This window comes from Strix aluco, chromosome 3, assembly GCF_031877795.1.
Source record: "Strix aluco isolate bStrAlu1 chromosome 3, bStrAlu1.hap1, whole genome shotgun sequence".
NCBI classification, from domain to species: domain Eukaryota; kingdom Metazoa; phylum Chordata; class Aves; order Strigiformes; family Strigidae; genus Strix; species Strix aluco.
In genome coordinates, this window is record NC_133933.1 from 92,033,990 (window position 1) to 92,106,078 (window position 72,089).

Consider the following 72,089-nt stretch of genomic DNA (forward strand, 5'->3'; position numbering starts at 1 on the left):
TTTCTTCCAGGCTGCTCCTTTTCTCTCCTCGCTTGGCACCATCTCCCACACAATCGTTTTCCTCAGCCATTTACAGGAAGAACAGTCTGCCTGGACTTGTAGCCAGTATCACTCCCCTCCCCAGGGTTAGGAGCGGTGGGCAGAGTCACAGTACTCCTTAAAATTACCCATATGTGAAGCTGGGGATGAGGGAGCAGCAGACAGAGCTTCAGTGTTACAAACACCTGGAATATGATTAGCTCTTGATTCTGCCTTCGGGCTGTACGGGATGTGGACTTTCAATTTAGCCATATAGTGCAAAATGGTTTCTCACTGACTTTATTAGTCAGGTTGCTAATTAATAGACCAAATAACACCATTAACACAATGCCAACAGATTTATACTTCAGCCTGAACTCGTTCTCAGTAAGAACATGGCCAGATTAGATGCTCAGTAGTTTTCTGAGTTAATAACTGTACTTGCAAAAGGTTCAAGTGGCACGCAGCCAAATGACATAGACAACATTTAGAGAGAGCCAGAGCAGCCTTGTCTCTTTTATTCAAACTGATAACCCAGGTTGTCAACAAGGTAAGGAAGATGTTTGATACTCTTAGAAAACACTAGTTCCATGCAGTGCTGTTTTCTGCGACAGGACTCTGTTGGTCAATAGAGTTTCTTTATTCTCTGTGCATGGACCAATAAATAATTCTGTTAAGTTATATTTCATTGAAAGCTCCTGCAGCAGGAGCTCATGCCAGAAGGTCAGCGCATCTGTAGTGGTCAAGGGGAGGTGGGCAACAGTTCTGAAAAACGCCTCCTCTTGTTTTGTTCCTATGCACAGATAATGGCATGCTTCTTCCACTGGGTAAGAATTGTTGCCATAGTAATGTTTCCAGCACTCCTTTGGATCAATAGCAGAACAGAGGGTTTTTCAGGTATTTCTGTTGTTTGCAAGCCTGCAGTCACACCCTATATATATTTCTATTCCGCTCTATAAAATAAGGTTGTTCAAAGATCTTTCAGCGCTGTACAATTATGCAAAGAAAGCAACAAAACATGCTGTACAAAGATCTTGGGTCAGAATTAGACCTCTGATGGGCAAGTGCAGTTCTGTTAAGAGAGCAGAGTTGCATTTGACTAATCAAAGCCCTGAACTTGGCCCTTGTAGCCCTATCAAGACCTCACCAAATGTAGGAACAAACTGAAGCTGCAGAACTGGTTGCATTTTTTGATGAGGGTCCAGATGTAGTTCCATTCACAGGTCAGTGGGATTTTTCAGTTGATTTAAAGTTCATTCGCTGGTTCATGTACACTCTGTAGGTACCTGACATATCGCCACAGTATAGGTTCAAGCTGATTAGATGCTACTAATTCTAGGATGGGAGTGAAATGGGAGCTTTCCATAAATTGAGGGCTGAATCTACAAAAGTGTGGATTTAGTCACTGCAACACCACTTTCAGCAATGACTTTCAACATGTAGATCACCAGAATCTGCCCATCTGCTCTACACATGTCAAAAGACTGTGTATGTGTTGAATAGAGGTCCCTATATTTCCACTACATAACCTAGCAATTAGGGCACATTGCATTTGCAGTGAGTTAATGTACTGGGAACAGTCCCATTCCCAGTAAAAATTTTGCAACAGTCATGCTGTGTAAGAGTTTTAAGAGTCAATACAAGCCATTCATGCTACTTGATTTCAGTGTTGGAGAATGGCTACAAGCACAATTAATGAATGAAGACAGGGTTTGGTTGAAGATGAAGCATTGCCATGTCTAAATGTTTTTTGTGAATTTAACATTAAGAGCTGAGGACAAACTTTTCTGAGGTAGAAAATGTTCTGCTTGCCATATTGATATAAAAGCAATAAAGGAGAGCACAACTTGCTAGCAATGTATTTTGCATCTTTTTAGGAAAAACATATCAAACTCTACTTAGATTTCTCCATGGCATAGTGATTCTTTTACTTCAGTAGTTTACATCTAAACCTTACCATTCACAAGCTTATTATGCATTTCTCTATGCATAGATTCTTTTACAAAGAGTGGTATTTACCTACAGATGCTGCAGAAGGCTCCTTCAGGTATTACAGTTATTCACTTCTAATTGGAACGGGAACATGCTATCTTCTGCAATTATGTGGTACGTTTTTTAAATAGTGACTAATATTTCATTGCCTGCTGAAAACATCTCCAAATCACAAATACAAGTGGGTTCTGTGGGAACAGTGGTAATCAGCACCATAGACACAACTCTGAGAGATTCATTAGAGTTCCCCCACAATTCTTAGGCTGGTGTCTGCATGCATATATCACCACTGAGCCGAAAAAATTAGGCACTACTTCTTTTCCTCTTATCTGACATTTCTCAGGAGATCTGGTATTTCATATCTACTTATTCTTCCCCTTCCTTGCTTCCACCAAAACTGGAGGAGCTTTCCTTTATCTTCTATAACTCCTTCTTCCTTGCTGGCAGCGAGGCCCTCTTGCCTACATCTACACATCTGGCCTTCCAGAAAGGAAGACAAGAGGAGAAAAGAGTAGGGGAGGAGAAGATACATGCCTGGGTGTTGTTATGAGATAGAATCAGGATGCATCTATACTGCTGACACTGGAAAACACGCTTGAGTCCTGTGGCTTGTATGTAATTCTTTGTCTTTTGTGGCCTTGTGAAGAGAAAAATGGGGAAATTCAACTGAGATTTCTGTCCATGGACAACAGCATGCTGTGATGATATGATTTTGCCCATGTTATTTAGGAGGTGTACATGCCTTCCTGACACCCAGCGTTTTCAACGATACTTATTAAATATTTTATGGCAGAAATATCAGAGAATTCAGATTGGACTTTCTGATATAGTCCCATCCATTTTCTTGTTACCCTGAAAAGACTTTAGTGAGAAAGATTGGAGGTATTGTGTGAGGAGAGAGAGATTGAGAACTGGGAGAATCACTGCTGAAACAGTAGAAACCAAAGGTCACATTTTGCTCCCACTGTTACAGCCCTCTTTGGTCAGAGTGGTTGTTCAGATGTAAATAGGGACTGAATACAAGTCAAATTAGTTAAAAGCCTGTTTTCTTAATAACATCACAGGGATGAAGAACTGAGCACTGAACATCAACAGTGCTGACAAGGTACAGTTTTATCTGTTTCTGGCTTGCACTCAGCACCAGCGAAAATAAAGTCTGCACCATAAAAGAAATTCCAGGCTTTACAAGTAAATGGGTAAATTCATGGGCTGGCATTTCAGGACCAAAATTGTAGCCTTAAAATACAGCAACTGCAGGTGTGCACATCACCTGGTCATCCAGGTCTTTCTGTTAGAAGTCTGACTGATACCTTAGATCAACTCTAGAAGCTCACTGCTGTAGTGAGGCCTTACTGTGTAGCTCAGCTGCTGTTTGTTCCCTAAGGGAATGCCCCTGAGGCTACCCCTGGCACTTCAGCCTTTCTGTTTATCCACTCTCTCATCCAGAATTCACCCGCCTCCACATGGTGTTCCTTGGCATCCTTGCTAGCACAGAGCTTGCAGTAACTCTAGCTTTGCTCGGCTCTGCACACAAGCGAGAAAAACGCCTGCATATAAGCCAACACACGAATGCCCTGCCACCTGGCCAGAGGCAGACTGCAAGGCATTGCTAAATAGATGCCAGAGCTTCCACACTGTCCTACTAGCTTTCCCCATCAGGCAGCTCATCGCATTCAGGAATCACGCTGTTTTCGTCTGCTGTCCCCTGCAGTTTGGCAGAAGCATCCTCTGAAGAGACCCAGCAAGAGCTAATGCTTATTAACTCCTCCTCAGATATCCATGGGTCTGGATGCACTGAGATACCATGGTAATGAGAGCAGTAAGAGTGTCTAGACAGACAGACAGACAGTAGTCCCACAGCTAGGGGAGAAATTTTGCCAGCAGATATTTCATCAAATTAACTGTTATGTATTCTGAACAGAGGAACATGTGAATATGCAACCCATGTGTGTGGTGAACGTAGTGATTGCCTGCTATGACAGTTTTTATAGGATATCACAGAGCCTCTGGCAAATATGCAATTAACAACATACTTAAAAAATTAAAATGACATCTCACATTTGACAAGCTGTGTTATTAAAAGGGCTTCTTCAATAGTATAGGGTTTTTCCTGGTAGTGATGGGGAGCCAAACCAATCTTCCAGATTACATTTCTTAAAAGGAGGGAATTAAATCACTTTTAAAGACTGTCTCCTACATAGCCTACACTTAAAAGTCACTGCAACCATTTCTGATAAGGATTTCAAAGTGCAAGATCCATTTCTGCCTAAGATGTTGATCAGCTGTGCACCATTCCCTTATGTGCATTTGCCTTGATAAAAATAAATCTTGATTGACTCAGGTGCAGATATTAGGAGTTGCCTTGAATATGTTTGTTTGTTTGTTCTTGAGCATAAATTATGTTTGAACAATAAGGGCATGGCTCTCCGAAGGGCTGAGCACCTGCAGCTCACATTCCACTCAGCTGGAGCTATAAATGCCAAGCCACTCTGAAAAGACAGGGTTGTAACTGTCCTGTTGGATGGGATTTATCCAAAGAGTATTGATCAATAACTAAATCTCAGTATATGGCTGCCTTTCCCTTTCCAACTTATCATGTTTACTTGGAGGCCTAGATTCTGTGTAAAACATTCAGAATAATTTTGTTTAATTAAAAGACTGCAGTGAAAGGAAAGAAAGGCAAAGATGTGCCTTGTTCTGCAGCACAATAAAAAGTAAGTAAATACAATTCCAGTTAATTATCCATCACTCAATACAGAGACTTCTACTTAATCTAATCACTGGTTAATTAGATTGTATGTTTTATTTGATCAAATCTACTGTAACCAAATCATCTGCATTTGCATTGTGCTTTGTTTATTTTGATGATTTTCTATTATTAAAAAGGTCACTGTAAGGTCAGTTTAGGCCTGTATTTGTTGTTAAATACAACAGGATTTCACATTACTTAAATATTTTTTGCAGAACCCAATTTGAGGCTCATTTTTAGAGCTTTGCAAGTATTGAAGGATCAAAAATGTAAGATTTTCAAAGGAATTAGATGCCCCACACTGATTAAAAAGCAGTATCTTTGACAATCTGGGCTACACTCAGTGAGGTATTTCCCAGAATCAACAAGGTATTTCAATAAGGAGTGAGGAACCTAAATGAAAAATATGTGCAAGAAAGGGTTTAGGCTCACTCTTTCTAATGTAGAGTCCACTCCATTTCCCCGTGGTGATCCCCGGCCAAGCCAGGGTAGCGCAATGCAGCTGTGCCTGCAGTTGAGCTGCTCAGCTGATGGATGGGAATGTGTTAAGTGGCCCTGATTTGGTTGTGTATCTGAGTCTCTAGAGAGTAAGTCCTATTTTGGCTTTCGGTGAGATTTAGAGCATTTTTAGAGATGTTTTACCTTCCTGTATCTAACAGGTATGCTTACTTGATGTAGCTGTCTATCCCAGCTGCCAAAAGTAAAGTGGTGCACAGGCTAAAGCTGGCCTAAGGAACAGGCTATTTCTGGGTGTTTTAGAAGAATCAGGAGGAAGATACTTTTAATAAATGGGAAAGATTATGGGCTACAGTTGAGGGGATTATGATGCCTTGGTCCCATATTGACATTAGCCTAGTGCAGAGAGGGGTGTCCTCAAGCTACTCAAGCTGGGATAACTGATAAGCAACCAGACCAGAACTGGGACATTGAAGGGTTCAGAGGACCTGAAAACAAGAATAGCAACGACTCCCTAAATTTTCCCATGTAAATGTGAATACAGTGGCCGTTCACTGCTTCTCTCTAAAGTGCTGTTCAAGACCATGGTAAGTACATGAGGGAAATTTCCTTATCTTGAATTTGTGAGAGCTGGGGTTGGTGATAAGAGCAGGGATAGTATAATAAGGGGTGCTAATCTCATCATAGCAATCCTGCTGTGTATATTGCTCAGGGCCAGCTCTAGGTATAGGCAAAATAGGCAGTTGCCTATGGCAACAGACTGCTGGTGAAACCAGAGTGAGTTCAGGCTCCTGCAGCCGCCTTTGTCAGTGTGAATGCCCTGGAGAGCCAGCCTGGTGGCTGTTGCTGGAGCAATCAGGACATGTGGGGCCATGGCTTTTGATGGCAGTAGTGGAGACCTAAGGGCTTCCCTGAAACAGTTGTCATCCACCCTTTGCCCCCCTGACACCTCTGCCATAGCAGAGGTGGAAAGCGTCACTCTCCAGGACCCTCCCCTGGCTCTGCTGCTGCTCTTTTGCAGCAAAATTCAATCTTGCCAGCAGTTCTGAGATGTCTGGAGGTGACTTGCATCATGAGAGTCTTGCGGGCTTACGGTTGCTCAGGGCAGCTTGAGCTTACCCAGACATATCTTTAGCGGCTTCTCAGAGCAATGGCAACACCAGCACTGACGGAAAGAAGTCAGGAAGGTGTTGTGCTGTGGCAGGAGAAACAAGCCAGGCCTTGCAGAAATGTGCAGGCAAAGATCAAACAATTTTTCATGAAATCATACCAGAGAAGTAGGGATGTTTCTGTGCCAAAATAGCGCAGACATGGTAAATGAAGAAGAATTGTTGCTGGGTCATTCTGGGAGCTGAGTCAAAGCCAAGACCTACCAGCTAGCAGCCTTGCATTTCTAGCCTTCCCTGTTGCATCTTTGACCATGCAGAGCCTGAACATAATTTGTGTTGCAAAGTCATAACTATGATTTCCCGTGCTTTTGCATTATAAAGCAATTTCTAAAAAGTCATGATTTCTCATTGGCAGGTACTCCATAGCTGGGAACTGTCTGAAGAAGTGCTTTTTCAGAGAATTTTATTCCAAGGCTCATGTATTGGTCTGTGTGCATTCGTGTTTACAGAGCACTGAACTGTATTTGCTTTCTTGCTTCATTACTAGAAATATTATCTGCTTGCAAAACAATACATGTTTGGGAAGGGATTTGGTGGGAGGGTGAGGTTGCTCAAAGTTTATTTTTTGCTCTCGTTGCCAATTACTGCTGATGCCTGCTGCTTAAGTAAGTAGACTGGATCAAAAAGGCAGCTCCTTTTTTCCATGTCCATAAATGATCCACTGTCTTTCAGCAGTGGTCTGCAAAGGTATAGCAAGGGCATGAAGTTAACAGCTGTGCACGTACTGACTCCTACCTCTTCTCTACAGGAAATCTCCTTCTGAGCTCGAACAAGGTGAGGTTCAGCTCTGCCTCAAAGACCTGCTGCTGGATGTCTGGGGATATTGCGTATTCTCTGCCTTTCTTAGCAAGCTTTCCTTAGCTGTGCAGTCTGGGATTCCTAGTCCTTGTCTTGCCTGGACCACACCTGCAAATGATGTCCTGATATTTTTTTTTTTCTTTTATCTGCAGCTTATTTTGAGTTACAGTGTGAACCTAGAGCCAGCAGAAATGAACAACTCCAAAACTGGTGGGAATTTAAAGGAAGGTCAACAGCCAGTCAGTGAACAATTCAAAAGTTGTCCATGCTGCTCACTGTTCCTGGTTGCTCACTCCTAAAAATTACACACGGAGAATTTGATTCATTTATTTGTGGCATCACTTGGGAATCAGCAATAGAGTCATCATACCTCCAGCTTAGTTAAGATGACATTATTCTAGAGATTTCTTTTTCTGCCACTGCAGGCAGATGTTTTCTCCCGCTGAGGTGATGCCTGTTCATTGAAAGTGAAGTTGTTCCATGGCCTCACTCCTGAAGAAGTCTTCCAGCAAAACTCTCACAGTGTCCCTGCAGCAGTGGCTGTGGAGACCTTTTCACAGAGCTGCTTTTTAATTGCTGTTATCTGTATTCATAGATTCATGGATCGAAGGCTGGGAGGGACCATTGGATCATCTCTTTTGACCTCCACAAGCCTTTAAATGTCCTCACTTACCCCTGCATTGAACTCATGTTTAGTTGTAGTGGGGACGCAAAGTTACCAAGGGACAGAGAATTCGGCCCTTCTTCTGGTGGTTGATCTCCTCTGCTGTTAGAAATATACGCTGCATTGTGGCAGTGCCTGAGGGAGCCATCTCAAGGCCTGAGGCCCCATTATGCTGGCCCCACTATACATAATTTAAAAAGACAGCTATTGCCCCAGAGAACTTGGAGACTGTAAAGTATATGTGAGGCTTAATGTCAAATAGGCTATTATGCAGTTGGTTTCAGGCTGCTTGGCCAAGTGAGGAAAAAATTAAAACAATACTGTGGCCTAAAGTAGTTTGGGACCAAGGTCTGAAATGTGTAAGGCAGACGTGAGGTTTGCACAAATGTCACAGGCACAAGAGGAATGATTCAGAGAGGACAGTTGCCCTTAGCATGGTGGTATAATTTATAAATCAAAATAAATAAATAGAACGTGGAGAAGAAATATAAAATAATAATAATCAGAGAAAAATTCAATCAGGTCCCTGAGGATTAAAGAGAAAAAATAGCCTTGAGGAGAGATGACTCTGTGATCTTTTTCTGAGCTCTGGGTGCCTGTGTTCGCTTTGCAAAATGATAAATAATCGAAATAAACGGCAGGCTTAAGGATTTTCAAAATGCTGAATGAAATCAGCTCCCACATATACAAAATATTAATGTTTCCTGGTGTATATATTTATAAATCTGATTAGAAAGAAAGAATGGACTGAGAAAAATAACATAATTATGTCCCTGAATGCATGGCTGAAGGTAATTTAGGGGTTTATTTCATTCTTTTGTCCTCTGGAATGTCATCTCAGTTTTCTGAGCAATACTTTTCCTTCTGGAGGGCTTTTAGTACTGATTGGAATTTTTCTCTTATCTCCTCTGAATTATCTATTGGTACTTTCAAGGGGATCTTTTTCCTTCAAATTAAGAGAAGAGTTAAAACCTTAATATTGTATGAGCCTCATTCTTCATTTGCATTACATTTGTACCTCTAAGGTGAACTGAGTTCGGTGGACTATATCTCCGGCATGATTCCAGTCTGAGAGGAGAATGAGGCCTGTTATTTCCCTGACTAGCTCACCAGCACAAACTGATAATCGCTGCCTCTTGGGAAGAGTCAAACAGTACTGCTTAGGGTGAGAAGCATTCAGCCTCCTGGGTTTTCCCTGTGAAGTAGCATGTGTTTCGCTGAATTTTAAGTTGACATTGGCTTAGCTAATCAGGGTCCTAGAGCTATTGCAGTAAGGCTTGAGCCATTTGTAATGCACTCAGATCTTCCCAGGGGCTGAGTTAAGATAAAGTGCTGGTAAGGACAGCAGCTATCTACCCTCACCCACTTGCACCCTTTATCAATACAAGTCATAACACAGAGATCCAAACTGAGGAAATGTGGGATTAGCTCCTGGAAAACTAAATTTGGTGAAACTATCTGCAAATTACTTCACATGGTAGTAATGTGGGCATATACAAAGGATCAGCTTCTTGGGCTGTTTCTGCTTGGATTCAGCCTTCCAGATGGAGATGTGCATTGCTTGATGCAGCTCCACTTGCTGAGATTGCCTCCTCTAAATTTCCAATAGCTTGGCAAAGGGTCTGTGTGGTCCTGTAGCAACCCTACTCAGGCTGACACATACCCTTACTGCCTTTGGGACAGGCAACAGCAGTACTCTTGAAGACGGATCGTGCCATGAAAGCAGGCAGATGCAGGGAAATGGGGAGCATCAATGCTAAAGGTAGTGTAGGCTGAGGCACAAGCTTCAGTAGAAAACCTCTGGCCAACTTCTATGCAGGGGGAGAAGCTGTTCTGTAATATTTCTTGCTCAGATGTGATGGATGTTCAAATGCTTTTAAGTACATCCACTTATCTTTGAAGTCAGAAACAATATTTAAGATAATCTATAAACTGACAGACTCAAAAGGCTCTGGGAGCAACTGAAGGAAGCAACTGATAGACCTGCATTATCCAACACAACACAGTTCAGGAGACTCCTCAGTGTGGAGGGAATACATGAATGGTGCCTCTGATTAAATGCCACCAGCTGTCTGTTAAGATAAAATCAAGATTAGCAGGCTGGCAGAGACATCCCAGCTAGGTCTGGAAGGAGCCCATCTGGGCCTGTCAGTCCAGGCTCAGCTCTGCCCAGCCCTATGCACCCTCCCGAACCATATCCACCCTACTCAGCCCTATGCGCACTACCCAACCCTATGCATCCTTTCCAAGGCTGTGAATGTGGGAGAGCACGATACAAGAGTATCTTCATTTCTTCATGCTTTTTCTCAGCATGTCTCAGACTCATTGCCCTGTGCAGTGGATGGGGGAGGGTCTATCCTGAGGCATGTCTTTCTGTACATGGGATGGAGGAGCTGGATCAAGGAGCTGAGGGACAGGAATGTGGTCTTGGCAGGGATGTCCTGCCAGACTGCCCGTGAGTGCCAAGGAGCTCCAAGGAAAATTCAGCTGATGGGAAACCAATTTCCTCCCTAAGTTTACCACTGTGTGAGAAGACAAGAGGGTGCTTAGGAAGCAATGCCAAGATCATTCTGGTTGCTTTACCTGACATACAAGTGACCTGAACAAGACACTCAGAGCACCCCTCCTCCTTCCAGATGCCTTTACTCTAGTGTAACTCTAAAGAACTTGGTGGAGCTACAGCATTATCAACAAGAAGAGGCAATCTGGTTCCCTTGAGGAACATAATGTGGGAGCATTACAGAGGCAGAATTATTGCTGCCAAAGAGGAAGATAGGTCAGCAGTGGCCTCTGACAGTAATGAGAGTGTAAGAGGCTCTGATGGGAGTTCCTCTCAGCATTTCCTCATGAGAAGGGCAGGAGCTGTATTGTGGAGCCTTTGAATACACAGAGGAATTAGAGTGAAATTGCAGGCTCTCAGCGACCTGCCACATTTTAAGAGGAATTCTTGGGCAAAAAAGTAGGAAAAAACCTCTTTTTTTTTCCTATAAAATTGAAATAAAGCAAGTAATGGTATGTGTCAGTCCCTCCAGAAGTCTTCACATTTCCCTTCACTCTCAGAATTCAACTTAATAGGCTCCAAACATAGACTGCTTTAACAGCCAGTATTCTGACATCTCTTGGTGTTATCTAGAAAATGTCAGCAGCTCAAATGCAGAATAGAAATGTGGCTTCAGTTTTCTTTCAAGCAATTTATTTTTTTTTTGTCCTTTGACTTCCAGTAGCTGCAGGGGTGATGCCTCAATTCAAGAAGTATCTGCATTAAATGAAATGTGATAAAAAGAGACATCCAAATTCCAAACAGGTTTCAGATTAAGTTTTTGAATATGTAAATTTAGAAACATAAATTTAAACTACAAGGAAAAAAATGAAGAGCATTTTGGCTGCTTAGAAAATTTAATACAAGATGTTTTCTTCTTTTTAAGGGCTCGCAAGTCTAAAGTTCCAGGCAGATGGAAACATTATGAATCTTATATAGGCACATCTTGGTCAATTTAATTTAAAATAAAGTAAAAATTATTGAGGTCCAGAGTTTCTATACATATGATACCAGAACAAGCTTTGTGACTAGCTAGATGGACACCAATACAATGCCTCAGCATGTTACCACATCTTCTGCCCCCTTGCTTTTCAAACTTTGCTGCCATTTTGCTTTTGAAACCCTGTTCACTTTGAAGGTTTTGTGACATAGTTCTTTACTGATTCTCAGCTTTCCTTCACTTTGTCTTGGTCCCCTTGTGCTTCTGGTGGTTTACAAGAGTCCAACAAGGACTTGACTTTCTGGCCCATCTCCTACAGTCTCAAGACTTTCACCCTTTCAGATACTTTGGGCTGAGAAATTTCAGGTGTGCTTTGCAAATCCAGACCTCTGATGAAAACCACACCTTTAATGTTCTTTCTGACCTTATTTATCGCATAGCGGTAATGTTAAACTCAGGATGGCTAAAGTGATGCTTGTTCTTCCTCTGCGTGAAACTCTGCCTTCTTCCTATCTTTCTCTGGTATCACAGATGTGTTACCTTTGACGTAGTCCTCCCACATCACTTCTAGATTTTGGCCTTTTCATCCTTATAATACTTGTCCAGAAGCTCAATTTCTTTTGCCATCAACACTTCCTTTCTCGTTGCCTTTCATCTCAGCAGTTTTAGCTCCCTGAAGTTAATTTAAAATATTAACTGTTCAGATCATCTTTCAGACTTACCTCTGGCCGCAACCCACTGCTCTTCAAGTGCATTCCATGGTTTAGTCAAAATTTCTCACCTCTGCATTTAGGGCCTTTAATTTCTTATCTTCACCATTTCTATTTAGATGAATAAATTATGACACTGACCATGCCATTTCTTGCAGAATGGTTCCAGCCTATTCTGCCCATCAGTCTACTCTGCTATCTAAAAGATGCATCTTCTTCCCATGAGGCATTATAGATTTGGGGAAAATCCCCATGTTCGCAGAGGTACTAATATTCACCTCTGCATAATATCTTAAAAAAAACGAAGCACTGCTGTTCCTAGTTGGGTCAGTGATGATTTTTCTTTCCTATGCTTTCCATTCCAGCTTACTTTTACATTCATGTAATTTCTCTTCATTACCTCTTTGCCACAAGTCAATAACAGTAATGTCAGCAACAAAACCTGCCACCAAAGAAACCTCCAAATCCTGCACCAGCTACAGCGTCATCAAACAGCAGGTTATCCTCTAAATCATATCACAGATGCCTCTGCATCTGTGTTTCTACCATACAGCCCCAAATCATATGACTGCCTCTGCATCTGTGTTTCTACCATACAGCCCCAAATCTGAAAGAAACTGCCATCACAGAGGGGTATCACCGGCTGCTACCATAATAGAGATTCATTAGTGTCAAATATCAGTATTCTGCTTAAATCTGAATTTAAAGAAAGAGAGAACGTGTTTGAATTTTAATTTCATTTAGACCCATTAGGGAAAAAGAAACCTGAAAATCCAAAAAATTTAGTTCCAGTTTTGTACATCCACAAAATCTGAGTGTTAGGCGTAATGTTAAAAAGCTTCACTAGCAAGAAGTATGCAAGACTTCCCTAAAAAGCCTTCCAGTGAATGCTTAAGTCTGGGTTTTTTTCTTATCCTAACAAGGTTTAAGGTCATTCGGTCTTCCTCTCCCTGTTAAAATATTGTGTGGATTACCAAAATGTAATTGGTGCTTAAATGCCATGCTGCTATTGCCTTGAGTCACACAGATATGCAAAAGGGGCAGCAGGAATGTGTGATAAAGCACATTTTGGAATGGAAACTAATGCTTTCTTTAGCACTAGTCTAACTCAGAGGGCATCTTGGATTCAAATTAATGGACTGTTGGCAGCTGCTTATAAAATTAGGTTCCAAAAGGATAGTGCAAATCTGAAACTTTAATTCCTTACAAGCAGCTGTGAGGAATCTCTTTCAACTCCAGTGCTGCATAGAAGTGGAAGAAGGTCTGATTTTTGCTCCATAAATGTTTACTTGTTCTACCAGTTTTGTCAGTATATTGTATTTTGGATTAAAAGGCTTTGATAGTGGAAACTAATTGCCAAAGAATAATAACCTGGCATTCTTATATATCCATCAGAGACGTGGATTGGCTCAGCAATACAGAAAATTGGCCAGAGGACAGAGACTTAGCTACTAGCATCCTAATTGGAGAGATCCAGAATAGGTTTTATTATTTGTCTTCCTTTTCAGAATGATTGTCTTTGTGCATATGTGTGTGTGCATAGAAGGTTTGGCAATGATATAATCTTGGAAGGCTTTTAATCAGCTCAAGGAGCTTAACTTAATACAAGAAAATGTATCAAAGCAAATGTTAAAGAAGTTGGCCTGTCAGTCAGCAAGCAGCTGAAGAGCTGAAGGACAGCATGCAACACCCATTAGGTAGCGGGTGCCAGGACTAACAAATGCCAAGGTAGGGGCTGCAAAAAGCCCATGGGCTAATAACTCGCAAAAGGTGACGAACAGCTGCGGATCTCTTTACGTTATGCGTCCTGCCCACTATGTTTATGCGCTCAGGGAGCGACTAAGTTAGCTCGCGAGCCAGGATCCAACAACTAAACTGCATTCACACATGACTAAAGGGAACCTTAGCAGTAAGGATGTGACATGTGTAGCTTAAATTTATGACGGTTCATCTGCTATGTGAGTGGTATCTTGAATGGAGTCCAACAGCTCTTCCGTCAGCTGCATCCATATGCTATGCATGTGTTCCCTGCTAAGCACATCTTTTAAATTTAGTCTTTGTGGGTGCATGTTCTACACTTTCTCCATGTTTGTGGCTCTTTCGTGTGCATTCTTTAGAAAAATACTCCTGTTCATTTCAAAGGCTGTCACAAGCTCTTCAAATGCTCTCCAGCCATTCAGCCATGACCTCGGAAAGACGCCCCAGCGCCCTCCCTCCCCATTTCGCCCCAGCTGTACAGCAGCCACCGCCGGTCTCTGGGCTGCACTGCGAGTCGTGAGCTCCTTGGGGAACCGTTAGTGCTTCCTCGCTCCTTTGTTCGGAGGTGGTGTACATCCTGCTGGTGCTTGCAATGATGTTTGCCCCCGTTTAAAATTTATAGACTCTTAGGCAGAATGATCTGAATATGGTGACAAGCCTCCCCACACAGCATGTTTTCTGGTGGATTTTAAGCCTCATCCATCGATTTTTTTTAATCAGTGTTTACCACTAACAAGAAATGCCTTGTCACGTTTTTGCCATATGGGGTAAGGGGTGAATGTTTGTATCTTTGAAAGCAATAGCTGCCCTCCATGGTTCTCTCCCACTTCTCCAAAGTAAAAGAACCTTTCCTAGAAGAAACTGTGAGCCAAGCAGAAATAGGTGTCAAACTACCCAGTAGCACAATGGCATACACACAATAGATTATAAAAGCCTTTTCTCTGGCAGGCATTTGTTCCCAAGTTGTCTTCTGGAACAGAACATACTGCCCTACACATCAGCAAAGAACTGAAGACTCAAGGAAAATAAGAAAATTAGAAGGGAGAGAAAATATGAAATGCTCTTCTCACAACTAGCAAATGTGGAGGAGTGCTGCTCTGATATTAAAGACTAGTGCTGTTCTTCAGGCTTGAGAGTTCAGATTTATGAAAGAAATGCATAGCAGTTCCCAGAGGAGAGGAGGAAAGCCAAAACACTCAAAACATAATGAATATGGACACAAAATTATATGTTCACATAAAAACGTTATGAGGAAAAAACAGAACAGTGAAGTGCTAAAAAGTATTGTCTGCACATTCAGGAATTAAATTGTAAGCTAACATTTCAAAATCGAATAGTGGTAAAGCTTAAAAAGCAGAGGGATTAAGGAATCTGCTGTAGCTCATATGGTAATCTGTGCCAGAAAAAAGTACAGAATTTGGATGTCTTCTGGTTTTAATGACACACACTGTTTCCTCTTCCCACAGATAACCCTACTGATGTGGTCGTCTTGCAAGGAGAGGGTGAATTAAAAAATAGCATCTATTCAAATATTTAGCACATGCCCACAGTAGAATTCATGTTACCTAACTTCAGCAGTCTGAAAGTTGGAAATGGGATTCATCTACCCAAATTTAGATTCCTACAATGCACACGTCAACAGCTGAGCTAGTCATACTGACTCCTTTATAGGCAATGAAGAGAAACAGGCACTTCTGATGCGTAAGCACATCTCATCCTAAAAAATATGTCTAAAAGAGATCCAGTGAATCACATGTAGAAGTGGCTTTTTCTCCATCAACTATAGAGTCCAGACTCTTACTCTTATGATACAGGCTTTTAAAGATCGTCGAGATTAATTTGTCTCTGGGTGTCTAATCTAAACTGGTTGTTCTGGTTCCTTCATTGTGTTGACAGAGAGGAACAGCCACTTCTAGAGATCTTGGTCAGCTTCTCCAGCTGCAAACGACTATGTTAGCTGGTATGAGCTGCCCTCCAGAGGTATTTGCTGATGGGGGTTGGAAGCCTCCGGGGTTGCTGAGGAGTGTGAGCTGAGAGGAATTGAAATTATTTGAGCCATTCCTCATTCCCACATGTCTATTTCTGTGGTTTTAAAATGTTGCCTCCAGAGATATGGAAGGCTCAGGACAGTGCCGGGAGAGGAGGGGGGGCCTCCAAGCATGGTTGAAATCTGAATGTGTCATTTTTATTTACATATTGTTTAAGCCACTGACTTCCCTGAAGTTTTTCCCTTCCTCTGTCAGTAATACCACTGTTGGTGTCGGCAAGGAAGGGCATTTTTTCTTCAGAGATGCCATGCTGTGCACACAAGGCTTGGAGGCCTGTCCCAAAGCCAGCTTGCCTCCCTCCCCCAAAGTCAGAGTATTGCTTGCTCACTAGCACACCCTATGCTGGGGAAAAAATGCAAAAAAAAAAAGGCAGGGAGGCATAGGAAGGCACAACGGTGAATGGGATATTTAATGATAATTAAACTGGAAACGGCTTCTCTTTTTTCCTCCATTTGTCCTGTATAGTGAGATAATCCCTCAATTCACAGTTATTTCATTCGTCTCTGATCTACCCAGCGATCCCTGGAGTATGCAAATGGTGGGCTGCAGGTTTTTCTGGTCACTGCGCTGCCTTTGGCCGCTCTATGCCCAGTGAAGCGTGAGGTCTCCTGCAGAGCTCGGGTGTAGCTCTCTGATGCAGCTGCACACATGTACACACACACACACACACAGATGACCGTCTCAAGGAAGGTGCAGTGGTGTGGGTTGTGGAGGGACTCATTTTTCATCCTTCCAGGTACTGACAGAAACACTCAGAAAAACATATGCCTTTGTCTTTGTTTTCCACTGTCCCTCCAGAAAGCCATGTTCAGAGTCTCACACCTCTTTTTCCTGTTTAAGCGTCCTTTAATTACCTGCTACATGCAAAATGGATCCTCATTAAATAGAATTTATCCTAAAACAGTCCTGATTAAGCAGTAGTAATTATTGCTCTCTGCCATTAGGCTGTCAGTCCCCAGGGAAGCTTCCTGAGAGCAGGAAGAAGATGGGGATCTCTGCTCTCCAGCGCAGGGACTCTGGTTTGTCTCTGTGTGTGTACAGCCCAAGCCTGGGGACCAGGGAGCATTGCACTTTAGGGTTAGAGATGGGCAGGGGTTTTTTTCTGCCTTGTTCTGTGCTCCTACAGGAGCTCTTTGAGGTACCTCCCTGACCCCAGCTTGAGGAGGTGGCGAGGCCAGGCTCCCTTTGCCATCAACACCGGCCAGGCAGCCAGCAGTGCTTTTGGGCTGGCAGACAAGCTCATAAACTGTGGGGGACCGTCACACCTCTGTCTCCCTGTTCTGTTTTCACATGCAAACTGTGGCAGCGCTGCACACCGGACTCTGTGCTCCTGGGTCATGCTAGCCATCCTTGGAGCTAGGGGCAGGGTGAGCTTCCCCTCCCTCTCCCCAGCTCCTGCAGGCATTGCTGCCTGCTGTCTGGGCAGCAGCTGAGCAGGCAGCAGCAGCTGTAAGGCTCGACGGGGGGAGGGGATCGTTTCTTTAATTTCTCCAGGTCCTTTTGGGCTATCCCCATTGGCAGCACACCCAGCAGGCTGTGCTCCTCTAGGGCCATATTGTACTTCTGGAGTAACTGGTGGCTTATGTTCTCAGCCAGTCAGCTCAGGAGACAAGGGTGAGGGTCTAGAGGATATCTAGGGGCCACTCAGGACCAAACTTAAGTCCAAAGTCAGGACCAAACTTAGAATTGAGCTTGCTACTGCAGGGGAGGGCAAACATTAGGCAGACAATGTCTGGAACCTTCACTTGATCTTACTTTTCCCAAGCTGTTACAGGCAGGGAAGTAACTTTGCTCAGTCTCACCCCAAATCGTCCTGCTGGAGGCCAGTTTCTCAGCAGTGGCACATGCAGAATGAGGACGGATGGGCATCTGGGGAGAAGCTGGCCCTGGGTTAGGTCCAGCTCTGCCAACCTCTCTGATATGAGCATAGAGCATCAGAGGAGCCACTTCAAAACACATGGGAGCTGCAGTCCCCAAAGGCCCAGCAGAATCACTTGCTCCGCCTCACCATCCTCACCCATTCTCGCTCTGATGCACTCTGGGGGTGAACACCAGGGCTCATCCTGCACAAGGTCTGTTACATATACAAAACAGGGCACACACAGAGGGTTCCCTCCATGGACAAAAGTTTCCAGGCTTCAGGGAGCTGTGCTTCATCTGATTCCACAGCAGATCATACCTGGATCATCACATATTAAATGTGATAGCTATTAAAGACTATTCAGTGAGTTAGAGATGCTCTGGGTGAAAAAACACACACACACAGTGAGTGTTAGATCCACTGCCTGCTTGTTTCAGGGGAAATGCCAGCCTGTGTTATGAGAAACAGTGAGTAGATACTCCCTGTTCGCTGTTGCCCGTGCACCTTTTCTGATTTCCTAGGTGTGACTCTTTCCCCAGGTGGAAAAGATCCAGTTCTATGGCATCCCAAGGCAATTCTCTTTCTGCAGGGCTGCTCTCTGCAGATCCAAAATCAGACCACTTAAACTGAAGCTCAGACCTTGCTGTTACCCTGTGTCTCTACCCACTCTATATGAACATCTTTGTCAGGGCAGCTTCTTTGTCTGCAGAAAGAGCATCTCCTTTTCCCAGTCCCTCTCATTTCTGTTCTTCCTGACTTTTCAAATTCAGTATCCGTAGGTTACAAAGCTGGCTTCTTGCTTGTTCTGCTCCTCTGCTTGCTGGACACCTAATAATAGCACTTACCTGGAACATTTAGTTCTCCAGGAACTGCACAAACCCTGATCACCACACTGGGCTTGTGAAGGAGTTGAATATTCTGGGAAGGCTGACAGCTCCCCCTTCTGCTCTGCCTCCTAGCCCCTGCCTTACATTCCCACATGGGGAGTCGCACTTGTCCCCCATTCCTTCACCCCATGGTCTTGGGACTGTATGTGTTACCCAGGAGCAGGGAATTTTCTGGCTTAAAGTCTGATGCTGTGGTCATGTGTCCAACCCTAACCGTGGTACACAGACCCATGGCACACCCAGGAGTTGTTTTTGTCATATGGTCACAGCATATATTCCCAATATCATCAAGCTTAGCCCCACAGCACAGCTGTGATGCTCAAAATGTTATTAAGAGTAATTTTATGGAAAAGTAAAAGGAAAGCTAGGTACTGGCCATGCAGGATCAGAGGCAGGGGTAAAGCTGTCCTCAGGACTTCCAGGGGATTTCCAAAAGATGCATATCCTTCTGAGACAGGATGCAGACATATCAAACGAAGCAGCAGATGCTAGTCCCACCTGGGATGAGGACTCAAACAGGACATCACAGTGAGGCACATCTTACACAGAATATCTGAACACAGGCAGATTCCTCCCCCTTCACTCCCTAGATCATCCTGCTTCACATCTCAGCTTTAGCAAGTGGAATTCATGCAATTTGGAAACAGATTGAGTAGTGAAAAATAAATAAAACTGTACTGCGTGTCAGCAATGTTTCCTATTATTCCCGGAAGGTAAGTACGAAGCACTACATAATACTGCTGGTATTAATAATTCTCGCATTCTCCTCTATTCCGTCAGTGCCATGAGTCTTGCTAAGTCTCACATGAAAAGATCTGAATGTGATGGACTGTGCTGAGTTTGCCCAGAATTCTCAATATTCAGCTGAAAATAAACTAGAGCCCTGATGCCAAATCTTCAGTGCTGATGACTTTGCTTCCATCTCAAGCAGAAAAAAAGACAGATTTCTCTTTTTCTGCTGGAAGTTAGTCATATAATCCTGTAATCAGTAGAGTGCTGGCCTATCATTTGCAAATCAGAATAGATGTCAGGAGAGAAAATATAAAAACTGAACATTCATTGCTCATCCACCGTAATCACCATAAATATATCCTTGCATCTGAGAGCAGAAGTGCCAGGTTAGTTTTATTTGCAGAAGTCTCTTCACATTATTTCTTTTAAACCTGGTTAATGACTCCCAGCCATTTCATCTGCTACCAGACTATTAGCCTGTGGGTAGAACTGAATCTTCCCTCCCCCATCACATGTCCAACATATTTATTTTTCTGCAATTGGTCAGATTTTGAGTCCCTCTGCCCAAAGTCAGCTGAGAGACATCTCCAGTCACCTCTGGCTCCATAGCATCTCAGACTAGCCATCCCAGGCTCCACACCATCTCCTACATTCTCCAGCCTCTCTGCCATATAACCTGACATCCAAAATCCTTCTGACAAAATGCATTTCCTAGACCTTCACCCTGATCAGCACCCTTCTCTTATCCTCTTTCTGCTGTTTTCTCTCACTCTGTTTAAAAGTCTTCCTGACATTGTCCAAGCACAAAATCTTTCCAAACACAGCAGTAATCATATCCCTTTTTCCAACTTTCCTCCAACTCCTACAGTCCTCAAAGTGCCTCTTGACCCTTTCATTTCCTTTCCTTGTACATCTTTTGGGGCTGTGTGTGGTACAGGGAAGGACTTGTCCCCCGCCACTTCATCCGTCACCAGTGAGATCTCCCCCAGATTTCATCCTCTTTCTTGCTACCTGCCACAGGTGAAAGATGAATAAATGAAAGAAATGGCAATGTAGAAACCTTCTCTGGGCTTCCCTGTCTGCTCTGTCTTTATTTTTTCTATCTCTTAGAATACCTAAAAAGGACCATGACTGTCTCCAGATCTTAGTCTGCACCCAGCATATTGGTCCTGGGTAACGAAGAATGGGGAAGACCCTGAGTCTGAGCCACCCACATGCACTTTCAGAAGGTGTTTGGGTCCCTGCCTGCGGGGTATTCCATAAATATTAATCTTTATCCTAACCTTGGAGGTGCAACCATGCCCTGCTGGTGTCAGAGGAATGGGGGAGCAGGGACAGGCAGAGTAACAGGGCAACCACATAATAACTGATCGTTAGCCTTAAGTGCCCTCCAGTGTAACCAGACAGGAGAGCCCCTCCAGACAGACAGCCCCCAAGGGAGCCGGGCAAGAGAAGAGGTGGCAGTGGCAATACCTCAGACACCTACCCCTGCTCTCTTTCTTCCCTTTGCCTTCCCTTCCCTATGAGGACTCCCTATCCACCATAGGCCTCCAGCTCCTCTTTGACTCATACCCCTCCCGATAATGTGAAATTATAATGCTGGCAGGCTTGGGGTTATGGCTGAGTATTCGCACTGCTGGTGCATTAACAAGGGCAGCAGATTTCGCACATCTCCAAGCCATTGTTTCAGGCTGCCAGGAGCGGCAGGAAGCCTTCACAGCATCAGTTACACTCTGCTCACATTTGGGGGTTAATTTGTAATCAAAAAGGCTGGAGACTCTTTTTTCCTTTTTTCTTTTTTTTTTAATGACAGTTCAGATGGTGCAGAAGCAAAGGATTTGCAAGGGAGAGAAAGATATGCTGTTTGCTTACATCAGCCACTGTGTCTAGTACTGCTGAGGTAAAACCCTAGTGAAGGCAAGACAATCTGTAGCTTTCATGCCTGTTTATGTGTCAAAATTAACAGAGTGGGGAAGGAGAAAATTACATCTTGCCCTAGTGGCTTGTTTTAATTCTACAAACTGTCTTGATAGCCTCAGCCACAGCTGATACATGGCAGGATTACAGTCTGAGTGCCTATCTTGATGAAGATAAGGCCAATTTATAAAGGCACATAAACCGTCCTGACACAATGAGCCAACAGGGCAGGTGTTTGGCACCTCTGTCCTGGAGAGATGGAGACTGTATGGAACAAACCTCTTGGCTTCATTTATTCAGGGGCCCTTTGGCTGTCCCAGCTCCTGGCCCATTGGACCAAGTTTCTCAGAATACCTACCCGGAGGCCTCCAGCTGAAATGGCTGCTGGAGTTCCCCTGTTCCCACAGCCAAGTCAGGAGTGGGAGCGGGAAAAAATGAGATACAGCTGTCCCATGCAGGAAAAACACCTGCAGAGATAGAGCTGCATGAGCCTTAGGAAGCCTGTGGGAATAGGATGTGGATGAAGAGAGGTTTGGGTTTAAGACTCTAGGAGCAAAAGACAATGCCAGTTGGAGAGGCCCTGCTGTATTCCCACCACTGTGAGGTGGCCATGACTCCTTCCAGGATGGCTGCAGGCTCCTGCACATCCAGCATTACAGTCACTGACATTAGACAGACAAAACTGAGACCAACCAATGAGATCCAACTCCAGATGAGAGACCTCAAATGGATTTTAAAATAGGCTTTGCCTAAGGTTGAAGAAAGAAGCAAGGTGACATTTTTAATTTGATCATCGGCCCATCCTCGCAAGACTATATCTCAGACAAGCAGCCTCTGGAAGGATCTAGACAGCGATTGGGATGTCTGGAGAAATGGCATAGTTTGATTTCTGTCAAACCTGACTTAACAATGATTGTAACCACCTAGTGCTGTTGCAAAAAAAAGCATTTCAGAGGCCAGGTATTTCACACAAGAGAAAGGGAAGGATCCATGCTGGTGTAGAAAGTACCAGTAAGACCTCTAGTCCATCCATACCAACTGGGTATCCCATATCCACAAAAGACGAAATCAACTGGAACAGAGCCAGGAACGTGTTACAAGGAACGGGCAGGCTCACTTAGAAGAAGGAGGAGGAGCTCGCCTTGTTAAAGCTGGCAAAACAAAGGATCTGATTGCTGCCTATAAACGTATTGGGGGTAGACACCAGGGAAGGAAAACAGCTGTTATGCTGAAGGACAGCACTTGCACAAGAACAAAAGGGTATGAACAGTCCATGAATACATTTGTGAATATGATTACGGGACATGGTGCCTACAATAGCAAAGCCTTGCCTCGGTGACCAGGACACCCCATTGGTTTTAAGTTGCGCAGCAAATCCCATGGCTGTTGTTCCTGATTAATTTTTCTGCTATTAGCTTTATGCTCCTTGCCAACTAGTCATTTTTAATTCCTCAGGGTGTAACATCCCGGTGTATTTGTCATAGGAAAGACATATTTAGAGCAAGAGCACCTAACCCACCCCCCGCCCACATCCCAAGTCATGCAGGAGATAGGAAAAGCTGTTCCCGATGTTAGTGAGAGAAAGCCAGGGAGAAAAAGGAGAAGGGACTGCCTAAATCATACCTCACGGTAAAGGCTACATAAACATTAAAAACTGGGGCAGTTGTTGAAACTTGCTTACCAGCAGGGGCAGATGTACAGATGAATGAGATCCCTAAAGATGGAAACCAGAAACTCTCAGGTGATGACACATGTGGAAAGTTTTTGCACTTAGGATAGCTGTGACCGAGGTTTCTGGTTTTTAATATTTCACTAGGCAGGTTGGGGACTGTTTCTGGCCCCACTGGGTTAGGAGATACCTTCCTGGAATGCTGCATCGTGGAGGCCAGGGCAGTGGAAGTAGGGGGAGTCTGTCAGCCACTTCACTGGAGATGATTCTGTGATTCCCTCCACCACCACGTGTATGAGGGAGGGTTGATTTTTATGCTCAGGGCTCTGGGGAGGCAATGTGCTACTTACTGTGGTTCTGGACACATTTTCTGGGCAGAGAATCCTCCATCAGTGACAGATCATTTTTAGTTATTTTGAGAAGAAAAGAATGTGCTTTTTTATGTGGGTTTCTTTGGGCTCCAGAAACTATAAACGTCTTCATTTTTAAGTGTCAGCCTTGACACACACAGCTGATTTAGACCTCAGTGATAAATATATCTGCTCTGCTATGTATCATTTTTTGGGAGTTATAATTGAATTAAAATTGTGTACTATGTGGGCAGGCTGTGATAGGTAATTAAGTTTATTGATTATGCCACAGCTCAGTTTGTCAGATGTACAGCGCACCCTGCACTATAATTGCTATTATATATACTGGACAGAGCTCGTCTCAGATGGTACAAACTGGCATAAGGCCATTCCTTCAGCAACAGCTTTCACCAGTTCGGGACTTTGTGTTACTGCTGAAGATGTGTAAGAGGTTCATAGGCAAAACAGACGAACCTCGTCTTGCTTGGAAATGTTGTAAAATTATATATTTATCTGTCTCAGCAGCCAGGTGGATTGAACGGTCCATAAAGCACCTCTCTAAGCCTGTGGTAGTTTATAGGTTCACATGGAGTCTATACTGAATTTTCACTTTCCAGTCTGGAGCAGAAATTGCCTTTGACTGAGGACCACATTGAGCTCTGACAGATTTTTATTCCAAGCCCTAAACTCAACGCAGAATTGGTTGGATTGCGGATCAGGAAAACCAAAATATTTGCAGACCATTTCTTCTCAGGCAGCACAAATAACGGATTTTACCCAAACCAGCTGCATCTCTTTACAGAGTAAGAAAAATGTGGTTTGATGCCAGTGCTATAATGAAACAGGGAAGACTGGGAATAGTGGGAAGGGGAGTGGAAGACCTGGGGGAGAGTCAGTGGGCTCTGGGTGGTGATGCCAGGGGCAAAGAGGGGTCAGAGAGTTTGTAGGAAAGGTGCCTGTTTGCAAGGCCTTGCAGAGTGTTTCAGGAATTTGAGTTGCTCAGGAGCTGGGAATGGAGAAAGGCACTGCTTTTCCCATCTCCCACTGCCTTTGGTGGTATTAATGCCATCTCCTCCTAGGGACTAGGAGGCCAGGCCTCTTGGCAGAGGAAGGAGGAAGGGTCAGGGTGGGACAGGGGCTGGAGGCAGAACCCATATAGCAGGGCTCCTTGCTCCTGCTGCAAGCAATGTGGGCTGGCAGTGGGTATTGTTGCACAGGCTGATGCCTCCTCTACTTGGCCCGTCCAGTCAGCTCTGCCCATAACAGCAGGAGAAGCCTGTGGGGCAGGCAGCAAGTCAGGTGTCCAGCCCAGGGCAGTCCCTTCCCATATTTCCAAGCAGAGACAGATTAGGTTGCCATACTCTCCATGCCGCACTCTCCCTCTGGCATCAAGCCAGCTCTGGTCACACCACCCAGGGAACATGCAGCAGAGCCACAGGTTGTGCCCACCATGGTCTTGTACCTCACCAGCCCTCCAGTCTTAGACAAACTCCCTGAAACCCTAGATCTCTTTTTTTTTGTAAGAACACTGTATTTTTGGAGCTAAAAGTTAATTCATTGTTGTACATGTGCAGAACAACCCCCAGTCGGAAAAGTCTGATGAGTATGTGTAACACCATTGACTTTGAGAACATTGTGTTCCTCTGTAACAGGTCTGACCTGATACTGATTCCCCATGTCTCCACTTGAAAAGAGAGCAATTCCTAATTTTCAGGATCATGTACTGGCATCGAAGTCTGTAGTGCAGTAAGCACAGGAACTTAATCCAACAAGTCACAGAAGTCACTGATGAAGCCTGTGGGAGTTCTGCTGAAGTCAATGGGACCGCTCATGTTTTTTAAAGCCAGGCTTTGCTGGATGAAGTATTTTGAGCTGAGCCTTTGAAGGACTAAGAAGCTCTTGAAAATCAGATACTGGGCATCCAGTTTTGGTTGGGAATACTGCATTCTCTCCCATTTAACACACCTGAGTTTCAGGAACCAGAGTACAAGACAAATTAACTTGTATCTCCTGTAGCATGAGATATATGCTGCCTTTACCTTGAAGTTGAGGCATATTTCCTAGCCAGAAGACTGAAAATACTGTGAGAAATGGGTCTGAAAATGTTATTTCTGAAATGTGGTAATCCAGTTTCAAGGAGGAGAAAGCAGTAAACCTATTTGCAATTATGCGAAAAGATTTTTTTTTCCGTTTTGGTCTCTTTCTCTCTATCCAAATCCTTGAGCCTGTTTATTGCTTTCTCCTTATGAATGAAATACTCCATTGTTGAATGGCTCTTTCTGCTGGTCTCTGACTGCAGCTAGGTACTTCAGTTTTAAAATGCGAACAAAGAGAATGTGCCATTAGGGAGGGAGGTGCTGCTGGAAGGAAAGTCAAGGTTGAGGCTATCTCCTCTGAATATGAGACAAGATGCTAAAGATGTGTCTTTATTTTCACTTATAATAAAATGCTTTTAAACCTCTGCTTAACTCCAAAGCTGTTTTCATGGACTATGTTCAAAACACATTGGGAAAATAAATGACAATTCACAATTTCATGCTACCCCACATATTTCTGGACAGTCATTGAAGTATATCACTTTTTAAAAACAGAAATTTCTTCCCTAACCTCTTTCCCCTTGTATGCAACTGCTGCTACTCTGCAACAACCTGAGCCAGCCAGTGCTTTACATTCTCTGAAGACATGAAGTGTCCTGAGATGATCCACTGCACTTTCAGACTATTAGAGTTGACAAGATATTCCCTGCCAACCATGCTCTTAATGGGACCTAAATGATGCTCCTTGTCGTCCTCTATTCCTCAGCAGCTGAGACAAGAGTGGGAGTTGCATTTATGGATGTTTGATTGGCAGGTTTTTGGCTGCTCTGCCCCCATAGTGAGCTCTTGATGATTTTACAAATCTCAGAGGTAGGAATGGGAAATCCCTCCCCATTCCCTATAGGAAAGTCCATTGATGGTGACTGTGGAGGCAGAGCTTTCCTGTGATGGTCCCATTAGGTTGTTTCTCCCATGCTCTTTCCTCCAGAGGTGGAACTTGCTCCTCACCTCCCATGGAGAGCAGAGGTGAACAGCCATCTTGGCCCTGGGAGCAATTTTCCTCATCCTATCCAAGAGTCATAACCAGAAAGCTAAGGAGGGGCAGGTCTTCAGGGAATAACACTGCCAAGGGACAAAAATGGAATCCCTGGTGTCTTGCTTATCCCCAGGGCATTGGAGGTGCCAGGCAGCCCTTTCCACAGCTGGTGGAGATGGAGAACCCCTTCACTTCAGCTCCAGCTCCAGGACCTCCTCAGCCATTGTGCCTCACTCCCCACCAGCTCTGCTAAAACCATGCTACTGAGGTTTTGGCTGCCCTCCACATCCCCTCGACAGCATCTGAAGATATCTCAGGCTGCAGCAAAGGGCACAGCCTCAGGCAACCATCCCTTGCCCCATGCATCTCCCTCCCCATCAGATTTATTGGAGGACTTGGCCGATAAGTCTCAGTGGTAGGAAGCAGGGTGAACTGGAGATACCCACATGTGTGCAGAGACGGGTCTCGGAGTGTGAAAGGACCACTGATGCTTTCTGGTCTCTTGACAGGGGCCGATAGGAGATGCCCAGGGAGCACTGTCAGGATGGGACTCCCTTTTTTTGTATTCAATAGTCCTCAGTAGATGTTCTTCTTCTGTGAAATTTTTCCAGTCATGTTTTAACTGAGTCGCTAAGCTGGGGGAATGTGCACTAACTCTGCAGCAGTGGCTGATGCAGCTGCTGCAAAATTAGCATTTTCTTCCTTGGGTAAGCCTTCAAAGTTCCTCTGCCACTTGTAGGTAAAACATGGGGTCTCAGGAGGGTGGCAGGTAGGTCCTGGTGGGGCTGAATTTGGCCAGAGCAGCATGGGCAGTCACAAGGAATGGAAACGGGCATGCTTAGCTCTGCACCAAGCTGCACAGACATGATCCCTCCTCCCCTGCAGGTCATATGTGCATTTTGATAGCCTCCAAATTGGGAATCATCTCAGTCCTGTCAAACACATGTACTTACAGCTGGGCAAATCCACAGAACAACTCTTGGCCTGATCTACTGAAAAAAATGTGATTCTTCTAATAGGCTTTTATGGAGTGATTTATAGTGCTAAAGTAAGTCTACCTCTGTAGGTAGTAAGAATCGTACATTAAAAAAAATTTGAAGGGACAGATCTGAGAATCTTCATAGAACCACAGAATTGTTTAGGTTGGAAATGACCTTTAAGATCGTCAAGTCCAACCATTAACCTAACACTGCCAAGTCCACCACTAAACCATGTCCCTAAGCACCACACCTACATGTCTTTTAAATACCTCCAGGCATGGTGACTCAACCACTTCCTTGGGCAGCCTCTTCCAATGCTTGACAACCCTTTCAGTGAAGAAATTTTTCCTAATATCCAGTCTAAACCTCTCCTCGCACAACTTGAGACCATTTCCTGTTCTCCTATTGCTTGTTACTTTGGAGAAGAGACCAAAACCCACCTCTCTACAACCTCCTTTCACGTAGTTGTAGAGGGTGATAAGGTCTCCCCTGAGCCTCCTTTTCTCCAGACTAAACAACTCCAGTTCCCTCAGCTGCTCCTCATAAGGCTTGTGCTCTAGACCCTCACCAGCTTCATTGCTCTTCTTTGGACACCTTAATGTCTTTCTTGTAATGAGGGGCCCAAAACTGAACAGAGTATTCGAGGTGCGGCTTCACCAGTGCTAAGTAGAGGGGGACAATCCCTTCCCTAGTCCTGCTGACCACACTATTTCTGATACAAGCCAGGATGCTATTGGCCTCTTGGCCACCTGGGCACACTGCTGGCTCATATTCAGGTGGCTGTCAACCAACGTCCCCAGGTCCTTTTCCGCCAGGCAGCTTTCCAGCCACTCTTCCCCAAGCCTGTAGCATTGCATGGGGTTGTTGTGACCCAAGTGCAGTACCTGGCACTGAGCCTTGTTGAACCTCATACAATTGGCCTGAAGTCATCGATCCAGCCTGTCCAGATCTCTCTGTAGAGCCTTTCTATTCTCAAGCAGATCAACACTCCCACCCAACTTGGTGTTGTCTGCAAACTTACTGAGGGTGCACTCAATCCCCTCATCTAGATCACTGATAAAGATATTAAAGAGAACTGGCCCCAATACTGAGCCCTGGGGAACACCACTTGTGACTGGCCAACTGGATTTAACTCCATTCACCACCACTCTGTGGCCTGGTCATCCAGCCAGTTTTTTACCCAGTGAAGAGTACACCCGTCCAAGCCATGAGCAGCCAGTTTCTCCAGAAGAATGTTGTGGGGAATGGTGTCAAAGGCTTTACTAAAGTCTAGGTAGACAACATCCACAGCCTTCCCCTTATCCACTAAGCAGGCGACCTTGTCATAGAAGGAGAACAGGTTAGACAAGCAGGACCTGCCTTTCATAAACCCATGCTGTCTGAGCTTGATCACCTGGTTGTCCTGTATGTGCCATGTGATGGCACTCAAGATGATCTGCTCCATAACCTTCCCAGCACTGAGGTCAAACTGACAGTTCCCAGGATCCTCCTTCTGGCCTTTCTTGTAGGTGGGCATCACATTTGCTAACCTCCAGCCAACTGGAACCTCCCCAGTTAGCCAGGGCTGCTGATAAATGATGGGAAGTGGCTTGGTGAGCACTTCCACCAGCTTCCTCCGTACCCTGGGGTGGATCCTATCCGGCTCCATAGACTTGTGTGTGTCTAAGTGGTGTAGCAGGTTGCCAACCATTTCCCCTTGGATTATGGAGGCTTCATTCTGCTCCCCGTCCCTGTCTTCCAGCTCAGGGGGCTGGGTACCCTGAAAACAACTGGTCTTACTATTAAGGACTGAGGCAAAGAAGACATTGAGTACCTCAGCCTTTTCCTCATTCTTTGTCACTATGTTTCCCCCCACATCCAATAAAGGATGGAGATTCCCCTTAGCCCTCCTTTTGTTGATAATGTATTTATAGAAACATTTTTTATTGTCTTTTATGGCAGTAGCCAGATTAAGTTTTAGTTGTGCTTTGGCCCTTCTGATTTTCTCCCTGCATAACCTCACAACTTCCTTGTAGTCCTTGTGAGTTGCCTGGCCTTTCTTCCAAAGGTCATAAACTCCTTTTTTTTTCTGAGTTCCAGCCAAAGCTCTCTGTTCAGCCAGGCCAGTCTTCTTCACCACTGGCTCATCTTTCAGCACATGGGGACGGCCGGCTCCTGTGCCTTTAAGAATTCCTTCTTGAAGAATGTCCATCCTTCCTGGACTCCTCTGTCCTTCAAGGACTGCCTCCCAAAGGACTCTGTCAACCAGGCCTTCACTGAGGTCAGCAGAGCTCTGTTGAATTGCCATTGAGGATCTGTCCCACTGCATATGATTTTCATTGCAGGGAATAGGTTATTTATGTCTGCTTTGTTGTCTTTTGGAAATGCTGGGTTTTGGGGGGCTTTGGTACATCCTACCCCTGTGGGACTGAGTTCTTTGCCATCGTTTCCTGCCCATAGGGAGGGCAATTGTTGTGGACTAACTCCTACTTACCATGGTGAGACTCCTCTGAGGAACCTCACCGGGTTGCTGGAAGAGTGTCTCCTGTGGTAAGCACCAGGACATCTACAGTTTCGATTTTCCTGACAAGTGCCGATGTTAAGAAGAAACGGCTAAGCTGACACAGCTGAGCTTACAAACTGGATCTGCCTGTAATGATAAGAGGATGAGAAAGTGATCTTAGGCAAGAAGGGGTGAATTTCTCATCAGTCTGTTTTAGCAGTCATAGAGAGGATACTCCTGGAGTATACTCTGGTTCTGCTTAGGGTGGTGAGATTTTTAAAGTGAATAAACGGAGACATGCCAGGCAGCAAGGGCTGGGGCACAGACTGGAAGCAGTCCACTAGAAGGGAGCAGGATGATGGGATCTCTTCTCTGGTGCTGTATAGATGGCTTGTCAGGTGTCTTGGGAACAGAGAGAACTGCTCTTCCATCTTCTTTTCCTCAACCACACAACCGTCCTGCCTTTTTCCTCCCTGTCAGGTTGAACGTCAGGTTGAATTATAGGAGCAAGAGTGGGAAGGAAAAAAATCAACCTATATATGCACTGCTTTGACTTGTTGCTCTTTCCCCCCTCTTTTTTAACTTGCAGACCATATCTTTCTTTCTTTTCTTTATTCCCTGTTGCACTAATTGGTCTTGGAGGTGCAGTCATATTTGAAATGTTTAGCAGCCATGGGATGGGAGAGGAAAGAGCTGACTGTACAAAAAGCAGCCACTCTTCCAGGTTGCATGCAGCATGGTGAAAACCCATTTCAGGCATAAAGAGCAATCGTTGCTGTTTGAGACTGAACAGGCATAGAAAAATTGGAGCCTGATGAATATTCACCTGAGCAGAGGTGACATCTCGGCAAAGCCACCGCAGGATGTATCTGTGCGGATGGCATCAAAAGATATATTAGTTGTTCAGGGAGAAAGAAATTCTGGTATGGAAATGCAGTCTTCAACCTGCTGATAAAGCTATGGCTGAGTGCTTGGGGCAGTCATATTTTTCTCTTGCAATGTCAAGGATAGATTTAAAAATTCTTGGAAGTCATCTGACAGCAAATGGCCTCTGAGATTGGGGCAGGACTCTGCAGGTTGGGAAAACGACTTTGCTTTCAACTGTTCTTCAGTCTGTTGGATACATCACCAGCAAATCAATTGTATTTAAAAATGGACCCCTTACTACAGTAACTGGAGTTTTCAATTATTTTGTAATAGACCGTGTTTCCTGAACACAGCTGCCACAAACTGATTCTTCTAGAAGAAGCATAGGCTCAGTTCCCCAATTCTTTCTGCAGGTTTTTATGCAATTGATTTAAATGAATTTCTTGGAGAAAAATAACATCTGCTACCATTTCATGCAATTTGATCTATTTCTCTCTCTTAAAGGGAGACTTCATGCCCTTTGTATTTACAGATAATAGTGTTAATATGGAAATTAAATTAAGCTTGCATATAAAGCATACATCAATTTCAGGAAGGTAAACGGGTCAGTAAATGTATTTTAAAGGTTCATTGAGTTGGTAATCCCATTCAGCACACTTACAATGAAGAGATACAGGTTCTTTTATGTAACTTCCTATTTTTTAATAGCACTTTAATAAAGGATTGAAAGATAAATACATAAACAGAGCACTGAGAGCTGACTGCTTTTTTAAAATTTTTCATAAAATACAGTGAGCTTCATGTTGAACTATAGAAAACGTAAGCCTTAAACTAAAACAAACACCACAGCTTGTTAACATAACAAACATAACAGCTTTAATATCTTGTTATTGGAAAACCAAAGCAAGTTGGAGTCAAACCTCCAGGTATACCAGCTTCTGCAAATAAAAATAAATATTGTTCCCACACATTGGTTAGCTGGCTGCACAGAAAGCACAAATAAAAACACCCATCAGAGGGAAATAACAACTCCCGGGGCAAGATGTTTCACAGCAGGCTGGAAACAGACAGCATCCATGCAGCCTTGCTCCTGGCAAGGAGCAGAGAGGCTCCTCTCCTCAGACCTGCTGCCTGAAAGCAGGGTAAGCCCCTGGTGCCATGCCCTTGTGAGTCAGCAAGCATGACATGGGGCCCCCATGCAGTCCTCAGGATCTGGCCATTACCACCTGTTAACACTTACCCTATGCCTTCTCAGTGTGCCGACTGACCAGCCTTTTGACACCAAGGCCATGGGCTACCCTGCTAACCGCTAGCTCAGCTCAGGGGCCTGCAGGCTTTTTTCTTGCCAAATTAAGAAATTCTTCCTGGCATGGGTGATTTTATACCCCTCTTCAGCCACTGCTGTGTCACCCCATCTCTCCACAGACTTCCTCAGACAGGATCTGGGTGTTTTACTCAGGTATTAACTGGAGAGAAATCTATTTGTATCTTCCAGCCCTTCAGAGCATCCTGATCACCTGTTAATCCTACATCCCACTCTTCTAGTAAGCTGTGGGTTGGTCTCCCTCAACATACCACCAGGGACATCCTTCAGGTTGGATGGTCTTCTCCCAAGACCTGATGAATCCCTGACTGCTGCTAAAACCCCTCGCATCAGCCTGTGCACATCTCACTCCTAATCTCTGCAGGCAAGCCTGTACTAGGTTGTTTTTTAAAGTCTTTTCTACCTAGAGTCTCCTGAAGGATAAAACCAAAAAAAGAATAATTTGCATTTGCAAGCTACCATTTCCAGAAGTGGAAAGGCATCCTTGGGGCACCTTCCTCCTTTCCCTCCTCCAGGTGGGAAGGAGGAAACAAGTAATTGCCTATTCATGAGCCAGTATTGGTTTTCCAGGGAATGCAATGCTCTGAAGGAGGGTACACAGAGAATTGTGGTGATTAGGGAAATACAGGCTCTTGGAATTAACACAGACATAAAAAGTTAAATCTCCGTTTTTACAATCTACTGGTGAAATGTAGCTCATTTTCTCTCTCGAATTCTTCCTCATCATGCTCATAGCTGGCTTACAGATAAAACCAAACAGATGAAATATAGTTAGAAAGTAAAACCCTCCTAGCCTTCATCTACTGAGGAATGCATGTTTTTGTGATGTGCAGTAGTAACTCCTGAGACCCTACAACAGAGCAGAAGTAAAAGTGCTCCCTGCAGTTTGGCTGTTAAAGAGTCCCATGACCAAATCTAACCGTGGTGTTTCATTAAAATTAATACAGTTTTCCCTGAGTACTCCAGGATGGCGTTTGGCCCTCTGTTTTCAGGCCAGGCACAGCTCTGCATGTTAAACGCTACAGCCGTGCTGCCAGCCCTCATGGGACAGAGGAGACTGAAAGTAATTACACTTTGCAGAAAAGGCTGCTGAGCATCAGGGCTACTTCGAGCCACTATGAAGCAACATACCACGCACAGCACCTGAGGATGCGGCGCTGCCAGGCTTTGGGAGATGCGGGATTTTGGTTCCACTTGAGCATCTGGGTTGCAAGGACAGAGCCCACTTGCCGCTGTTGCGTTTGAGTATCATGGCATGCTTTGTGCAGACCTTGCATGCAGTGTTGCTGTTGTTGCTGCTGCTGTTGCTGGCCAGAGGAAGATGGAGCTGGCCCCACACCCAGCCAGGCTCTCTGCCCCACAGAAACCCCCCTGTGCAGCCTGGAGCCACAAGCCTGGCCATGCTTGGAGGCTTTTGCTGTTCTTCATGTCTCCTATGTGGTATCTTTGGAGCACAAAATGTCAGAGCACCCCTTTCTCTGCTCATGGAGATTTCCTGTCCCCGTTGCCACCCTGGAGGATGGAAGACAGGTCTTCCAAGCCTGGATATAATTTTCAGTCATTACTTTGGTAATCTTTGCCCAGAATACATTTGTCTTGGGGCAGAAACATGTGAGATGTTCTAGGCTCCCTTCCCAGTTATACTTTCTCCAGCAATATGCATAGATTTGAATGCATTCCTGCCAGCTTACAGTGTCTGAAAATGAACTGTTTGTGGATGGTCTTAAATCCTGCCTGTACATTGCTGTTTATGTTTGCTTATCCATTAAGAGCCTAAACTACTTTTATGGCATATATTAGACCACAGGGATATTTTAAGAACCAGACAATAAAGGCTATTGCACAGGTAGCAAAGTGGTTTATTTCTTTCTCATTCCTTCCCCAGTCAGTGTCTGCCCTGGTGTGTCCACCAAATGGAAGGGGAGGGCACTTGGAGACTAGGTCTGCCCATGGCACTGCTAGCAGCTGGCTTTTAAAGGTAACTGGAAGGGGCTGCGAAAGGCAGGAATTGTGCCTTCTGGCACTTCCTTTTATGTATCCTGAGAACCTAAAATCTTTATTTTGTTTTATTAGTTACTATTTATTTTTAATGTAGAAATATCAGGAATTCTGAGCTTCAACTTCTCTGTTGTTCTGGAGGCTTTTCTTCCATGGGGTAAGAGCCATACCAGAGGCAAGAGACCTTTTAAAGCAGAGGCTGCCTAGCAGCTTCATCTTCAGGCCTTAACAAAACCACAAAGTACTCTTACACACACACACACACGCCTCAAACCCAAAGAATTTGGTCAATTGGTTACTGTATTTAATGCCTCATGTTTTGGTGTGTGTAATACCATGAGCCTTGCAGGTTTCCACATGACTGGGAGGCAGGGGGCTGGAGGTAGTACCCTCAGGTATAGGAATGTTGCACAGGTTTTTTTTATGGAGCAATGTTTCATGTGTGTGGTCTGTACCTAGCCTGAAGGAAGTCCCAGCATGAGAAACCTGGTGCCCACCAAGACCAGTATCATGCAGCACAGGGTGCAGCTGGGCAGCAGCCCTCTTGGTGGTTCACGTCAACACAAATGGTCCTTACACCTGCGGGGAAGACCAGCCCTGCTGGGTTTGGACTCAGTCCCCCAGCTAGCACTACGGAGAAATAAAGCATTTGAGGGGCTTGCCAAATTTCATGTTCCCGAGAAGCAGCATGTTGGCCCGATGGTATTCTGACCATGCACTGCATCAGTCGGGGGGGGTCATGTGGTGAAATGAGGGTGTTGAGAAGTAGCAAGGGACAAAACAAATCTTTTCCTCTGCTAGCAACTGTAACATGAAACCAGGAAGAAATATTACTAAAATATAGCAATGTGTCCTTATGTCCCAGGCAATCTCTGATGGAAAACTTAAACTAGAAATTAGGTCATAAAATAAGTTCCACGGCACTGTTACGCCTCCAGTTTGGCAGAGGACATTGGTGCTAATAATCTGCTATGTTGTTTCCACCCATTTAGTTTTATGGGTCTCTCAAAAACACAGTTTCAGATCAGATCTACTATTATGCTCAGACACCAAAACAAACCCTTTCTTACCTCCTCGTTTTAAATCCCACGGCAAGGATAACCCGCTCGGCAGCCTCTGACATGAGGAAGTCAACACTTGCAAATGTAGCAGAACAGCTCCTCCAGAATAATGATGTTGTTATCAAATGCTGTGTGGGCATTTTAATTCCAGAAGAAGAGCCGCTACCCCAAGACATCTTCTAGAATAACTATTTTGGTAAATTTCCAACTGTAGGCAAGCCCTAAGCTTTTCAGTCACGACTGGAATGAATCATTCATTGCTTTAGGAGAATGCAACAATCCTGCATATAGAGTGTCTAAATCTTTTTGGCTCAAAAAACTACACAGTCCAGAGTTGAAATGTGAGCAATTGCTGCAAATTATAGGTAAACTCTTCTTCACTTGAGTGGTTCTCACTTTTGCAAATGGTTTCACTGAAGTTAAGGCAACTGCTCAAAGGCTTAAGTGCGTCTGAAGCCTGTGAAATGGAAACCAGCAGATTAATTGCATCAGGAAGTGGAATATCTTTGATGGAGGAGGCAGGCAGGGAGGTGAGTTATCTTCTCCTTAAGAGAGAGACAGATAGCAAAACTGCAGTTAGAAAACTGCACAGTGGCAGATCTTCTAAGAAGCAGGCGGCAGAGATTTTGTCCTCCACATTCTTCCCACATCATCATCTTGACCCAGTATGGTGCATGCTTTGGGACATGTGTTGGGGGTGACACCTGACCTCTGCACGCTGCCCATGGTCACTACTTTGTCTGCTCCAGTGCAAAGATGCTGTGCAAACTGACGATGTGGTGACTGGGAGACCAGGGGTCCGGTACAAAATAGAAGACCCAACTTGGTGGCATGGGCATACCCAAAGAGACTCAGGATCACACCTTAAAATGCAATTTGTGGTCTACAGGCACATCCCAGTAAGAACTGGCATGTGTCTTAGAGATTGCTGGAAGTTTATAGCAGAGCAGAGAACATGACCTCATTCTCCTAAGCCCTGTGCTGCTGACTTGCACATTGAAGCATGTCTTCACTGCATACTTTTTTTATACGCTTGGGTCCAGGACATAGAGGTTTTTTTTTTTTTTTTTTACTTTTTAAGAAGTAAAAATCCTTTTGCTAATGTGGGTGCACAGCTCGAAATTTAGGCTGAGGAAAAGAGGCACCAAACTCATTTGGGTTCCTGGAAGAAATACCCAGTGCTGGTGCTTCATCAAACATCAGACAATCAGGCGTCTCCACCTTATTGCACTCCTGCAACCACTCTGATCTCAGGAGGTCACAGCCTGGCTTGTCCCTGCTGGCAGATTTTGCCCTGGGCTTATGTAGCTCATCAAAAAATGAGCTACAAAATTTACTACCCCTGTGATAATGCTGGCAGTTGCTGGAGAGGTAATCAGCTTGCAGCATTCATTCAGTGAGACTTGCTGGATGCCACGCAATGCGACATCAGAGGTGTCACCTGCACCTCAGAGGCTTTGGGGGAGCCAGGGCCCAGACTGGGGGCTGTGTCTTAAAACACCCCCATTGAAAGAGACCCCATAGCGCTCATAGCCTGACTTTCCTTCCAGCTCTAAAAGCTTTGCAATGCCTCACCTGAAGGGTTTGTACCACGGTGTGCTTGCCCATCCAGGTTCAAGCCTGCAGTGGGGCTGAGCTCTTGCAGGCAAAGGCTGCCTCGGGTACAGCCCCTCCAGGAGAGGTTCAGCACTGCGCCCCAGGCTGCAATGGGACAAATGCTGCGCCATGGGCTATAGTGATGCAGGACTAGGATGGATGTCATCGCATAGGTGAGGTGGCAACTGAAAACCCCTGCACAAGTGGCTTCCTCACTGAGCTTAGCACATGGACCACATGTCCCCCCAGCAAGAAAAGTCTGGGATACGCACAAGACAAATGAATTCCCAAGGTGAGCTGTGTGATGGGTTAGGGATGTTTTTCAGCTTGGTTTTAACTTCTTCGAGTGCTCCCTCTTCCTGTATTTAGGCTTGAGAACAGCTAAGTAAGAGCTCTCTTTTGTCTCTTCTCTCTTTTTTTTTTCTTTTATTATCTCCTCTCTGTGCCAGATGGTTTTGATGTTTTCAGTCTGTGTGGAAATCTGTCCAGGTCCCTTCCTTTCCACCAGCCTTCTTGAACTCTCTTCTGTTTGCTGCCACATCATTTCCAAAGTATGATGACCACATATATATGCATCATCTAAAAGCTGATCGCACTATTTATTTATATCATTGTAACAGCATTACCCAATAACACTTTCCATCTACAGTTTAGCATCTCACCAACTACTTTTTGGACCACCACTGACCAGCCACTTTCATTTCGCTTCATATCGCTATGATACCGATATATTCTTTCCTCAGAGTGACTACAGTCAATTATTTCTTCTATTCTGCATTGCCTCCTAGAGTTTTTACACTCCATTTCATTTGTCATAATGTTGCCTGCTTATCTTGCTGTGTCAAGACCCTTCTGATGTTCCTTGAAATTCTCTCTAGTTTTGACATGCTGCTGTAATTGTATTTTAATATATATGGCATTTTCCACTATTCTTTTACACTTCATCTACACTATATCAGAACATGTTCAGGCCTGGAAGGAAAGAGGACCTGAACAGGAGAAGAAACACCTGCTGTACAAAGCCACAAGCCCCTTTGATACAAGCTCCCGGGCTTTTTATTTTTGAAAGAAACTAGGAAATTGTATTCCAAGGTCCATGCCGTAGTGCCTCACGTTATCAGTGTCAAGTTCCTTCCTCCTCAGTGGGTGTCCTTTCACATCACTTCTGATCTAATCGTCAGAGGTTTTGTCTGAGAGCCATTTCTGCTTTTATCTCATTGCTAAAATTAAATTGCTTATCTTCTACAGGGGCTGCTGGTTTAGAGCATCCTGTTTTAGGAAAAAAACATATACCGCACTAAAGGATCCTAAACAGAAGCTTACTCAGAGTAGCTTGTGGGCATCTTTTCATCTGTACAGCTTTGGTCTGTCCCAGTCAGTAATGCAGGGCAAACACAGAGGAAACCATGAGTAAGACTTGTGCGACTCATTTTCACACTCCTCTCAGTCATCCTCTAGAAAGAAGCAGCCTGGTCTTAGAGGATTACAAAAAATGGGAGAGGGATGGAAGAAATTTGGAGGAGACATTGGGTAAAGGAAAAAGCAAAATTACAAGCAAAACGGCAGAGAGGATGGGAAAATGATGTCTTCTGTTCTAAAAAATTACAATCCCAACTTAATGTTATTGGGATGTGGAGTATCTTTTGATGCACTTTTCACTGAAAACAGCCAAAACATGTTTAGATGGATACTCAAATAAATAAAATCTTCCCATTCTTCCTTAATCTCAGATTGTCTTATTAAGAGCTCAGATTCACAAAGAAGAAAATCCTATTAAGCTGCATGTACACCCTAGCAGTAATGTTTGCTTTTAAAGATATCTCTCTCTCCTACACACTCCCAAATCACTTAAGAGGCTTTTATTAAATTTCAGAGTTAGATAGCTTTCCTTTGCAGACAACCCAGGAGTAGGAAATGCTGGCTAGTTAAGAGCAAGGGAAGGCAGGCAGTATTGAATCAGGAAATAAAACAAAAGAAAAAAGAAAACATAAGAAAAACATGGTAGAGTTCTCCCTCCTGAAGCAGTTGACAATGTATTTCAAAATGATACAAGGTCTCTGTTTCATACGACCCTGTTACAAGACAGCAGCGCGTGAAAGAACAGATGACAACACCACAAAACCAAACAGCACTGTAGGAAATTAGCTGGCTTTAATCGCCCAGTGATTTACGGTGACACAGCCAAGAGGACCGAGCTGTGAGAACAGTCATGCCGCTCCAATGTATTTACCGAGCCGAGATGGGCAGGTTTTGCTGCTTTTATACTGAGGCTATAAAGACTACTACCTGATCATTGGATTTTATTTTTTTTTCTGGGGGACAAATAGATAATCTGCTTTGTTACATTGGGGTAAATCCCCAGTAACTGTCGACATTTTTAATTCACGGGTGGGCTCAATTAATTTGTTACATTATTTTCCTCATTAACAGATTATTAAGGCAGGCTACAAGAGCAAATGGCAGCATATGGATTTCTTGCTGGCAGGCATCACCTCCCAGACAGCAAAGTTGAAGCAGTGGCCGCCGTGCTGCCCAGGCTGTGCTCCAGCCGCACCTCAGGGCTTTGCATAGCATCCTCTTTTCCTTACTGATTTGGACGGAGCAGGGCTGGAAAAACAAGTCCCAGAGGAACCCACTCCAACGTATCTTGTGGCGTATGAGGCATTGCGGCGAGGCAGATGATGTAATATCGATTGTCTCTTAGTGAGAGAGGAGGGGAATGTCAGCCAAAGAAATTACGCCTGTGAATAGCAGATGAGGAGGAAATAATGAGAGAATTGGTGGAGTAAATGAAGATATAAAAGCATGTAATACAAAGGAAGAAGCATTTGCTCTGACCCCCGTGACCTGCTGTGGTATAGTGTACAGTTTTAGTAGTATAATGATCATTAAGGCTCTGATCTCCATTACTAGGAGCATGGAGATTTCTCTCCCTTGTACAAGACTGTGAGTTTCAGTCTGGTATTAATAAAAATTGGTTTCACATATCATTACACTTCCCGTGCTTAATCATCTTTGAGTGTATTTTGTGTTCAAATGCTGCCATTTCGGGCAGAGCAGTGAGCCAGTCATCTTAACAGGTTGTTTTTTCCAGCATCTTAGTACAATCCCTTTCAGCATACGTGAGTGCCATCACCATGGTCCACTTCAGCAGCTGAGGAATGAGACTCAGGGCTATGACACAACCGTGTGTCAGTTTGCGTTGATGGGGCTTTTTTCCTCCCTTCAGATAAATAATACTATTTTTTTAAAGTAGCAACCCTGGGAGTGACTGTGTAACATGCAAATGTATCAAGAAAGGCTAGTGAGGAATTTTCCAGCAAAACAAACTTTTGCCCTAAAACCAAGAGGGAGATAAAACCAACATTGGGCTGCAGAAGCAGGTTGATTGCGGCAGGGTTGATTCCCCCCCCCATCGACTGGAGGTAATGCTGCCGTGAGGACATCCTCTCCTGGACCCAGCTGGGATCAGCTCTGCCGCAGGAAGCCCAAAGCCATGAGGGCTCCGGCACAGGCAGAGGCTTGCTGGGATTTAAGGCTGCTCAGCTCGTGTCTGGGGGGATCCTCAGGAGATGAAGGCAGCTGTTCCTCTGTTCCACATTAGGTGGAAAAACAAAAAAAAAAAAGAAAAAAAAAAAAAAAAAAAGAATAGGAATGGTTTGATCTTTCCAAGCAATTCTTTTCCCCTTTTCTTCCCTCCCCACAGATTTTCATTTTCGGTGGGGAAATGACTCATTTTTCTGCTGAACCAAACTTTTACAAATGTCAGGATTTCTTGCAGAATAGAAGTCCTGCATTTAAACCAGCTCTCAGCAGAGACATTTCAAACCAAAGCATCTGCAGTGTGTTTAGTTTCCTTAGTTACGTGCCATATGCATCCAGGTAGAAAGGGCAAGGGTCTGACATAGCTAATACAGCTTTTTTGGTATCTGAGTCCTTCCTTGGGTTTTAGAGAAGCAAGGAGTGTATGTCTACAGCCAGGAAGAGTATGTCTGACCTTGCCTCACCTCCACCCCCCTTATCATAGCAGCGTGTTTCCAGTTTCTGCTTTCCATTGTTTGGAGAAAAACAGTGCTGCAAGGAAGGGGATGATTTACAGGGTACTTACTTCACTAATTCAGGCTGTACACACAACGCTAAGAGCATATATCCTTTTTCCCAGACATGAATAGGGGCTGCCTAACTTTGATTTCCTCCCTCTGAACAGTCAGTCTGACCTTCAGCTTCAGCCAGAAAGTCCCCCTCCACTTCCAGGTCAGCAAAGCCCCAGACAATAGTCCAAATCCAATGAGAAGTCTCCTTCCTGGGATATGGCCTTTTCTTGAGATGGTTCTTCTCTGCCTTATGATCTTCAGGACTAGGTCACTGAAGACTGAGTTGCCTTCTCTGGAGAGTGGCTGCACATTCCCCTCAAAACTAGTGGTAGCTGTAATTTACAAATCCATGGGACAGAACATCAGTTCTAGTTGGGCTTGGAGCAAGCCAGTGATCCTGAACATCTTCTCTGAAGATGCTACCTTGCTCTTAGAGGCTAATTTTTCTAGATGCCTCCCATCTATATGAGAGCAGGTAAACCTGTGAAGTGTGGACCCAATGATACAAGGATGCTTGCCTGGGTCTGCAGAGTCTGAAGGTTATCAGCAACCTCCTCCTTTTCTGTGGTACATAAACTGTTTCATTTTGGTGCTTGTAAGTGGATAGACACTGTCTGCAGTGGGTGATGTAGCTTTTGTAATGCATATGTCAGCACTTGACTGTGCATGTTATGCTCTATGGTGAAAGGGACAGCTGGATGGCAGAGCAGAAGGCTGCTTGTTTTGTTCTTCTGGTGGTTGTAGTTGGGGTTGGGAGGGGGAAAAAATGAGCTTTTCTGAGAGCGGCTCAGCTGGGGGAACACCTGGAATGAAAGGTGAAGCAAGGCATATGGCAGAGATATGGCAGTAGGGGCTGGCAGTGACAACAGGGACTGAGTCCTATGAGGGGTGGAGAGCATGGATGGGCTCCAGAGGGGATGGAGGTAGGTAGACAGAGACTTCACCTGTAGGTGAGAGACACAGGAGGCTCCTGAAAGTTACTGGCCTCACAGCAGGCCTGCAGGGAAGGACCGATTGGCCAAGAAGGGAGGGATTGGTTTCCACCACGTTTCTTTTTATTTTGCCCTCCCCAGGGCTCTGAGCTTACCTAGTTTGGGAGTTGCCATGTTCTCACTGGATTCCTGCAAAACCCCACTTCACAGATCCAGCCCCCACTGCTGGGGTGCTCTGTGATTGCTTTGGGGAAAGGGGAAGGAGATGACCCCAAAGCTCATGTGTCTGTTACCCCAGCGATATTTCTCTCCCTGGTGCCAGGCGGGATGCTGGGTGTCAGAGGGCAGGACCAGGCTGACTGCCCAGTAGCATGACCCAGAGCTTAACTCACTGAACCACCCTTTCCCCCGGATCCTAGAAAAAAGATACCCTCTCTCTGAGCAGAAGCAGCCCCTCTCCCTGGAGAGGGAATCCCTGCACAAATCCCTGTTTACAAAGGCATCCTGGACCATCCTTGCCCCCCCAGGCTGCAGCCCCTTGGCCACCTCTCTTCTTCTGCACAAGGGAGGAAGGATGTCCACAGATCCCCACTCCCTTCCTCCACAGACACAGCCTTGTACACCAAACCCACAAAAGCCATCCACCAAAATGTCTCTATTTAAGGAAGAGAAACAGCAATAGGAGTGCTGAAGCTGCGACATGGAGGGTGTCCTTAAAGGACTAACAGGCTTTATTTATGTCTGCAGGTAAAGACAATCCATCACTGGAAAGAGGGAGACACTGGATGAAACAAATAGTGGAGAAAAAGACAGACAAATAATCATATACACAGTATGCCTGTGGAGCACATCTTAAAAAGAGTTATTTGGGACAGGCTGTACTGATGCTGGATTATAAAAAGGACTGGATAATTTTATAAGCAATATAATGCTTCTGTAGTGTGTGAATGTATCTCAGGCTTCAGAAAATAAGGTACTCAGCTTACAAAAATAAAATCTCCCACTTGTATCATATGATTATACAACTTGCTGGATCAATTACAGTCCATATTTTTTAAATTTTGCATTTCCTCTGGCCTTGGATACCACCCAGCACTAGTGGTTGAATGTGAACTATTAATGGAGCAGTGGTGAGCATCCTAATGGAAAAGATCGCATTACCAAAAAAACCCAACAGCATTGATTTGTTGTGTGTTCATCGATTTAGCCCCTTGCCTGACAGAAGTGAGGCGTGCTGTGATCCCACAGCTTGTCCTTCGCCCATCCATCAGTCCTTCCCCCAGCCTCCCGGCTGCCACACACACTTCAGACTGCAGCAGTCACAGGAGCTGTAAGGGGACACCTCCTCCATGAGGGTTGGTGTTTGGGTTGAGGGGAAAGGGCATTAGCTGGCCACACCGGCCTCTGCTTCTCTCCTGCTGGCAACCAAGGACCTCGGGGTCACCGGTGGCTTTTGGGGGGCTCCAAAGGAGTGAGGGGTCCTGTGGCAGAGGCAAAGAAAAGATGTGGAAGGGCTGTGTGTACTGTGACAGGTATAGAAAACATGAGCAGAAAGGGACATTTGGTTGGGGGAGGCTTGGAGGAAGCTAAAGCTGGGATATAGAAGCACAAGGGATAAATTGCAGGAAAGAAAGGAAGGATGAACCTCTTGGGTATTCAACCATCCAAAAAGCAGATGTATTCTTTCATGAATTTGCCTTTTTTTGCTTGGCTGCAATGATTACTGAGGTGTTCAGACAACCATATCCCGTTTCTTCCCATAACCCTGTGAAAGGAGCATGTTGCTGCTGCCCTGCTGAAGCTGGCAACCCCTCTTTTTTGGGGGCAGAACTGCAAATACCTTTACTTCAAACCCTAAAAAAAGGAAAGATGGGGAAAAATCCTTAGCAAGGAATAGAAACCTGGAGAGAACGTGCTAAACAGCACAGAGCCAGCATGACAATTTCCTTCAATCCCCCTGCAAATGGGACTGTGTTGGGGCATGGCCAAGGAGATGCAAATGGGGCCAAAACATTGCTGCCCCTGAGCACCGCTGCCCTCCCAGCTCTCTCTCCAAATCCCTGGATCATGATAAGGACCTGCAAAGTCACCCAAAGTCTTCATCCACTCAGTCAAAGCCACTGCAGAGTGCTAGGGGCACGCCTGCAGGGAGGGAAAGCTGTCTCCTGGGTCTTCAGGACTAATTTGATATGGATTTTGGTGTTTGATGCAGAGACGTTATTGACTAGAGCTGGCAGTACCACTGGAGCACTGGCAGCTGGGCACGTTTGTTAGTGTTCCCAATCACTGCGTGAGTGTTGTCATTTGGGTGACTGCGAAGGGCTTTGGCAAGAGTGGCACCATTTGGGTATTTCTGCAAATAAACAGTGAGGATGCTTGCAAAGCTGCTGCAGCAGGATGGAGGGCAAGGGGGGTGAAAGAAATGTGGGGTTTTCATCTGTGAAGGGTGACTTGTCCAGCCTGTCTCCCTCACACAACTAAAACCACTTCTTGACTAGGTCTGATTGGACTGCAAATGCAGTTTTCCTTGGTTGTATTAAATTTGAGGATATCTTACTGCGACATCAAGGCAGGACCCACCCCCCATGGCTGCTTATTTCCCAAGGTAGGTGGTATTGAGGGCTCCCCATGAACAGTGGAGCTAGGTAGTACAAACAGAAAAAGAAATACTGCTTACACAAAAGGATTTTAATCAAGGAAAGCAAAGAGCACAACAGAGAAATGTGTTCAGATTACTGTCTGTCTTAAACACACATCAGGAGTCTGGTCCGAAGCCCTGTGAAGCCGAAGAGTTTTTCTGTCAAGTACAGCAAGTTTTTTGGATCAGGTTCTAAGTGCAATTTGTCTCTTTTTTTTCCTTCGTTGTTGTTGGTTTTTTTCTTTTTTCTTTCTTTCTTTTTTTTTTTTTTTTTAATAATGAGTAAAGCCACATCAGCTATAATGGATTGCTTCTTCTCTCTGCTTTCAGGAGCCAGGAAGAGAATCATTGAGCCATATTCTCCTGCTCCTTTGCAGAAAGCAAATGGCTATCCTTGGGTATCAATCACTGGGGTAAAAGCTAAGAAATGTTACCAAGGAAACGTTGTCAGGCCCATTGGCAATCTCCTTTGTTTAGTAAGTTTACCCATGAGCAGCATTTTATTGTTTTGAAATCAAGAAATGTTAAAAGAAATACAACATCTTTGATGACCTGACCTGCTAGACACCCCCCCGGCGTAGCCAACAGTCAAAGTATATTCCTCTCCTTGGTTCCATCAGGTAGTTAATTCATTCATCAGTTTTGGATTCGTAATCTAAGCTGGCCTTCTGAATAAATATAAAGTACATTTATCACTAGGTAAAATGTGCTATTTCTCCAAGCAGGTAAACATTAAAAATACTTGTTATCCAAAGCAAGAAATCAAGGACTGCAATGTGTCACACGTTAATCCAGATGTGAAGCATGAATAATAGCAAAGTGAATGCAAAAGAGACAGAGCTGACTGATCGGCAAGATGCTACTTTTACATTGTGTGGGTGAGTTTTGTACTCATGAAAGCAGGGGACTAATAGCATTGATTTCAGCCAGACCTTGTGAAACAGGTGCTATGCCACACTTCCATCATCCAGCACTTACAACGTCCTCCAGCATCGACCAGCTCCGCCTCTGCTGCCCCAGCCCAGTTTTCCCGATACCGTGCTACCCACTGCTCCACACCTCCCAGGAGGTGGTAAGTGCCCTTGGCTGCGAGTCATTTCAGTGCAAGCTGAGGGCACCCCAAGCCCTGTAGGAGGCATTCGTGCTTTGGCAAAAATTTGCTATTTAAATAGGAGTCTGTGCTGCATGTTTCGTGATACACACAAATAGAAACTCTGGTGTCACCGTCATCTCCTTCTACAGTCCTAGGAGATGTAGATCTCAGACTTCAAAGGTGAAGGGCTAGTGCTATGTGGCAGTGTAGAAATACAGGTAAATGGGGATGCTGCCCAGCTCAGATGAGCTGTTATGGGTCCACGCAAAGCCCCTCAGATTTACCACCAGTTCACCTAAAATGATGACCACTCCTGGGCCCCAGGACCTTTGGAGAGCACCTTTTCCTGAGGCCACAATGAGTATCCCTGCGTTCCCCCCAAAATGGGAGTGGGGAGACATTCAAACATGTGGGAAAAGCAAGGCCATATGCTCATGGTGCGAGTGAAGGGAGGACCCTGTTTTATGTGAGCACCACAGTCAGGCCAGCCCTGCTCTCCCACTAACTCAGCTGCGAGGTGCTGGGAGCCAGGGCTAGCACTGGGTAGGAATGCATCCTCTGGGGGCACTGGGGCCCTAAGCAACATTGTGCCAAAATGTCATCTGAAAAGACATCAATAAACCCCATTTTTCTTACACAGGTGCTTCCAAGCATTATAAACTTTCCCTCAGACAGAAAGGCACAGTCAATGCCATAATTATTGCAAAATAAAAAGATTAAAATTGACTAATGTATTCAGGCACCAGCATCGAGTCACATATCTATCTAGTTTTATTGGCACTTTCTTGGGCAGTGCAGAGGGAGGCGAAGCAGGCAGTCCTGCTCATTAACTAATATTCTCCAATTTATATCATTATTTCTGCTTATTTTTTTTAATTTTGTCTTTAAGGACAGAGTGTCCTGGACTGCATGATTTTGTGTGAATAACAAAATTGGGGAGGGAAGGACTCTATTATCCTGGAAGGAATAAATAAAAAAAAAAAGCAAGAAGTAATGATCTTTTCTTCTCCTGTTGACTCAAGATCATACAGCGTGATCAACCCTGCAACCATGGGCAGGTTGTGGGGAAGGATTCAACTGGAGGGGATGCTCAACTAAACAGTGACACACCAATGCTGGAGCAGCCCTCCAGAATCATGCTGCTCTCTGCTATCCCAGGAGGAATCAGCAGCTTACAATCCTACTTAAGACTGGAGCGACTGTCACTTTTGGGATGCTGTGCCTGGGCTTTCATTAGACTTCACTCTTGTGCCTCTTGCAGTCTGCCGGAGCCAGCTGGCATTTTGGGTGCCGTTCAGAGGAGACAGTTTACATCCATGCTAAATGCTGAGGAAACCTTTACAGATAAGGATGTGTATAAATATCTATCTGCTCAGGGGCCAGGCTTCTCTTTCTCCTTTCTTATTTTGCTGCCATTTGTTAGTCAAAATCCACCATGATGCTTTCTGATCTTGATCCAGATGAAGCAACTTTCCTGAAACCCGCAGGGGTCTTCATGAGAACCTGCGATGAAGAGGACATACTGAGAACATTAACTTGAGACTCAGGCCCAGGTCTCCTTTCCACCAAGGACTTTCTCTTCAATGGATGAAAATCAAATCAGTTTTGTTCTTTGCCTCAGCTTCCGATCTGGAGGACAGGAGATGGCACCTTTGTGCCTCCAAAGGAAGGGAACTACAGTGCAGATGCCCTCCTAGCCCTTTTCCCAGGGATGAGAGATCTTCCTCTCATAGCAGGAACATTGTTCTTCCAACAGGGCTCACATGTTAGGCCATTTCTCTGGAAGGGCAGCCATCTCCCAGTAACCTGGCCCCTTCCCAGGCATCCTTTTGAAAAGCAGCCACAGCGTCAACCTATTTCTGCATTAAGACTCCCAAAAGTCAAAGAGCACCATCCCTACATGGAGCTCAAACTGATCACAGGCAGTGAGGACTTCAGCTTCTTTGGGGAGTGATTTCCCTCTCTCAGAGGGACGCTGAGTTGTGGAGGCAGGAAGGGAATCTCCCACGGCAGAGCAGGACACCCTAGTCATGACTGGGGGATAGACAAGCTGCAGAGGACCGTTCACCTCTATTTGCCTTCTTTCCTTCAGGCTGGATGAAAAACAATTCCTTTAGCTGGCAGAGGAGAGCCAGTATGCTTCCAAGCTATCATCGCTCTGCTCTGCTTACCCACTTCTCTTTTCCCCTGCATACCAAAGTCCTCTTCTTGCCCCTGCAATGGCTGCAGGGAGGGGATAACCACCGCCTACCAACAACTTGGTCGTGGGTGGTGAGTGATGAACGACTGGTAGCTGAGAGCAGATATACCTAATGATCACACCTCACACAAATGAGGGAAGGTGGATGATTGAGTGTGGCTAATACACAAGCAAACACAGCCCCAGCCTGGCTGATAACTCCACTTTCCTGCCTTTTGCCACTTGTGAGATGCTTGTGCTGATGCCTGAACACCATGAAAGCATGTTGGTGGCTCCCATATTATAAATATGGGGGCTCTCAAAGATGCTAAAGAGCATTCACAGTGATGATGCTGCTTTCAGAACAAATGCTTATCTGGATTAGTTGAAAATAGTATCGTTTACCCTAGTGCTGTCTCCCCCTTTCCTGTCCCAACCCCACCAGCATCATATAAATGAAACATCCTCAAAGCGAGCTTCTTGTTCATTTGTATTGACAGTTGGTAAGAGGAGGCAAAACGTGTCTCAAGACACTTGTCACAGCTAGGTAGTGTCTCCTTTTCTCTGTTGCTGTGGGGCTTTACCGTGCCAGCAATGAGTAACTGCTCTGAGCATCTCTCTGTTGCAATATTCACAGGCCCAGCTGCATGAGGTTGTGAGAGCTTGCTTTCCTGCAGGGGGAATTGCGGGCAATGAGCAAAACTGAGATAGAAACATTACAAATATTTTCCTAATCACATTAAACAATCAGAGGGAAAGGAGACCATGAAACGCAGCAGAAGTTATAGATCAGGCAGGGACAAACCAGATAGGGGAGGAAAATGTGAGGAGTCAGGAGGGTGCTGAGATAAAGTATTTCTGGCTCTTGACTCCTGCTGAAATCCCCCTCCTGGCTTTAGCTGGCTTGTGGGGCCAACTGCTGGCAAGCCAGCTGTCCTCAGCTCCCATCGGCGAAGACGACGACCTGGGAGAGGCTGTTCCTATAGGAAAAGAAAGTGTTGAGCAGCAGAGCTGAGCAGGGCTGTGCCCAGGCACCCGCAGCCCTCCTGCCACATTGGCACCTGGGGGGACAGCACATCTGAAATAACTGCAGCTATGGCACAACCAGTGCCCAGCTGAGTAAGGCACAAACAAGAGGAATTCCAGATGTTACCAGTGCGGTGTTTAAGCACCGGGAATGATTTTGAGAAACTGTCTGCCGAGGGGCTTTGCAGCTGCCATCGCCCCTGTGGTCCCCTGTTCGTGCCCTGCATGGTGAAGGCGACACTGCACTGTGATTTTTCATTAGCTGATTGCTTTTGCAGCCTCTGAACTTTACTCCTAGATACTTGATCATCTGGACTTTTATTTGTTAAAGGAGGCATGACATATAACCACTTTCCTAATGTACGCCAGGTTGGTTTCACCTGCTCTCGTCCCAGTCCAAAGAGAGCCCACGTAATTACCTACATATATTTCTGACTTGTTTTTTTCCACGGATCCTGCTCTTTTATGTATATAAGTGTTCATACGCCACCCAGTGGCTCCCGAGGCACTGGGTACTGGTCTCACCAGTCACAGTCCCTCCAGGTTCTCAAACCCGCTGTGCCATGGAGCATCTGCCCAGGGGCAAGGACATGCCAGCCTGGAGCCATGCTCCCTGGGGGTCACAGGCAGCAGCGTCCTGTGAAGCTCCTTCCAGTTCTTGATGTACTTAACCACATTGCTCACTCACCGCATTCTGCAGTCTCAGGGTGCGGCATTGTGCTGTCAAGTTAGCACAAGCCAACGGGGCGCTACGTGTACACCGTTTCCAGTCGCTTGCGTCCATCATGCACATGTGAATGCTTTCTGCCAGCTCACCTGAACACATGGTCACATTCTTAGTTTTCAGCCAGCCTTTAATCAAATTAAAATAAAGAAAGAAATCCCCTTGGGCCACACTTGGGAACATCCTTTCCCAATCACCTCTAGCCATGAGTCCTTCGGTCAAGCATAAAAATATTCTGTGCTATGGCCCCCAGCCCCTTACCAGGTCTCCCTGTCCATGCTGCCTCGCACTGCTGCTCCTGGGCTGAGCAGGCAGCTACAGGGGAAAGATGAGGGGAGAAAAAGGAATGCCAACGTACAGCTGCAGCCAGCTCCATCCTCTCTCCCAGTCCGCCTCCCCCTCCTTCTCCATTGGAAACACCCTCTTTCCTCGTCTCCAGCCCTTGGACCTGAGGCCTAGACCACAAAGAGATTTGGATGAGGCTTCAGTTTCACCTGAGCTGCCATTCCTGCCTTTCTGTTGGTTTTACTCCTTCATTATTTTCCTATAAAGTCTTACACTCATTACCCACCCCTTCAAAATCCAACAGCAACCGCAAAGAGCTCTCCAGCAAGATTTACATACCGTGCCGTCCTGCGCAACAATAAATTTCCTGGCTGAATCTCTGCTTCTTGCATTCACCAGCTCCTGCTAACTTCAAGCTTTAAGAGTATGCTCTTTGATTCGACATGTAGTTATTGGGCATTACACATTCATCTCATTCATTTCACTGTTCCCCATGGGCATGTTCTTCACCATTTGTTGCCATAATGCTCGAAGGCAAGAAGTCATTTTTCTTATTTAGCCTCTGCTCTATTATTTTGCCCTGCCGTTTGCTGTCAGATGCCAGAGATGAGATGCCCCTTTGGGCAGAGCAGGCACACCCAACCATATTTGCAAAGCAAACTGTTTTCTTAATTGCCCTGAGCAAGGCAGCAGCAGTGGCTCAATTGGGAGTGAAAACCTTGTGAAGCAATGCCCTAATGATAGGCCAGGAACTGATCATTACATGCACAGGTCCCCTCCTCTGGAGGAAAGGATCCTGGAGGTCTCAGAAGGCCCAAAACACAGAGTTTCAATGGAATCAGTTGCTTAAACTGTGCCCCAGCTGTATCCCACCCTGTATACAGGGCAAGCAAGAGAGACCCTTACCTTTACAAGTGCAGCAGGATCGGGGTTTTGTCACAGGACAGCTTTTTGCTGGTTAGCACAGCCAAGCGGGGACTCGAACAAGTGCGGGGAGCTGGGCAGCAGCTCCTCCTTCCTCCTGCTCAGGGTGCCTTGGCCCCATTGGGATCCTTCAGGGGAGATGGGGGGATAACAAGGTGGAGAATAACCTTCTGGCCGCTGGAAAAGAGCACACAAGAGCAGGCAGCTCCCTTTCAGGATGCCCTTTGTCAGAGACTGGACTAGCCAAGCATACTGCTTCGCTTTTATCACCAAAAAACAGGCAACGTTGTCGCTCCATAACACCTGACCAACGTTGACCCCAAGCAGATTAGACACAGACGAGCACCTCGTGCTCTGGCAGGACTTGTGCTGGCTGAGACCGCCTGCATGCTTCCTGGGGCCAGCCTTGTTGTGGGACTGAAACACCAATTCATGGATTTTAGCCTTGCAGCGCCAGCTTCTGTCACCCCATGCGCCATACCTGAAGTGCAAGGTGGGCAAAAGGATGGCTCCCGTCTAGAGAGGAACATGTGGCAGGGCTTCATGTGAAACCCAGACCAATTTCAGCCAAAGTCCACCCTTTTGCATAGGTACCACATTCCCTTCCCAAGCATTTCTGAATCACCGTATCTGTCTGCAAACACTAAACATAATAAAAGGCCATTGCAGGCTCCATCCAAGCCTGGCTATAATTAAATATATTGACTGATAGATTGAGTATGGTTATACCTCTCCATCTGGTCTCAGCAGAGGACCACTGACATTTTGTTCATATACTCTCATTTTTTTGTCTCTTTCAGAACAAGATTTGCATCATAGCTTTTTAATGAGCTAATAGTTAAAATAGCCCCCTATAATTACGCTAGAATAATCCAGCATTATTTCAGCTTAATTATAGGGGGTATCTTAACTATACATCATTTGCAGTTCTCAGTCACTCTAATGCACAGATGTCTGAAGAAATGACATAAAACACTAGCAAGTTATAAAATATCTAGAGTGGTGCTCATTGCGTCTGTGGAAAATGATCACATCTATTTTCCGTACCTCTGCTATGCAGTCTCCCTGCTCAGATTATTTCCTGCCAACCAAGAGATAATACTGAAAGCAATGGAAATAAAATACTTCACTATCTCATGTCATGCTCTGATATTGTTGACTCTTTCATTTTCATATCTCCTTGATCCTCTCATAAATCTTCACATCAACATACTATAGTTAATTTCTCCAAACCTTTAGCAGCTCTGGAAGAAAACCAATTTGTAAATTGACTGCCTTCATAGCTGTGGCCAGACTACGGTGCTGACTTTAGGTTTGCTGTGGGTTTTGTTTATTTGCATTAAATGACCTGGAAGAATTGCCCCAGGAGCACACAGGATTGCTATTCATGGTTAATCTCCTCTCCCCCCTCGGAGACCGCCATATCCCGACAAGGTGGCATTGTTGGAAACATCAGCTCGTTGGAAACATCAGCTCGTTGGAAACATCAGCTCACTGCTCTGGGTAGACGTGTCTTTGTTGCACCACGTGGCTCTTCCCTTTAGGATACCTCCCGCTGTGGGATGTGGGATGCCTGTGAGAAGACAGGCAACGAGCTACTGGGAAGTAGCTGTTGTTCAGGGAGATGTAGCTGTCACCTCTGTCCCCCCACACTCAGCACCCTGCCACGTATTGCCACCCTCAGGCTCACCTGATGCTATTATCAATAGCTTGGCTACATTCTCTCTGTCCAAGACTGCATGCAGGGATCTCAGCCCCCAGGACTCCTTACAGCCATCAGTCATCTCGCAGTCATGCCTTCTCATCTTACAAGTCAATTCAATCTGCAAAAAGCTCTTAGGGAGCACAAGGGAAATAGAGGCACCTGTCCTGGTCTTCATGATCAGTGCTACCAATAGGCAGAGTAAATATTTCCATTCACAGCTTGAGAGGATGGTTGGAAAGGACGTATGTGGCAGAGTGGTCTGAAAGCAGGCAGCAATGTGAGCAGGAGATTGCCCCTCAGTCCTTTCGCTGTGCCTGTAGTTCTTGGCCAGTCAGACCTGACCACAGGGACAGGAAAACACAGCAGCTCCTGGGTGCCCAGCAGAGAAGTGCAGCTGCCTGAGAGGTCTGTGCAGCACCCACCCCCTTGGTGTGGAGGTACATCCTTGTCCCCACCAGCAGCTCACTGCAGGCTGCCAGCCCCATTGGGCAAGCTCTTGTGAAGATGAGTGTGCTGCCCCAGGTCAGAAAGCAGGGGGATGATGAGGTGATGCCTGAGGAACCTGCACAGCTGGGTGACAACTCCAGACATGGGTCCAAAAAGACCAGTGAGGAAAAATCCTTCTGGATCCTGGAAGGTCAGACTGGCTTTCTGCAATGAGAAGGGAAACTTTTGGCCTAAGACCATTATGGGTACTGGTAGCCCTTCCTACACTCCTTCTGAGTAACCAGCTTATCCTCTGCTTCTCCCGCTCCCAAGGCCTTGGTTTGGATACTTACACAGAAGACAACACCTTTTCCACCATTCCCTGAGTAGGGGTAGAATAAAGACAGGGTGCTGAGATGCAGAGAGGGATTTTATGTGCTGCACAAATATCTTAAGATATTTCCAAACAACATGGTATATTCGATGCACTTCCAATTAAAAAAACAAACAAACAAACCAAACCAAACCAAAACAAAACAAACCCCACAACAAACAAATAATGAAAGAAGTTAAAATTTTGTAATACTGAATATTTTTATAGGAGAAAACATAGCATGCTCTGCAGTTAGCATCCTATACAAGGAACACAGGGGGAAGTAATGTGTGTCCCCGAGTATATACTTCCATGTTCACAGGTTTGCATACTCCATAGAAGGAAAGATTCACAGGAATATTCCCCTAGGTCTAAGGACTTCCATAAAAGGGAAAGGTCAGAGATTTGCTCAGTCAACACCATTCCTCATGTTGCCTTGTAGAGCAGAATTGCTCCTTGAAATAAGTGAAGTAAAAGCTGGTGGCAATAGTCCATGAGGACAATAACAGCTGCACACACACAAACACAGGCAAAGCTCAGCAGTGAGGAGGTAACGGAAGGAGGGCTAGCAAGGACAGGTTGTGGTCTACTTCTGTGTCTCTGGCAGGACATAGAGAGAGCCATCAGAGACAGGCTGCAACCACCTGGGAACCTCTGCAAAGCTGCTCTGACTTTGGAGGATGTTACTGTGAGATGGGTCCCCATAAGGCAGTGATAGATAGATAGTTCATGTTCTTGAGCAGACTGGGGAGATGGACAGCACTGCTGCTTCCAGGGAGGTGCGGGGCATCGCAGAGAGCACTGGGAGAGGACTGCTAGCTCCAAGGGAGTTGTGGGCAGAGCTGCATTTCTGTGCAGTCTCTGAACTAAGTACTAATTTTAGCTTCACTTCTCTCTTTTAACACCTGTGGATCAGCCTAACGAGCAGAGAGATAGCATATAATAAATGTCATAACCTCCTTGGAAAATACCTCATGGCTTTTAAAGTAATCCCTTGATACTTTGAGAGGACTGCTGTGTGACACTGATTAAACCTCAGGAGTTGGTCATGCTGAGATAACACTTAGAGTTTGTAGGATGCTGTTCTCTTGCCAGCCTGCTCTTTGACTCTGGTCCTTCATGCAATAGGGTCTCCAGAGCCCTCCAGACCATGATCCTGATGCTGATCCTCTGAGCTTACACCAGAGATGTCCCTCCTTGAGGCACTAACTCCTCTTCCCTTCAAAGTGGTAACAGATGTTACAGAAGCCTTGTCCTTATCCCATCAGTCTTACAACCTCACTAGCTACGCTCTTCCTCTACAGAGATGTTGGTCTCTGGGGGGTGCCACCTCTTCTTAATTTGTTCTCCCTGTTAATTTTCTGGTATACCTGCTCACTGTTTAGACTCCTTTTCAAATGCACTTGGACACTTTCTTCTGCTTGGTGGCTGAAAAAGTCAAGGACCTTCAGTTGGAACCATGCAGAAATATGAGACAAGTTTGCCTTACATTTGCTTTGGGCCTTTTTGATGATCTGTTTGTGTTTTTATTTTTGATAAAAAAGTTTTTTAAAATGTACTTTTTAATCTCTCCAGGTAGAGAACTGCACTTGAGTGCAGACAGATGCTTACAAGGAAGATGACATCTGGCCAAGGTGACCCCAGAGCAATAGAGGTTGTACAGGCAAATTAACAGGTTGATCTACACAAGCAAAATACTCTGAGGCACCACAAAGTGGACCAACCATGAATGAGTAGTTTTAGTATAGGGAAAGTATGCACTCATCCCACATCTTAGCAGATCCTTTTCCAGTGTATGGCAATAGCCTGAAATAAAACACCAGAGGATTCACAGCTGGAATGTATGTGTGTGGAGGGATGCCTGCAAAAAATCTCAGCTCACTCTTCATGGCTGGCAGGCATGAACAAGCCCTGAATCTCTCTGTCCCTGACTGTGCTGGGAGGAGAGTGGCCTTAAGGGTGGCTTGAGCAGATGGAGCACTGTGACTTGTGCCCTTTCCCTCCCATCACAGTTCATCCGACTGAAGAAGGAAGGGTTATCCTTTAAGCATCTCACACTCACCCAAAGGGTCCACAGTGGCCTTGGGAGCATCACAAGCAGGACATTGATGGTGGAGGGGGCTGCAGCAGTTGGTCTCATCCATGCCCTATCCCCCCAGAAGCCCTTGACAGGCAGGTGATGCAGTGCTGATACACTGCACCCGGAGAAGGTTGGTGTCCCTCTCATATGTCAGCCCTGCAGCTTGGGCTAAGAAAGGCTCTTTGCATGACTGTGTTTGCAATGTAAGGGTGGAGTTGGGCTAGCCTGAGCTGTCAGCAGAGATATCCCCCTTGTAGACATAGTGTCCTTTATATGTACATACTGAAGAAGTGTATACTCTGGAAACTTCTAGCCTTGCTGTGCTTCTCTTTTGATATTGTGTAGCTATAATGCTATATACCCCTACTTGTGTATACTAACGAAAAAAAATAGAGGGAATTGGAGTGCTTGTTCATTATCATCCTGTAAAAATGATAGAGAGCAGTCTCATTAAAGTCTTGAGTATTAGGGATCACTTCAGTATGCATTTTTTACTTATCCAGGGTTTTGGAAATATTGCCAGGGAGCACAGGATGAAGATCTAAAGAAAATCACCTTTTATGACCTAACAAACCCATTAGAATCAATTATACTGAGTTATATCAAGCTGAAAGCTGACCCCATCAGCAACTTTCTATGACCCACTTGTGAAAATGGTGAAGATGAAATTCTCAAGAGTTACAGAAGCATCTAGTACCTGGAGGTCTGTTTGCTCTGCTCTCTTATTTATATATACATGCCTGCCTGCTACAGCTCCTCGTTAACCTCCTTCATCTTGTATATGAATCAAAAGTATCTTTCTCACCTCCCTTGCTGGTGCTGAAAAGGCCTTCATACAGGTGAACTGGAAATGTCTGTCTTACACTCTAAAAGCTCTCACCTCCTGGAGATGTCTGTAAAACTAGTTAATGTGTCTTGTCAGGGCAACTGACTCCTGTTCCCAGAGCCTGTCACTTGCCTAGAGCTCAGTCCCAGGACTGTCCTGCACCTTGTCTATAAAGACTCCTACATCAACCATCCATAGTAGCCATCCTGGGCCACAGGTGACCAGGATTTTAATTCCTTCACTCTGCCTTTAAAGTGCACTTCAGATAGTGACAATGCAGCTGATAATGCTTGTTCTGGCCCAGAATCTTCTCAGCTAGTTGCAGGCACAGGACAGGGGGTCCTGAGTGAGGAGACTTATTGTCAGAGTCCTCTCCAGCAACACAGGAGAGAAGGGAAAACGGGATCTCTAGCAGTAAGGAAAGCTAAGTGTCTTCTCTGCCTCAGGGGGTAGCCAGACCAGATGAAGCCCCTCAGCTGGGTCCCTTAAAGTGCATATGATGAGTTTTTAGGTCTCTGTCACATTGCCAAAGTTCATCTAGCTGTTAAATAGTGATAAAACAAACCATCAGTACCTCCCTAATCCCCTGTCTAATGGCTGTTCTGGAAGGATTAATGAGTTTGAGAGCTAGATGAGCTCTGCCAGAATGTTCCCAGACACAGTCACTCACAGATTTTAATGAATTTGGCCAGCAACCTCTCTTGGTGCTTGCTTTCTTGCATATTCATATGACAGGCTTTTATCAGCACAAAGCCTTCTAAAGGCAACGTTTCCAGGTTACACACATGAGCATTCCTGGGAAGCAGAGTTTGAAACTGGGCTGTGCAAGTGGTGGAGCTCAAAGTCCGTGTGTGCCCTTTTGTGAGGTGAGCACCCACGGTCTTGTCCCCCCAGCTGGGCAGTGATGCTGGGGTAAGGAGCAGGAAGTCCTCCTCCAGAGCTCCTTGAGAGGAAGCTATCAGTTTAGGGAAAATACAAAACAGACCTGGAAATGGGCTTGCTGAACCATTCTGGGTAGCTAGGAGTTGCTGCTGACAGCACTGACTGAGGATGCAGGAGTTTGCTCCTATATCGCTTACCCCATCAGTGTGTGAAGTCAGAGTGTTTCAGAGTCATCTCTGGCACATAGGCTTATGATGGTGAGTAAAAGTTTTAATTATTTAATCCTTTAGGTATCTGTGAGGAAAGAGGTAAAGGCCAGGTTGTGGTATGTCACACAGAGCAAAGAGAGGGAGATTTTCATTGTCTAATGAAGGCTCCTTGATAGACTTTCACTGGATCTTGTTTGTTCATTAATGCCACTTTACTCCACATAACCAGTCCAAATACTAACCTAACACAGCAAATTACCTCAGCCCTGTGACTTGCCTGATAATGCATAATTGTGCTAATTAGATCTCCACTTAATTTAAATCCTTAAGTAATCCTTAATTTAAGGTGAGTCTTTGAAGGTGCTCTGAATAAATAAATGTACCAAGTCTACTGAAGAAGAGTCAGGCTTCCCACATCCAATCAATTGACCTTAGAAGCTCATAATGTCCAAAGGCCATGAGTGAGCTCCAGGGCTACTGCCGGGTTTATGAAGCACCATGCATTCTCTGTAGAGCAAGGTGCTGGCTGAGACCCCCAGCCCGGGTGGGACACAAAAAATAGGGTCTGCTAGGGAAGAAGAACCAGCTGGCCTTGTGCGAGAGGGAAGGAAAAGATATTGGGTCTATTAATTTTCTCAGTGCCAACTGAGAAGTCAGATGTCGTTAAAATGTGTGTTCAGTTTAAAACCCCGGCAAGGCCAGATGCTCCCTAAGTGGATACACTTCAGCAAGTGCCTGTACATTAAAATACAAACTAAAAGGGAAAAAGCTAGTGCAACTGAGGCATTAAACAAACGCTGACAGGACATGCGTGAGCACACACAAATCGCCATGTTTACAGCACAGGATGTGCAGAGCTCCCATTTGCATTTGGAGATATCTAATTGTTCCGACGCTGCAAACATACAGTCTCTTTTGCCTGCCTAGTCACAGTCTGATCCTGCTTTCCCTCCCTGGGCTAATAGCTACATAAATAGGGGCAAAGAGCTACATAAATGGCCAGTTCACCTGGTGGCACATGCCTGCATCTGGGAGTGCAGCATCTCCCTGTCTGCCACAGCCACAGGAGATCACCTTCCAGTAGAATCCAGCTGGTTTTCTGAGCCATCTGCCCACGCCACGTCCTGGCTGCAGCCCCTGGACATCCCCAAGAGCTACAGCATCCCCTGAATGTTGCCTATGAGATGCTGGCACCATCGCTGCCGTGGTGCCTGTGGATGCATTTCTCTGGCTGACACCTCCTGCCCTCCTGCAAACAGGAAGGATAAATGACAAGCAGTTCTTTTAAACCCAATAATTCAGCATTTATGCTGCAGCTGTCAGACCACAAAACTGCAGCAGATGTTACAGCAGGATTCCAAGTCTGCTGGTCCAAAAAGTAATGCGGTATCTGGTCAGCTCTCACTCCAACCTCACGCAAAAGCAGACGCTAATGTCTGTGTCTCCCGCTAGCTTATGAGGCAGAAACTCCGTCATGATTCTGAGCAAGTCAGCAAGATGGTCCGTGAGGTCCCATAATGGTTAACGTTCCCTTACCACAGAGAGTTTTTTAGTAGACTCAGTCCATACAATGTGTCGTTACCTCCTCGGTTTTGGTCATCAATCTGAAGAGCATATCGCCTTGGAGATTAACAAAGAAATTCTGGCTGCAAAGCTTCTGAAAAGGCCACTTTAGTTCATTTTTTTTCATATTGCTTTGTGTTTCTGCTTCACAGAACAGAAGGGCGATAAAAATTAATTTCATGATGTAATAAAATGTTTGCCTCAGAGGTTTCTGGAAGCTGAAGCACTGGTATTTTATTTGCATGCAAAAATTCATTATGGATATAAAAGTGTGAAGATACGGTGTGGTTGTTAAACCTTAGGATATCACAGACTTAGAAAAACATAATCAACCAAATTAAATAGCATTTTAAACCAAACAAGGTTATGGACATTATCATTTAAAATGGTAGTAAATAAATGCACTATTTCCAATCTATAATTGTTTTAATCTTCATGGAGTAGAAGTACAAAAGCATCATTAACTGGCTCCAAATGCCTCAGGATTTGGTTCCTAGTTTGGAAGGTCTGCCTTTCCTGAGGTTACCAGATGTTCAGAAATAGTTTCATGTCATTATAGGTTATCTTTGTTTCCCAAGGTTTTGTTTCCTCTTCTCCCAAATTACTTATGCTCAGTCAAAAACCCCATCTTGTTCCCTCTCTTGCTGCCCAGCTTTATAGCAAGATGGAACAGTAACTCCAGAAATAAGAAAAGTAGCACAGCCAGATGACCCTCCTCTGAGGGTCAGAGCACTTAGCTGGGGGATGAAAAGGGGAAAATAGAGACAGTGATTATTTAGCGTTACTTGTTTTTTTCCTTCATCTCCCCAGATGCCTTGTGTTCCCTTGTTTAGGTCGGGTTTGGGCAGTGCAGGGTGAGGCCATGACACAAGTCACTTTGTGTTCTTAGTAAGTTAGAAAGACACTAACAAAGTGATTTTTCTGAAAGGTTGCTTTCACTGGCAATGGAGGATGCTAGAGTACAAGCATTAAATTGCTGGCTGACACTATGCGGTGTTTACCAAAGAAACTGCAGAAGATAAACAACACATTGCAAGCGCTCTGAAGTGTGGGGAGCCATCACCTTGTAGCCTCCCTTGGAGTTTAATCAAATACACACAACTAAAGTTTACATTTGTTATCAGGAGGGCAGTAAAAATGAACCACAAAGCAAAGATATTGTTTTGCCCACGGCTGGGTACAGCCCCGTTAAGCTGGTGAATGCAAGAGCCACACTTTCTTTGGGTGTTTTGCAGAGGCTGAAATGTTCCTGTCTGAGCTGAAATAGCTGAAACTGTGGGAGTCGCTGCTCAAAACACGCGGCACAGCAAAACCAGGACCTGGCAAAGGGGGAAGATCTGGGAGCCTGTTTCTGCACCAAGGCAGGGAAACAGGATGGAGGAGGCAGGAGAAGGCCGAGCAGATGCAGAGGATGGTTTGCAGCATGGTTCCTGGGCACCTTACGTAGGCAGAGGCCATTCTGCTCATCATCACCAAGCATCTCCATCATCTCCAGCCCAGAAGAGGACAGAGACACATGGGAAGGGTGGGAAATGTTACTGAAACAATCAGAGAAAGGGAAGGAACCACCAGAGAAGGGTTTACAGAGTCACCATGACCAAGAAGTTTCTGTGATGAGGAGGAGATAAGGGCCAGGAGCTGTCAACAAAGAAACACTCTTCCCACCTTCACCCCTACCAGCAGCATTCGGAGTAATGAGAGTACATGTTTTGTAAATAACCAGCCCAGGTCCAAAGCAGTGACAACATTTTGTGTTTGACCTTTCCACTAGCCAAGCTAAAAACCTGGGGGATCTCTCAGCCTGAAGTTGAGGTCTAATTTTACCTATATTAACCTTGTTCCTGCATCCTAGACCCATCTGCACAGAGAAGGCTCATCAAGTGTGAAATGCATTAGTATTTTGTAATAAGCATGTTTTTTATACCATGGCTAGTCAAGAGCATTTTTTAAGCATGACTGTAACTAGTGATTTCATAGCAATCCCACTTACTTTCCCAGTGTTAGCTATCCTTATTTTCTGAAGACAGCAGCAAGGCCACAGCATGAGTACCAGAAAAGCCATTTGCAAGCCATAGTGAGCCTACAGTATGTTCATACCACAGGACTCTGCCTCCTCAGGGACCTCCAGTGACCTGTTGGCATTGCTACATGTTTTGTGAAGGATTAATCAAGTCAGGTTTTTCCTTTCTTTTGCAAATGCTAACCCCAGTCAGGATGGATTCATAGGCTGGTGTGACCAGCAATCACCAAAAACATCCCCACTCTCCTCTCTCACCATGACCACCCTGTGCAGACCTTTGGTTTGAATATTCAGTCCATCAATCCCCATGAGCTTTTAGGCTTAGTGTTTTGGAGGGCAGCACACTTGTCCAGCACTGCTTTTGCCATAGTGTCCAACACTGCATTTTTTATAGCCAGGCCTCGGTCACACTGACAGTGGTGGGTCTTTGGGATTAAACATTCCTTTTCCAGGGAGCTGGAGGGTGTTTGCAATACACGTATGGAAAGGCACAAGTTCCTGTTCTGGGACCACCCAGCACTCTAAACCTACAGCACAATTGCCTGAAACTGCTAAGGACTGCACTCGGTGACCTTTCCAGTCCGCGTTCTTCACTAATCAAGAGGAACAGAGTCATGGGCAGAATGCAATTACGCAGGGAGTTTCAGTTATGCATAATAAAAACATCCCACTAGAAGGAGCAGTCTGTGAAGCAGCAGCAGTACCAAGAGACCAAGCAGTCACAATGCTCAGGGGATATTAACCTACAATGAAGTTTAGAGACAAATAAAGATTAATACCATTTTGGGCTTCTTCAGCAGAGACATTATGTTGGAAGACAGGATATTTTCTCTCTTTCACAGTAATGGGCTCACTCTGTCTCATACAACCTCTCCACACAGAAAATTACCATGTGTAATTGCTCCAGCAGAGTAATGCTCTTAATGCAACCACTCTTTAGCTAAGATCACTCCTTCTCTGAAAAAAAAGATTTTGATAAGTAGTCAGGAGTTCAAAGAAGACCTATGAAACCAGTGAGAAATCCAATAAAACCAGGCCAATTTTGTTACTTTCCAGGCTTAGGTATGGTTATGACAGCCTATGCATAGCATGTACTGACTCCTGTGGGAAGGTTAGTGAAGTTATATAGGCAGTTGCTAGATGACAAAGACTAAAGAGGAATAAAGTATGCAATAGATATTACCTAGGAAGGAGACATCATAACTGTCAACTACTCTTCAGAGAAAGAGCAGACCACCACAGCCTATGAAGTAATTTTCCCCCCAGAGGAATGTGTTGGAAACATCATCATGAAAAACTATTGAATTAGCCCTGGAGAAAATACTAATAAATAGATAGTCCTGTAGCAGCAGAAAGATGGACAAAATTACATAAAAAGGTCTTTCTTTTTTATAAGCCTGAGAAGCAGGACTGATGCTATGTATTTTTGCTTTCATTTGAAAGGCTTGCCTAAGTAAGATTTTTCAAAGGATTTTCTCCTGACAGTGTACTGAAAATGAAGACTTTCCTTTGATAGTAGCAAAGTGCATAAATGATTCACTGGAGAGAGAAAAAAAAATCAGAGCCAGTGTGACAAAGACACTAAGCGAATGTCAGTGTGAAGAGGCATTTCAGAGAGCTGGTAAACAAGCTTCAACCCCTGGTACATGCCAGCTTGTGGATTAGGACCTCAGGGCCAACTTGCAAGTGAGGTTTAATCAGGTCTCCACTTCTGCAAGTGCTGATGAGAAACCGTGCCTGCATTATTCCACCTCAAATAAGTTTTGAGTGAAAATGTCAGTAGTAAGATATCTGAACTTCCAGTCTGTGGGGAGAATTGGAAAGATGATTAAGTAAAGGTACAAAATGATCATTGAGTAGCTAGAGACTTTCTCGTCTAATTAAACTTGTTCTGGATTCTGAAACAGATGGCAAAGAAACTTGTCTGATTTCAGGGTGGAGTCTGACATCACTGCTTGTGATTGCAGATGACTGGATTTGATAGTCTGTGAAGTCACTTTCTGTCCTGTGATTGCATGTCCCTGATTCTACACCCTCTGAAGATAGTTATAAACAGTTCATTGACTTTCACGGGGGCATGGTGGCATAAGTGATGTGAAGTCTCTAGGGAAGATACAGTACCTGCCTCCATGGTCTGTACCTCTTAGGGCACAATGGCAGCACTTAAGTATTGACAGAATGGGTAAAATTCAATATTTCCACCATTGAACAGCAGTGAGAGCCGGGTGTACGGTGGTGGCTCAGCTCAGTGCAGCTATGCCACCACTGCTTGCTGGAGCAGGTGCTCCTTCTGCCTTTCCCTGGAGTGACAGCAGTAAGAGGCTTCCCACTGCACAGCTGGGAGGTACAGTAAGTCCCCCTCCTATTTTCTAGGCTCAGCAAGGTACTCCATCAAAGTTCTGGCTGGGCTCTTCTCAAGATGTATGGATGTTTCAGGGGTGCAGTGAAGAAAGATCCCAGAGGCACATGAAAGGTGAATGACTGGCCTGGACCCAACAGATAGGAGATATCAGTCATGTCTGCACTTGGGCTTGAAAACACTTTGATGCTTCATTATTGTCTTCAGGCTTTTGCCCATTGCTGTCTGGTCCCACTCATGTTCTGGCCATGACCTGATTCTAACATGGTTGCCATCCCTGAATTGAATAAGCCCTAACTGTGCACTGTGGTTGGAAGTGAAGGCCTAGCCCCATCATTGTACACTCCCCTTAGCCCCCTACCACTGTGCAAAATGAGTTAAAGATGCTGACAGATCAGGATGGCTGGGAGTCAGCTCTAAATGGTTCTGCATAACCAGGGAATCAAGGAATCATGCCTTCAGGCATGGCTGCAGCAACCTGTAAGCATTTCAAGTTCAACACAACCACTCCATCCCAACTCTGGTGCACTCCCACATTTCTTCTGGAGCAGTTATTTGCAAGCCTGCAGAGGAGGAGAATAGTCCTCTACTCTTTTGTTTTGGCTTTTTTTAGCCAGATCCATCTCTGTGCCTGTTCCACACACGTGGTCCCACAGGCACATGAAGCAGCAGACCTGAGGAGGCAATGAGCTCTCATGAACCCTGACTAGGAGTAAAGCAGGCAGGAACTGCTAACACCAGTCCAGCCATTGGAAAACATATATCTGTTTGTAGTTCTCCCATTTCCCATTACATTCATGCCAAAAGGCATGTCCTTTACCTTTTGAACTTTCAGAGAGGGGAAGAGGAGCTAAGCTCACAGCAATTCTCCTTTCATGGGCAGGATACAACTGGCTGGTTTTGGAGGCAGTGAATGAAGGTGATTAATTATCACTCACTTTTTCACTCCACCAGATTAACAAGGAAGATGCCTGTCATGCCAACAGTCTCCCTGCTCAATCCCATGTATACACAGCTTGAGTGGTGTGATTCAGTCTCACACACCACCTTCTTGAAGGGAAGAGACAGAGCTGTGAGTCAGTAGGACATGGCTCCAAGTGTCCTTAATGCAGTAGTGTCAGCCTTATTGAGCAGCGCTGAAATATTTATTAAACACAAAGACAGAAGTGATTGTGCCTTCCTAATTTGGTAATGCTATCTGAGGAGTTAGAAGGCACGGTGCAGATCAGCTTAATTAAACTGTTTCATTTCAGAAGCTAACGATCCTCATCTGGCTACAGGGAACTAGGTGAAGAAAACAGAAAAAAATGAATGAACTATGACATTATAATGAACTGTGGGACATGCTAATAAGTGTGAATTTCCTTTTGTGATACTCAGGTCCCCTTTGTGTACATGCCAGTGAGGAACCACATATCAGACAAAACAGATGATAGCTACGCCAAGGAAATCTGGGACCCTTAGCTGGGCTAATGGCCCAGCAAGTGTTAAAGCCCCATTAGGAACTACAATGGAAATGAATAATGACTGTAATAAATAGTGAACACTTGGCCCTTAGATAAGATGTATTATATTTCCCATTGTATATGCCAGTAGTTAAGAGTATTTATAAGCTACAGTCACAAATGACTGGCTTGTGCTAAATGTAGCTTGGAGTAGGCAGACAAAATTTTCTTGGAAGTCTCTGGGCCAAATTCAGCAGCGACGTCAGCGATACTTTCAGCAGTACCATTTGTCCCCCATCTGCAGGAGCAATATGCAATTCAGTGCTTAGAGTATTTGAAGGAAATGGCTACAAATGTGGTCATAAAGTTTTGCTCAATGCTCCTGCTTTTTGAACACTGGGGTGCCTTGGGGCAGTCTGTAGGAAACCAGGAGGGGAACAAGGAGAGGTCTTGGGAAGGAAGCCTTTCCCAAAATCTGAACAGCCACAGCTTTCTTGGGTGAGAAAGGGCCAGGAAATCAGAGGGATGATGCTCTTTTCCCTTGGACAGCCTAAATGTGAAGGTGTCTTCCCATCCTCCATGCAGTGCTCCTCCTGCCTGCCCTCCCCAGGAAATGTGTGACCACCACTGGTGTGTGGGAGAAGCCACCCTATGAAGGATTGTTGTGAGCAATGTTAGGCAAGAGTTGCTGTCGTTTACTTCCCCAGGTGCTCAAGGGTTTGAGCAGACCAATTTGGGAGTTGCACTTAAATCACTGGTCATTCAGTGGCACTTCAGGACTGGTAAATTCAAAATAACCCAGAGCAACTGGTTTCTTAAACCAGCCAGTTGGTGACATCCCATCCTGCAAAAAGAGCAAGTTGGGCACTGCTACCAGCCTTTGGAAAGTGCCTAGTTCTTCTGTTTCCACTTGACAGAGTCCAAAACAACTTGGTGGATTTCGTTTTCCCTGCTCCCAAGGTTCGCTTTTCACTCATGCAAGGGGAAAATATATGTTACAAATATACCAGAAAGCCAGAAAAAAAAAAAAAGGAGGGGGAGGGTTGTGAAATTTCTGCCAGCTAGCTGCAGGGGAGTGGGTTTCAACCTGTGGTTTTATTATTCACAAACTCCTGTATGATTTCCAGGAAGGTGCATAAGCCCAGAAGATAGATGTAACCAACTGCTAATGGTAGTTCTCTTGATTAGTTTTAATATACCCCTAGAAGTCCTCCACAGCCTCCCAGGGGCTGACCATGGGCTAAAAATTCCTGCTTTAGCACTGTAGCTATAAGAAGGGAGACGACCTCACTTGACTGGCCACTTTCACAGCCACTGAAGCCATGGGAAGCTGCTTCAGAGGCACAGGGGGGTCGCAGCAATGATCTAGTTTTCATTAGTAAGGGACAGCAAGGCTGTCCGGTACCCTTGTGCTACACTGCTGAAGAGCTGGATGCTAGGCTGTACAAATCGGTGCATATTGTCAATAAAATTTGGACCTTACAGTGCACTCATTTAGCCATTAAAGGCACTGCTGGTTCTTTCAGTAAGCAGAATGTTTTCACAAGAAGTTGAAGACTTTCAGCAGACAGCATTGCAGTTTCTGCAAGGACTATATCTATGAAGAAAACCTCTTGGTAAACAGGAAAAAGGAGAAGGCCTTGTTTGATCAGTGGCTGCAACAACATCCATTTCTAGCAAATCCTAGTTGAGGGGCTACTCCATTTCAGGCAACATTTGCTCTGTTGGTACAACCTGTTGTAAACCAAATACAGTGAACAAAATGTGAACAGAGACCGATTAAAATGTCAAGCTGCAAAACCCACAGGCGACGGGGGGTGTAATTACCTGGAGAAGTGCAAGGCTTGCTTGAAAGCCAATTTCTTTTCTTTGTACTGCTGTTTTCCTTGCAGTCATGCATGCTCTATCTACCAAAACTACATGGCCATCATGCTCAGCAGGGGAGACAGAGAAGTGGATGAATTATAAGCAAAGCTGGACAAAATATGGAGATAAACAGAAGCAAGAGCTTCTTAAAGCTCAATAATTTTTTTAAACACCAACAAAGAGTATAAAGGCAGGCATATTTCTTATGAGCAACTGTTACAGGGAGAGGAGGCAGCTGAGATGGGATATGAAAGAATCTGAAGATGACAATGCCTAAAGGAAACAGCGTTATGACATTTCTTCAGGCTCCCAAAGTCATTCAAAAGGTTAAACTGAATTTCTTTCATCAGACATTATACTAAGTGGAATCTCCACAAGTAAAATCACATCACTGCATGACTGACCTTTCTTCTGATAAGGATTTAAAATATGTATTTTTAATCAGTCAGAAGGCATTATATTTATGAAAGAAAAAACAGGTTTTGAGACAAAATTATTTACATGAGCAATATGATTTATGGCAGGCCAGAGTCACCAGAAAGTGTACTTTCCATGACTTACTAAAACTCAGCAAAATACACAAGCACACTTTTGTTTTCCAAAACAATTCTGTTTTCTAAGGGAAAAGAAAAGCAGGTAAAATATAATCTATTTATCTTTGTATTCTCGTTAATGTCTTTGGTTCTTTCCCTAATAAAAGAAGATATACATCAACAATCCAATTCTTCAAATTTCCCAGACAAAAGAGTTGTGTGCATAAAAGCATCCCCCAAGAAAACCAAACCTGCCAAGCTCTGTTTTATATTGTATTTCTCTAAGTCAAAAATGTCTGCAGTGAATATTATCAAATTCAGTCTCTGTGAGAGATCCTCTGAGTCAGGTTTCAGCTCAGAAGAAATTGGTTTTCCTGTGAGGGAAGTGAGGGAGTCAGTGAAAACAGAGCATGATAATGGCCTGGTCTCCTGAAGTTTAGGTATAATATTTCCAGTAGGCACCACCATAATGCACTTTATTGAGGGATTCAGTGGACACATTGGTAACCATGAGAACAAAGCTCAGGGGTTTTGTGAGGAAACTTGAGGTGTAGCAATCCTAACATGAAATATACATTAGCCATGAAATCAGGTCATTATACAGCATATCTCTGAAGGCTTTTCATGAAAATTCATGGCTGTTTTGGAGTAAGCCTGGATTTCAGAAGGGCAGAGCTGCCGTACGTGAGCAATCCCAGCTGGAATTTCAGTGACAGAGAGGCAGAACACTGGGTGCCACATTTCCCTACAGACTGGCCTGGCCTCAGGGAGGACAAGGATGGAGAGTGGTCCTTCCCACTGGGGCTGAAGGTGTTGGGGAGAAGCCCTGGGCAGGGCAGGCAGGTGGGCAATGCTTCTCCAACCTCCAGCAGCTGCTTGCCTGCCCTTGTCCCACAGGGCCATGGGATGGGTGTAGGACAGGAGATGGTAGCAGAGAAATATTGCTGCAATAAACCTGATCACAAGGGTCAGCCTGTAATAAAATGCCAATAAGCATTTTATAACCGTATGAGATGCACAGGGCCTTACCTTTGAAAATTAAACTGAAATAGAGGTCACACCCCCTCTTGTTCTCCATCCCTTGATTGCAGGATTTCTCCCCCATACTAATTTTGCTCAAAGTAAAGCATGGGTGAGACTGTTTCAAGAAAGTAGGTGCTTTTTCTGTGAGTGCTCTGTGCAGATTACTCCATCAAGAAAATGTTCCAATTCAATATTGAAACTCTTAGTATCTGGTAATGCCAAAATTGTAGCTAATGCACCAGCACTCGTTGAAGATGATGCGACTTTTAAGGGGGTGAGGAAAGCTATTTCTGCTAATAATGTTTTTGCATTTCTTGGACCCCTTTCATCTGTCTACAAAAATGTACTCTCCTCCAGGGTAATATAATCAGTCTTTGGGTCTAAGAAGTCGGCAAGGGGCTACAGGGAGAATAAAACACAGGCTCAAAATTCAGACCAGTTTGGGCATCACCCATCTACAAGTCAGTCTCTCCCTCTTGGCTACTAAGAGAGGCATTTCCAATTATCCCCTCCTAAAAAAGATGAGTGAACCAGCTCTCCAAGAGGTGTCCATCTCTGCTTGACTGGAGAGGAGACTTAGACATTTATCTCAGATGAAGTGCTTGGTGTTCTGGTAGCTATGCCTATATGAGAGGAAACCAGAAGAGTTGTCAAGACTGTGATTTTTAAACCTCTTGTTCAAAATACTCCAGTGAAGACTATGGGACTTAGAGGTCTTAGAGAAAACAGATTATAAACAGTCTCAGCTGGGCTCAGCCCTTTGTCCCAAAGTAGCCAGGGTAGCCAAAAGCTGCAAAGACATTATGCAAAGAAGTCTCTGCCCTCGAAAAGCACAGAGCTAAGTATGAGGCCGGAGAGATGCGAAAAAACAGCAAATATTCTCTCTGCCTCATTTAATCAAGACAGCAAGATTTGCTCTGGGCTGAAATGAAATCAATTTTCTGATATAAAAAAAGTTAGAATTAAATTTCTATTCAATATTTCACCAGTGTCTGATTTCCACAGAGATTTTAATTTAGTGTTGCAAAAACTTATGACAAGTACACTATTCTTTCAGATGACGACTAAGGTATTTTGATTCAGAAATGCTGTTACAGTGTTGTACCCAGCCTGGTTTCTTCATGTTCCTGTGCTTCAGTATTAGTGAAGCCACCAGCCAGAAAACCTTTTTCATGAGGTGCCACAGGCAAATGAGCCCCATTACACCCCCATGGAGACACAATGATCCATCCCAGTAGACACAGTCATACCACAGAGCCAGAGTGGGAGAACGACACATCTAAACTACCTTGCTCACTAGCTAGCACCTCAGAATCGAAGTATTTCAAGTTTTTTCTCAAAACCACAAGCGTTTCCTACTGAACCATTTTGCCCATCTCCTCTTCACTTTCTTTGAAAAATGTCATAGGAAAATACCTATTTGCTAGCCAGGGCAGGTCTCCGTCTCATGACTAATGTGAAGATGGGAACCTGGCCCAGTCTTTCTCTGGACTCAACATCCAGAGCACTTTGCACCTCCAGTTTCAATTAATGTCAGCAGGAACTGGCAATGCACAGCACTAACAGGCTCAGATCCCACTAGGTTTACAAAGGTCTAGCTAAGTGCACAGTTAACTAAGGATGGAGTACTGGCAGAGATGAGCAGAGCTGGAAGTTCATCCATCGCACTGCCAGCACTCTAGGAGAGCTCAATTGCAAACAAACTCACCTGCAACCACCCAAGAGCAGAGCTCCATGCTGGGCATTTGTAGGCTTATAAGTTTCATCCTCACTTTGCTATAGCTAAAATGCAGTTTCCATTATGCAGTTGTTAGGGGATTATGGGAAAGTCACATGGCTAGGTTCTAGGTAAGGTGCTAAAAATACCATCCTGCAAGCTCTTCATAGCAGCTTTAACACTGTGGCTAGCAAAATTCTACAAATAAACTCCTATGAGGAGCTAACAGAAATTTTCTTTTGGACCACATGAGTGAACCACTCATGAATTTTATGTCCTTTGTAATTTTCTCTCTTACAAGAACTTAAGTTTTTTGCCCAGATAGTGAGAGCTGTTCAGCAGCAAAACCAGAAACAATTTTTTGAAGAAAAACAGTTTCTTTTAAAAAACCCTGGACTAAAGATACTGTTGAAATTTTAAAACAATTTGAAGACAGAGGTGAAGACACCAAAAAAAATAATCTGATGTTCTCCAAAATGCATTTGTTCCTGGCTCTGGAGTGGCATCACAGAATCATAGTATCACAGAGTACTGGGTTGGGAGGGACTCAAGGATCATCTAGTCCAATCTTTCTTGGCAAAAGCACAGTCTAGACAAGATGGGTCAGCACCCTGTCCAGCTGAATCTTAAAAGTGTCCAATGTTGGGGAATTCCCTGGGGAGATTATGCATCATTCATTTGCAAGCTAAATAAAAGCGGGAATGAAGTTTTGAAAAGTAAAAGGAAGAAAAAAGAGCAATGTTTATGTAGTGTGAATATTATCTGTAGCCTGAAGGTAAAATTGGAAAAAAACCCTCTGTCTCCTTTTTAAGATCTGTGACAAGAGTGGTCATTTTCCAGCCTGCATGCACCATTTCTTTTGACACGGGTACAAGCCCTGAGCACTATGTGGGGTAGATCAGGGCAGACAGGATGGACCTTTTCTGGTCAATGGGTGGTGGCCTTGCAGGTCACACAGCTCCCTTGTCCCACAGGTTTCCTGTGGCAGGGGATGACCCAGGTCATTTCATCACGGTGCTAAAAAGGCAGTCCAATTCCTAAAGCCTCCCAACAGCTATAGCTCACATAATTTTTTGGGTATGGAACACCTCCCAAAGCCCAGAGACTCAGATACCTTGGAATGTATCAAGATACCTATCTCAAGGATTTGGTGGTTTTCAAAGGTTTGTGGTTGTTAGCTGCTATTGACAATCAAATGGATTTAAGCACATATCTGCCATTTGCAATGATTTGCCTAACATATGAACACTTCAGCCCCAGTCTTCTTAGCTGAACTTCCCCAGTAGTGAAAGGAGCTAACTGTACATCCATCCAGGGGTGCTAGTAAACCTAACCATATTCAAAGTGGCGTTGAAGAATAGTTGCTCTCCAGGAGAAGGCACTGCTAAAATCTACAGTCATGGGGTAACCAAACCATGTCTCACTTGCCAGCTCTCAGGGCTGTGTCTGGATGATGCAGGTCTCAAGGTTGCTGTCTGGACACAGGAGAAGCTTGATCCAGACAGCAGTGGAAAGTGAGATGGTATGAGGAGTGCAAGCCCAGAGCTGTGCACAGGCAGGGAGGCAAGTGAGGCATGTCATGCTGAGACCACGGCCAAGCAAGCAGGAGCAATGGGCTTGGAGGCAAGCCACAGAGAGCCAGAGAGGTGGTGATGGGCATTTGGGCTCTTGCTTGGGGGTCTATTGTATCTGCATGGAGGAGAGAGTTTGGGGTGAAAAGATTAGCTTTGCTAGGGCTGCTGCGGTGGAGGTATAGTGGTGAGCCCAGTCAGGGCTGTGAGGTGAGGCTGGTTAGGGTTAAGATGCTTGGCCGTGCACAGCAGGCTTGCAAACAGCAGGATGAGTGCATGCATGAGTCTGCATATATGTCCCATGTGCATAGACATAGTGCTGTTGTCACTCAGCCCACGGCATGACTAGCAGAGCCTTTAAAAAGAAACCACACACGCACAAATATTTTATGTGCATGCCTTATACATAAGGCACGGGCCAAATGACTTGCCCACACAGTTCTGAAATGTACCCTTTTAATCCCTTTGGTGCCAAGGAAATGTTATTGTCTACAAATGGTGACAGAGAGAATTGCACAATCCAGTCTATACGTATGAAAACCAGCACACTGAGCATAAATGTCTATTTGAAGGAATACAGATGAATCAGTAATGATATTAGAGTGATTAGCCAACTGCCTTAATTGATATGTACAAAACCATATGTGCTTATAAGTTTACAAATGCTAACTCACGCTTATCACCATCTGCACAGAAAAGCCACAGTGAATTTCCTTTTCCTAAATGCAGGTTTGTCATTTTAAAAGAAATGGACTGGGAAGGGTAGTAAAAGGTTGTGCCATGAAATGTCCACCACCACTGGCACGTGGGTCTCTCTCAGACCAGATAAGTTTAGTGAGTGTAATAGAGGTTGGTTGTTGTCCATGTCAGTGCAAAGACACGAGAGAAATTTAATAACCAGCTTTCTAAGCAGAAAAATAAAAGCAAGTTCTTGTGACAAATTATGAGGAAGGCCAGTT